At 34.6% G+C, this 54,745-nt stretch overlaps 1 protein-coding gene and 1 pseudogene across 1 annotated transcript; one reads left to right on the top strand and one right to left on the bottom strand.

Moving 5' to 3' along the window:
- Positions 1–15,115: 15,115 nt before the first annotated feature.
- LOC149803164 (ERI1 exoribonuclease 2-like) lies at positions 15,116–54,084 on the bottom strand. Its single transcript, XM_089953894.1, has 9 exons — positions 53,996–54,084; positions 43,578–43,651; positions 39,299–39,379; positions 35,408–35,535; positions 30,054–30,195; positions 29,326–29,426; positions 27,070–27,151; positions 19,569–19,654; positions 15,116–16,624 (listed from the first exon to the last, which is right to left on the bottom strand). Exons 1-9 carry the CDS (start codon positions 54,019–54,021, stop codon positions 15,116–15,118), a joined length of 2,229 nt encoding a protein of 742 aa, XP_089810020.1. The 5' UTR covers positions 54,022–54,084.
- On the top strand, positions 46,759–47,517 carry LOC149803165 (uncharacterized; annotated as a pseudogene).
- Positions 54,085–54,745: the final 661 nt, after the last annotated feature.

The raw sequence follows: 54,745 nt of genomic DNA, 5'->3' as shown, positions 1-54,745 counted from the left end.
TGTCCCACCCAGTTACATCTAGTGAGGCAGCTGTTAGTACCATTTTTACAAGTTTTTGGTATGACATAGCTGGGGTTTGAGCCCATGACCTCCCACATCTGTGGCAGATGCTCTAACCACTAGGTCACCAGAGTGGTGTTAATCAGATGGATAATAATGCCTTTACTGAGGGATTATACAATGGGGAATTATATAAAAAAAATAGAAGAAAATGATATTACTTTTCATTCCATACTTTACTGAGAGGTACAATGTATTTCTTTAAGTTATCATAAAAATGCATAAAACAAACAAATGGGTGTATCATGTGAAAGCATGTTTTAATTGATTTTCAACAGCCAAGAGTTAAGATCATGTAAAATATGTAACAACAATAGAACAAAATGTAGCCAATTTAATTGGATGTATAACCGTACCCTTTCTGAATGACTTGATAATGATGAACAACTGTATTAAAATGACAGAATTATGAAGATAGTGATGTTAAATTTCATTCCTTATGACATTATGCATAAACTTCAGTTACTCACTCACAGTGTAATTTTGTCTTATTAGATTACTGAGTTTATATTTAGACTTTTAAATTATTAGACAAGTGTCATACTTAACTGCAAAATTTTAATTCGTTTTGGCCATGAAAGAATCTTTGATTTGATTAATATTTTTTTTCAATACATATACAGGTGTAGAGCTGGGAATGAAGAATTTCCCCAACATACACCTTCACAATAATACATGGTTGGAAATATCTGGTTTGTGTATTCCTGTTTATAGATATGTAAACCGTGTGTGTGTTCATTCTATTAATAGGTAATCATGAATGGAATTACCAACATGTTGAACAGGAAGGAAAAGCAAACTATAAACACAACAGTTTCTGCAAGTACATGTATATAAATCAGTGGACACCCAAGATATTGATAAGAATTTAGCAATACAATATTCAATACTAGATGTATGCAATAATAAAGTGTATGTATATGCATATACATATAAAATAACCACTAATGTGGTACCTATTTGTATTATTTAAGATTAGTCCATGAAAACTGAGAATCAGAAACATTACAAGAATACAGCCTCATAGACGTCAACTCAGTGTATTGAATGTATTGACCTTCAGTCTCTTAATATATTAAAAATGGGGGTGGTCTTTGTTCTCGTGGTTTGAACACACTGTCATCAATAGTACTCAACTGATACCCCTTACGTGTGTGTAGATAATTAGGGAAAATAAGTAAAATACCAAGATGATAATACCAAGATGATAATAGATATATGCATTAATTAATAAGCGTACACATCCCTCTGAGGTAAATCTCACAAAATTGCCTTTATAAGCATGTTCTGAACCAAGCAGAGTGTAATGAACAATTATATACCTCTTTTCTATAATGAAGCGTTAGTAGTCTCCATTGTAAACATCAATCAACATTACATAGCTCATAGATTTTAATGAATGAATGCTACACGGCCCAGTCAAGGCGATGAGACTGCTGCAAAAAGAAAGTGACTCCAAAGATTTCTAGAGGAACTTTGTGAGCTGCAAGCAGGCATAAAACACTCAGTTCCAGGAGACTTTGATCCTATTCTAAAAATGTCTCTGCAAGTGGTTATGAAAAAGGCAGTACCTGCTATTCGTTTTTTCCGTATTTCCTGTCATCAAAAGCATGCAGTAATAACAAAAGTTAACTAGTTTATACAGTTTGGTAAAGCAACACGGCTACAATCGTAAATTTCTCATTTTACTCTTCAAGCTATCATGCAGCAAATTAATTTTATAAAACTTGTAACTTGATGAAATGTATACGTACATATTTATTTCACTTATTCATTTATTATTGATATCATTTATTACTGATATCTTAAAGCTGCTGGAGAATATCAGAAAATAATCAGTCTGCATTTTATTTGGAATTGAAGGCAGGCATCGTCCTGGGCTTCGCCAATGTCGCAAATTGCAATTTTTTTTTCCTTATTGGCGACAAAAATATCCCATCTGGCGATTTTTTTGGCGACAGACTTTTTGGTTATTTAATTTGTACATACAATCATAGATTTGGACTGGATAAATTAAAAGGGAGAACGAAAGGAAGCCACAAACTTGACTAAGCAATGCATTGGAATCAATCTGTTACACAAACAATCCTTTGTTTGTATTGACAACCCCATCTTTACAGTGCATTGTTACATCATAATCTGCTTATGCTGACATCTGGGTTGAGTACTGTATGCTGTGATACAGTCAATCATGCTACCGAACTATACCTACAACTGACCGACTTCTAAGACGCGAATAGAACAGATACAATTAATTGAATGGCTAAATCTTCTGTTGTTTTTTTTTTTTTACATATACCAGTACAATAGTTTTGCTGAACCTTCATAGAAAACTGATAACCTTTGAAGTACCGACTACTGTGTATAAATACAAAGTAAATGGAAAAAATCTCAATCACAATTATGTCTGTCGCCAGTACAGCATTTTACTCATTGATCTTTTCCTTTGCCATCAATCCGTGTTACGGCTGCTGAGACTTAAACTTCGAAACAAGAAATAGCACCAAAAAAAACCCAACCAGTTTTGCATAATTAATAATAATTATTTATTTCTCAAAATACAAGAGTGAAAGAATCTCTAAATTGGGTGTGAATTTATGCTTATATATACGGTCCAATATTGCCAGGTGTTGACTCGTGTAAGTTTCATTCGTGGGAATGGAGATCCTATTTTGTTTGTCGAGAAAATTTATACAGCATTCAGTGACCATTCTTGGGATTTAGGAAGCAATTCACTACAAGCTTTGTGAAGCTAGCCATAAAGGGGTGGGGGGGCTGCTGATAGACTACTGGTGTCACCTGTCAGTGCTGTGGACTGTGAGCGTGGATTCAGTAAGATGAACCTCATAAAAACTGACATCAGAAATAAACTCTGCATCTCATCTCTCGAGAATTTCATGAGAATCAGCATGTACAGATGTGAAAAATTTGACTTTGAAACTACATTCAACAAGTGGGCAGCCCTAAAATTGCGACGGATCTTCATGTAACACTTTGTAACATTTTGTTAATGCTTGTTGAAATTAAAGAATTAACTAACCCATCTTTTGTAATTTTCATTGCCTGTTACATTAATAGACTAAATGAACACTTGGAAAAATGTACACTACTTGTTCTGGCGACACTTTTTGAAAATTGGCGACAAAATATTGAGGTTGGCGATTTTTTGGGCGACAGCTTTTTAAAAGCCAGGACCATCCCTGGAAGGAGTTCGAGTCTAAAATTCGATGGCGAGCAGTTTGACATATTAAAGGAAGATCCTCCAGATGACATTCTAGTCAATGATCTTATCTACATTGATAGAAACTTACACCTTTATTATAATTAATGTCTCAATAAAACAACTGTATCTCTTGATTAAAGCTGTAATAATAGTAACAGTGACACAGCTGTTACCTAGTATATAAGTGTATTTGAAAAATGTTATTTAACACTGATCACTTGGATTACAAACTATAGAGTATATACCGGTAATAATAGTCCAGTAATAATTCTGCCATGGAATTATGTATTATTCATTTGAAGAATATAAAGATTTGCATGGAACATATCAAGGTCAAGGTTATTAAAAATGTTATGGTATTTTTCATTTCCAGGTACAGTACTTAAGGTTTCGATGAATTTGAAAACTTCAGTCAGATTCCCTGAACTCCTTTCAAGCGTTTAACTATACAGAGTTCCAGAGGAGAGCTGTAAACTGCCTTGACATGAGAAAGATGAAGTTCAGCAGTTGGATCACTTTACCCTACTCTTTCCTACAGATCATGATGCAATACACAAACAGTATATCAACTTCAAGGCAAAACTCAAAACTAATAAAATTCAGAAATCCAAAAGCAGATACGTATGCCACAATCATTTGGAATTCCATACTTGAAAATGGTTAAATTTTCAAGTTATTGGAAACAATGTTAGTTGTGAGCCCTTTTACAGCGGAATGTGAAAAAGGGTTAAATCTCATGAACAACATCAAAAGTGTAAAGAGAAACTGTATAAAGCAAGACATGCTAATGAACATCAACACTGCTTACCCAACAAGTAAGGAGGGCATTGATAGATGAATTGGACAATGGTTGACATCAGGACCTGGAAAACTTTGCTTTATGTGAAATATTTTGTTAACCAATGTTGTGTATGAAAAATAACCCCCTTTTGGACACATGAGACTGGAATCAGGTCTTGTAGGATTGGCATCAGTGTTTATTATTTTTTTGTTTAGAGTAACAAGCCCTATGCATTTTGTTAGGAAGATGCATGTGAATTATCATTTATCACTTTCGAAACCTGAAACTTTCATTGTGGACAAGAGATTATTGTCTCGAACTTCAAGATCCTTTCAAGCTCCATGAATACAAAGCCTCAGAGAGACGAAAGAACAAATGAGGGATAGATTATTTTATTGGAACAACAGAACTACATCTTTCTGACATGATACCAGTGGACCTAAAGAAGGATTCAAAAGCAGACAAATCAGAGGAGGTTTTGGCTCATGACCCCATTACATCCATACGATATGGCCTGCTCAATCATCCAGCTCAGTTCTGCTCTGAATAAGGTTGACATTAAGATGCCACAGAAAACCTAATGAGACAACGCACAACTTTTACTTGCATAGGAGTTCACTCTTAACCTGGTTATTTAAAACATTGAATTCTTGGACTTGTCCGCTCATTCTGACAAGTGATGGATGAATAAGAACAAGCAGTTCAGAAAAATATACATAGCTCAAGATAATGTAATCAGCTGACTAAGAATGCATGAAGAACTTCTGTAATGGATTCGAAGTATGCAAAAGTTTTAATTGGTTGCATTTTGCTCAAGTTATGTCTGCACAAGTACAACTTACATTCATACAAGTTATGTCTGCACAAGTACAGCTTACATTCATACAAGTCTGAGAGCTGGACAAGTTCTGGACATTACATGAACATATGAAATGATTATTTGATGACAGTGAGAACTCGATCAATCCGAGCCTCATATCTGAGTATACCTTCAGTTAGACCTGGTCACCAAGCTGTTTATTATTCTTAGATGCATAATAAAAATCTCAGCGATTAAGACTTGGTCTGGTATCATAAGTTTGTGTTTTGCATTGTTTTATAAAATACCCAATTGAAATGTTTCAAATTTCAATTAATTTCTAGCCTATCCAATGATGGTTTCTTATCTAGCACAAAGATGCAAACAATTTCAGAATATTCAGAGTCCTTCAACAACTGGAAATTAGAAATTTTAAACTGAATGCAAGATGGTTATTGTTGTTGTTGTTGTGGGGTTTAATGCCATTTTTCAGCACACAATAGGCTATGCATGGCGGCCAGTATTAATGGTGGAAGAAGAACCTGGGAAAACCCCGGGAAGAACCACCGACCCACGAGAAGCTACTGGCAAGCCAAGATGGTTATTAAAAAAATTTTTTATGCCATTATATACTACTATACTCTTCTTTATCAAGAAAATGTAAAGTTACTCTTTGACATTTCAATCTGTACAGACTCACAAAATTTCACAACAATAGCTTTGATGAAGGGAATGTTTCAAGTTTTAAATTTTGCTCTAAAATGTTATTTAAGCTTATTTTTTATGCTGAATTTTAAATCAAGTTGGCTTGAAATTTTAATTTTACATATACTTGTAAAACTTTCCTAAGACTGATTTCTATTAATCAGCAAAATACTGGTATATATCAATTTCATATTCTATATAAAACTGATATTAAACCTTATTACATACATATTTCAATTTGCGTTCTTGAAATTTGTCTTTTCAAAATGACACAAGAGAACAAGTACAAAATATGGAGCAATTGGATCAAGCTATTGTAATTAGCACAAGTAGACATATTTCTTAAATGCAGAAATGTCAGAATCCTCCGAGTTGTGCATTTCTGGCTTTTATAGTGACGAGGTTAACCATGTTCCACTATTGCTAACCATGTTACGAGGCTAACCATGTTCCACCATTGCTAACCATGTTCCACCATTGCTAACCATGTGCCGAGGCTAACTGTGTTTCACCATTACTAACCATGTGATGAGACTAATCATGACGAGGCTAACCATCTTCCACCATTGCTATACTGGGTTTCAGATTCTGATTTAGATGAGAATGAAGTGATAAGGAGTGAGAGAGGCCCTGAAATGAGCAACCTAGTTTTCCCAGATGTTCTACTGATGATTAATTTATAAAATGATGGGCAAAAAACTCTTTTGTTATAAGTATTCCTTCAGATATATTACATATTAAAACTGTAATTCACAATACAATTTTCTTCTTGTTATTGTTCTAGGGTTTAATGCCATTTTTCAGCACAAGATAGTCTATACATGGTGGCCAGTATAACTGGTGGAGGAAGAACCCTGGAAAACCCAGGGAAGAACCACCGACCCACGAGAAGAATACAATCTTGTCTTTTCAATATAAGTAAAATGTACTCCTTTTATTGTTTCAGACAGGAGTAGGCAAATGTGTCAAGATCCAAAGGTAAGAAGACAAATGAAATGTACAAAATAAGCCTAAAGATGCAATGCTATAGATGACCTCAACAACAGAAAACAGCAAAAGTGAATGGTCAAAGACTAGCTCAAAGCCAGAAAGTATAAAAATTGTAGCCAAAAAAAATCGCTACTCGTTCCAGTCAGAATGGAGCTAAAAGTATTAATAATGAATTTGTCTGGCTCCAATCAAGGTGAAAGGACTGCACCAAGAAAGAAAAAACAGGTTCATACATATGTCATAAACAAGACCTTGTTCTTTCTCAAGAATTTCTGTGGAAAGGAATACATGGAGAAATAAGATCCTGTTCCAGAATACTTACTGGAAATAATAATGCAACAGTTTATGTAATATAAATGAATCAAAAGTTGAAGAAAAACCAATGACATAGCTCCAAATAACTTTGGGGGGGGAACTTCAACGGTTTATATGTGTGCGTCCAATACCAATTCCTCTAGACTATGTTAATAAGGCCCAGTCATGTTGAAGAGACTAAGAAAACAGGCCATCAACAGGCACAAGCCAGAACATGCTCATGAATTATCAAGGAAACGAATACAAGGACAAACATGGTCAATTGACCCAGTTCCAGAACACTACCAACTTACTGGAAATAATGATGCCAGTATTTTGAACAATATTAATGAATTAATTGGTAAAGAAAAACCAACTGAAAAAACTCCAAAGAATTCTAGAGGAACATCTTGGAGCTGCAAGCAGGCATTCAGTACTGGTTCTTAGAGATCTGATACTATTCCAAAAATGTCTCCACAAGTTGCTAAGACAAAGGGTGTACGTGTTATTGAATTCATTTGTATTTCCTGGCATGGATAGAATGCCAGCGTGACCTATGATAAAAAAGTAACTGACTTTAGATAGTTAAAGATATTTGTTAAGACAATTCATGCAAAATCTCATTTACCACCTCTGAGAGCTCAAGAATTTAATGTGGAGAGAAATTAATCCATCATGAAGTCAAAGATCATTTCAAGCTCTATGAATACAAAGCCTCAAAAAGGCAAAAGAAAAAGGAGTGATGGATTATTTTATTGCAACAACAGAACTACATCTTTCTCACATGACACCAGTGAACCTAAAGAAGGATTCAAAAGCAGACAAACCAGAGGAAGTTTTGGATATATATACAAAATATATGAATATAATTTTGTGATATTAGTCTTATATTTTCTTAGTAAATTGAAAAATATGAAATAATTATTTAATACATTGGTGATCAATTATTATCCATTCCATGACTTAACAGTTAAAAAATATGTGCCAATATTACAAATATCATAAAATACTGAACCCAGTCAACAAAAACTTTTCAGTATTAAATAGACACAATGTCATGCCAAGAAACAAGCTTGAATGAGAAATTGCACTATTTATGCAACAAGTGTATCTATTACAATATAGTTTGTGTAATGGTACCTTAACTTCATGACATTGCATTGTGAAAGCAATATAAATTCCACCTCAAGCTTGTCGATAAAAAAAATATGTTATACAAACTATGGGAGCTAAAATATACTGTTATGGTTTCAATATATTACTGTATCAGAAAAATGCAAAAATGTAAATATTTAAATTTTATGCCATAAGGCCGGTTTTCCCATTAACTGGCTCATACAGTATTTTCACCCAAATAAATTATGTATATTTGATTTAATTTTGTTTGTAAGTTTTACAATCTTTTTATTTTTATTTCATTACATGTCAAAGTAATGTAATTTTGTTTAACAGGATTTTAATATTTTCCAGAAATTAGTTTGACCTGTTTTGTTGAAAACACCTAAAAATAGAACTTTGTATCTTTTTGCTGACCTAGTTCCTGACCTTGATTGAGAATCAAGTCAACAGCTTCTTTCTTAAATTCATTCTTAATGTGTGAATGATAATAGTGAAATCGAGGCTGACTGGGAGTATTTGACTTTAGACATAAATACTTTACAATGTTCTCCAAATTCTGAAGTGTTGACCTTCATCTGGGAATCTGTTTTGCATCTCAAGTTACTCTATAACCTTTGTCCAAAGAGAAATTAGTCAGTCGGGCTTCTAAAACACTGGGAGATAAAGTGTTTTGTTTTTTCTTTTGTGACCAGCTGAGTTATATTTTAAATTTTCTTAAATTATTTAGATTCTTTTTCCTGGAAATATTTGAGAGCTCATATAGAATTCTTGGACAAAGATATTTCTTGAAATTTTATTTGGAAATTCAAACACTGGAATTTTGTTGGTGAAACAACAAAGAAATGTAGACATAACAGCACCATACTGACTATAGTATACATCATCACCTTCCATTTTGGATTTTTCGTCAGGACTTGAACTCAATTTCATTAGAACATTTTATTATTAGGACTTCTAATTTAATAATTCTTGGATTATTCTTGGACTATTTTTGGATTTGAGTCTTAAACCGTACGTTCTTTTTTTTAATTTTTACATTGTTTTTCCAGGGAAATAAATTATTTATTAAATTTTACAAAGCTTGTTGTTTTCACTCTTTTTTTGCTACTTTTTATTAGAGCCTAAATACGTAACACAAGAAAAAAACTATCAATTATTCACTTCATTCAAGCAGACATTCTCAGCTTATTATATATTTTATAATGAGATACTGAAAATGCATCAGTTGGAGAGAATTAATATCACTACAATGGTAATACCCCTAGTATCACCATAGTGGCAATATTATTTTGGAAACTACTTTCTTTCCTGTTTTGAGATATAATGTATGCCCGCACTTGTATCTTCATATTTAGGTACATTTAATTTTTTCTTCTCTTTTCTCTTTCTCAACAGACCATAAAATATATCTCACGACTATGTTCAAGTGAGCAATGATGGTGTGCCTAAAACTGCCTAAAAATGAATTCAAACAACAAAAACTAGACTTAGTATTAGTTAAAAATAGTTTTCCATTTGAATAGTGCAAACTGTCAGTTACAGAACGTTTACAAGACCTGTTTTCATTCGATATTCAGTGTTAAATCATCTAAAAATGGTCAAAACATTGAAATACAATACAGGGACTTTAAACAGTTTGATGAGGAAAAGCTCTTATATTATTTAGTTTCCAAACCCTTCCAATCAGTCTACAATATAGCTGATGTCAACACTGCCAACAAATGGTATCGGATGTTCAATGCAGCCTTAGATAAGCATGCTCCAATTAAAACAAAAAGGGTTAAACACCAAATTACACCCAAGTGGATTATCCCCGAGATCAATGAGGCTAGACACCTAAGAGATAATTTCCACAAGAAAAAAGACATGAAAAGCTTTAGAAAGTGGAGGAATAAAACTAAGCACCTGATAGATAATGCAAAAAAGAACTACTATAAACAGGCTATTGATGAAAGTAAGAGTACCAAGACATTGTGGAAGCATCTAAAAGAGCTGAACCCACCCAGGAACAGATGTCTTCCCCCTAGACTTCAGCAAAATGATGATATAGCAACATCTGTACAAGACATTGTGGAAATGTTTAACAATTTCTTCATAAGCATCTCCAGTAACAGTATTCAAAACTAGACTAACAGCCCAATTTAACTTGATGCTCTTCTATTATTTATAAGAGCTATTATATATAAGAGCCAAAATTCCTGATGATAATTATTTTTCAATAGCTCATGTTCGTGAAGCTGATGTTTTTGATATGCTAATTTAGGTGAATATTAATAAATCCTCCATGAATTCTGAAAATTGCTGTACCAGTAATAAATAACAAAGTCACTAACACATATCATTAACTTAAGTATAATGAGTGGTAATTTTCCAGAAACACTGAAATGTGCAAAGGTTACACATATCTTTAGGGAGAAAAGGAGGATCCAGGGAATTACAGACCAATATCATTTCTACCTGTATTGTCAAAATTATTTGAAAAGCATGTAGCCATTCAGGTCTATAAATTTTTTGAAACATTACTTCTTATTTCAAAAAGCGCAATCAGGATTTAGAAAGTACCACTCATGCCAAACAGAACTTACCAAATTTATTGATCTTTGGCTGAAGGAAATGAATAAAGAACATATGACTGGGATTGTTTTCCTCGACTTCAAAAAAACTTTTGATTTTGTTGATCATGAAATTTTGCTGCAAACGTTGAACTGCTACAGGTTTGACAATCCTTCTTTAAACTGGTTTAGATCATACCAAAACCAAAGGTCTCAACAAGTAAGCATTGGCAATATTAGCTCTCAAACTTTAACAATTCATTCAGGGGTCCCTCAAGGCTTAGTTTTGGGCCCTCCCCACTTCCTTATCTATATCAATGATCTACCATTAAATAATGAATCATAGATACAGATTTGTTTGCAGATGATGCAACCTTGTATACATCTAGTTCTGATTCTGAAGTTATCCAAATGAGATTAAACTCAGACCATATTAGAGTCCAAAACTGGGCACAACAAAATAGGATGGTAATTAATGAAGGTAAAACAAAATGTATGATTTTGGGGATGTCACAAAAGCCACACAAGTCAGGGAACCCAGAACTATCTCTTGCAATAAATAATCATCCATTAGAAAATGTCAAACATGAAAAGCTTGTAGGTGTGACAGTAGATAATTTATTATGGAATGACCATATTGATAAGCTTTGTAAAACACTGTCATCCAAAATTGCCCTACTCAGCAGAAGCAAGAAATATTTACATTCAGAAACTGCCATTTTTCAGCACACGATAGGCTATACATGGCGGCCAGTATTAATGGTGGAGGAAGGACCCGGGAAAACTCCGCAAAGAACCACCGATCCATGAGAAGCTACTGGCAAGCTGTCTCACATACCCCCATTAGCCGAATATGAGACTCAAACCCACGCAGAGGTGAGATGGCAGTGAACCATAATGGAGAGTGCTTTAGGCCGCTCAGGGCCCCAATTATGTTTGAAAATAATGGAAATATCAGGCATTGATTAGCTAAAATATCATAGCCTCAACTGATATTTTGGATAGATCGAGGCTTCTCCAGACGAAGAACATATGAGTACAAGTATTAGTACTAGGGATACAAGTGCTGATTGCAAAAGGAAATCAAGAGACAATTAAATATGGTACATCATTAGTTAGCCAACAATAAATTTGACAAAGCCCCGCAATCCACATTTCAATGCAGAAATAAACTTTACAAATTAAAAAAAAAAAAAAAAATTCAGGTAACTCTTAATCTTTAAAACTTTTTGTTTCAAGATGCTATACTCTAAAGTATGTTGGACAGAACCACTTTGTGATGACTCTACAGTACCCAACCCCAATAAACTCCACTCTATCAATCTGCACAAAAATGTACAAACAAAAATAACAATTTCTATTTCACCTGAAAAGTCATTTGACAAAATACACAAAAGTGTTATATGTAGGAGCTACATTCGTAAAAAGCCACTGTCCTAAATCTGTGTAAACTTTCAGAACTTCCATTTTATCCATACAGTAATAATTCTTCACCCATGATATATTTTCTTATAATTCCAAATTATTAACTTTGTGAGTGAGTCATTAAGTACAAAATTACATATAAGATACATACCCAACATTTACTTATATATCTAATCACAAACCTAGGGATCATCTACACAGCCACCTAAACAAAGATCAGTAACTGTATACTGCATTATTATATGCTCATTTTTGTCTCCGTTAACTTATTTACATTGTCAGAACTGTATACATTTAGCATGTGCACATGAACTCCAATGCAATTCAGCCAAAGGGGGTAATTTGTGTTATGATGTTGATCAATTATTCTCAAAGAACACCTGTAGAACACATGTTCTGATAATAACAACTGCTGTACCTCTACTTGATATTGAATACACCTAGAATTGATAACTTATTACCCTGTGTGCCCACACAGTCATATACTTCATCTCAAGACAGAGAGAAAAGGAGATTTCTATATGGCAGCCATGCTTTATTCCAATAAAGCTAATTTACATCAAAATTTGTGAGCATAGTAATGATGAATTATTTGTGTTAGATACATACAGAAAAGAGTATATATGTGTGTATGTTACATCAAGATATTATCAGATATGGTGTTATCCTTGTATTTTATATTTTACAGAATTTTAATTTTTGCATTTTATAATTTATCTTGCTGTACTTCATGTCTGTATTTATTTGAACAGTGAGGTATATAGTAAACTGCTATTACATCCATACATACTGTTTAACAATGTTCCTCATCTCCAAAGGAATATTTTATTTAACGAAATAAAGGTAATTCTGCATCGTAATGGTCAGTTTTCTAGCTTGCATCAAATTTAGCCAGACATTGTAAAGACAAGCCTGTGAAGAACTGTTAGTATATATATGGAACAAGAACTATGCCTGAAACCAGACCTATAGACAAAGCATAATGGTTCGTGTGGACAATGGTGGTACCATAAACCTTACCATTGTCATGGCAGGACACACACAAAAATTAACTCTGTGGTGTAGCAATTTCAAAGACAAAAAAAAATGTAAATAAAATTTGTTCCGATGTCCATGGTTAGTTTTCCAGAACTTAGAACAGAACACGTAAATGATTTTGGCCACTAAAGCAATGTGTGATAACCTACACAAAGAGCAAATTTTCTTTGTCTATAACTTTATTGACATATCAAGTTGAAAAGTAGTAAATTTCAAAACTAAATGTAAACATTCCCAGAACATGGATACCTCACCACGGTGCCTGAAATGACCCAAATACAAACTTTACCACAGGTGTAATCGACAGATGACAGACATGGGTGATACTATATACACTGATGATCCTACCACCGTCATCATGGGGCACACAAATTGTAAAACTTTAGAACTTTCATATCTGTAAAAATTATTACATAATTGCTATTTAAAAGCAATTTGTTACTATCTTTAAAGGTTTTCACACCAATAAAAAGCGTTTGTAAAGTAAAAACTAATCTGAAAAGCTACCTCAATAAAGTAATTACCTGTCTTATCAGTTATAGCCTTGAGTTCCCAGTGGCCAAATTACAGTAACAAGCTCGCATTAAGCAATCAACTGGCCTAAAAGGTTACTTTTTCTACTTCACAAAGATGGTTGTTTAAAAACTGCACGATTGAATAATTGGAATTTACAATTGTAAAACCACGATATGCAATTTGGAATTGCTACTAAATTTAAGTAATGTCCATACCCCATATTTTCATTACAAATTGGAAACCTTCTTATGATCCATTACTACCTGATCTCTTTGCGAGTAAGAAAAACATTTTTATATATAAAATACCACCCATTTTTACTGCTATTTGGAACACATTTACTGCAGTAAAAAATAGCCCATATGATGTGACTCGTATTATCATTAACCTGTTGTTAAACACATCTCCATTTAGTAATTTATGACAGTATTAAATTAAATGGGAAATATCATAGGCTCTGTTATTAAAACGGTTTGATGCAATCTCAATGACCTTTCTAAACTGCAAATCAAGCTGCAACAAAAATATTTCTCCTACGAATCATCAGGGAACACAAATTCCTATGTCCAAATATCCTGAACAGCTAAAAATAATTATCTGGCTGGCCAATTTTTAAGGAAATAGCCCAACATTTGTATTCAAAATAAAAAGAACAAATTTCTAACTTTGTGACAGCTTTCCATGCAACCCGTCAGTGGATTAATATTGGAATTTTTCACACCTGGTCATGCCCGAGTTTTCACTGTAAATTCCATTCATGAAATTCTGACACAGCTTTCACTAAATTATTCAAACTTAATTGAAACTTTACATTATCTATCTTATCACATATTTGACAAACTGCTGTTTTAGTAGAAACAATAAAAATAATTTCTTTTTTAGTAGAAACGTTGAAAAAAATAACTTCAGTTTGAAATTTTACACCTGGGATTATCTCCGTTTTCCAAGAACTAAGAAATTCCCCAGATTTGAGAGAATCATCAAACATTCCTCAAAGAAAACAAAACTCAGGTAACACAAGATATTATGACAGATTTTCTTTTGTTGCTTCCAGCTAAATGTCTAAAAATCAAACTTGCCATGAAAGAAATAAGACATTTATAACTCTGAATTAAAGGAAGCAGGTTTGAGATGTTAGGTAAAATTGGGGCCAAGTGCCACTTTTATGACACGATTCATCTGATCAGACTTAAGATGTATATCCAAAGATGTCTACATCCAACTGCAAACAGCACAGACCCATATCGGGCCATCACATAGTAAACCAGCAGTTCAAGAATTATTTGGTTCAACTTGCGATTCATGGAAACATTATAAATACTTGATCTGCCATTGCACGTTGCAAAGAAGGTCAGTGTCTATGTGCTTCATTCTACTTTGGTTTTCAAGAGAAAGGTAAAGATCAAAATTTGCCATAATACTGCATCCAGGAGTCAGCAGGGTCATTACTATGATATTCCCAGTAACCATATTAACTGTGACAATAAATATCAGTTAAAATAATTTTGAAGAGCCACCACAGCAAAGTATGGCAGGACCAGATCTTCCAGTGCATTGAGCAATGGCAGATCAGGGTCTTTGCTGTTTACAGAAGGGTGTACATTACAAAGAGATTATACTCTTACTGAACTTCGGACACCAAGACTTTTCCTATTTGTCACACCTGAGTTTTGGTTGATCATACTACCATTAATTGTCAAGTTTCTGGAGTTATTGTGTGAGAATGATTTTTCAGAATGAGTGGAATTTGTGGAGTTCTCCCATTTAAAGAAATTGCAACCTTTCTTTCTTGTATCATTACCATCCTGCCTGCTTGAGCATGTGAAAAAAAAACGACCAATGTTTGGTCCAGGTGACTGAACCATACGACGCTTGGCCCTACGGCCACATTTGCAGAGAGGTGGGGTGCTCTTCATAGATAAAGATGCATTTAGCCTGGAAGTGTTTGGAGTTTCAGATCCTGAAGGTGACACAGTTTTAAAGCTCAAATTACCAGGTATTTTGTACGTGCCAAATGTCCTGCATTGATCTGCATTTGATGGTTGCACCAAAGTTGGTGTTTTGAACTGACTTGTCAACCTACTGGAGATGGATGAAATGTTAGGACTGAATGTGTAAGATAAATTTCTATTATGGTCTATAGATTTTCTTGGAATACATGATGTATTTGGAGTTTTAAAACCAGTTCTGTCACCAGCAGCAGTTGTTCCACAAAAAGGTTGATTATTCCTTGTTTCCTTGGATGTAGGAGGATTAAGTATTGTTTTTGTCAAGTATTTTTTGCTTAGGACAGAATTTTCCTGACATTTGGGATTAGGAGATCTGAACCTGCCTGGAGAAGATTTCACCTTTTGATTGATACCACTGCCTTGGTTGATTGATCTTGATTTATTTTGGCAATTCAAAACTAAATATTCAGTATCAGAGTGAAATTCCTTTGGAGAACTTGAAGTGTCTGAAGTATTCACACCTATATTCACATCAATACAAGCTTTAATGTTGGATTCCATTCTGTCATGGTTTGAGTTAACAATATTCATGTCCAAAACCCTTAATTCAGATAAATTTCTGGTCATTTTAGGACCTTCTGCCAAATGTTTAGGACTTTCTGGATCTCTGTAGATCTCAGAGGATGTGAAGGCCTGGCCAGGTACAATCTTAGGAATTTTGCTTCTCTGTTTACTGCTTCTAGGTGTGAGTTCAACTGAGCGCTTTGATCCACTTTTTATTAATCTTTGTGATACATCCACAGTTTTGTCTTTGGAGGAATCTTCAACAACAGAACTGACACTCATTCTATTTTTGTCAGGTAACAATGGGCTTCTTTTTTCACAGTGATAATTTTCATCTCTTTTAATGTCCTTTGCTTCCATACCATGATGTACAGCATTACATTCAACATTGTAACCTGTTCTTCCCTCATTCACCACTTTTACATTTGTGTGCTTTTGTTCACACTTCTGTTTCTTATTACCAACATGCTGTGTATCAGTCACATTTTCTGGCATGTAGAGAATATCTGGCTGGCCAAACACTTTAGATTCCCTATGATCAAATTGATTCTTCTGGGGTAAATTGGATGTGGGCATTTGGATAGTTACTCCAACAGGAGAATTCTGGGGCTGTAAAAAAAACAAAAACAATTAAGCTCATTAAAAAGTTTATTGCAGTAGTGTTTATGTGCATATGCATTTTATATACAAGAAAAGAATCTTCAGAAGAGATAAATTTTATTTAGAGTATATTTACAAACAAAATGGTCATATTAGGAATGATGGATACTGAGCAATCAAACAGACAAACCAAGAATTGAGGTATGTTATAGCAACTCTTAACATTAACACCTTGATGCAGCATTTCCAACCCAGCTCAAACAGCCCTTATATGACAAATGGTACTTGAGTTTTCAATGCCTACACTAACTATAGTTGATCAATGGCAAATGTTTAAATGAAACTTCCTAGATTGTCGTAACAACCTTTGTCACATCCATCATAGTTCATCATGATGTAGTCCCATGAATTATATAGTTCAAAGTGATAATTAAAAAGATGGTGTCATCTACCTGTCATGACCAACTAGAGTTATACTGAAGCCAATGATTTCATAGTACCAAAAAGAACATCTAGATTGCAAGTTTGGTACATACATACACATGCATGCACACACACACTCATTCATATATACACACACGGAAGGTGCCATAAGAATACATTAAATGGTTTTGAAGTTTTGCACCATAACAAAAAGTATAAATGATTGATAGATGAACGGTATGTCTAATGGACAAACACATAAAAAATATTTAATCATAAGAATTCATTACAATAAAAGACACATTCCGACAACTTTTCTAATATGTATACCATGTCTTTACGAGTTTCGGTTCAAATATAAAGTCAGAGTAATGGCTGGATAAACAAATGAAGATATTAATTATACTGAAAATAAAGAATTGTAAATAGCAAATGACTGTTTACACAACTAGCCTAATATATGTACACTTAAATGGTTCTGGAGTGTTACCGGATAAAAAAAAGATCAGGATAGTGCTTGGATGGATAGAAAAATGGATAAACATTAAAACTACTGAAACTGTAGAAATGTGAATACCAAAGAGGCAGATCTAAACCACTAGCTTAATATGTGTACCAAGCTTCACTTTTGATATCTTGACCAGTTTCAGAGTTATGGTTCAAAACAAAAACATCAACACACATGGACATTGCAGTAGTCATATCTTGATGTAATAAATGCACATGGAGGGATAGAAATTAGGTCCCTGTGACATACTTTTGATATTACAGTGCAGTAATCTTCAGAATGCAAAAATGTATCAAGTTTCATGACTGTACAAGCAAGTGTCCATTAAGAGGGCCAAGTAGACCCAAGACTATTCACCTGTCTGATAGCTACCTAACAGCCAAATTCATGTGCAGTTTGCCAAGAAAAATCACCTCATTTGACAAACTACTCTTATTCAACTCATCATGACAGATATTATCATTTAAATGCAACACAGACTGCTTGCTTCAAATGAAAAACCGCACACTTAAGTCAGTCCTCTGCATAATCAATTTAAAAAATGAAACACACATTACCATCATTTATCAGCTCATAAATGAAATGGACACTTATACTGATAAAATGTATTTCAATGCACTGACTTGGTGGATTGAAATCAAATGCATACAAATGTTCTTGTCCAACTTTGAAACTGCATAGTCCAAGAGTGGAGGGTATGGGATTTGATCAGCTCTGCAATGGTAGCAATATTTTAATGGTGGATCTGCAATTTTAGTAATGTTGATCGGATCTGATGGCAGACAGGATCACTTGCATGCCCTCAACACCAGAATGTTTTCTCAAATCTGATATTATCCTGTTGAACAGTTTTCATATTAATTCATTTAAAGGCATTTCTATTTTAGTTATGGTGGATTTGATAACTGACAGGCATATTTTGTACAGATTTTTGAAAGCTATGCCTGGATGCTTCAGTCAATTTCTGTCAATACATTTCTGATTTCGATGATTTTGCTGGGCAAACATATTTTGTAGTCTGCTTGTTCTATGAACGATCATGTTATTTTATAATGTTTCTACCCTTAAAAAGGTATATAATGAAACAAAAGTCAAATTATCATAACTATAGATTTCAAACCAACATAAAACTTTATTCTTTAAAACACTGTTCACAACAATTCTGGTAACCTACAAATTAGGCCACGATGCAATTTAAAAATTTTTTTTATAAATACCATGTCCTACAAAAAACTACTTAATCAGTATTGGCTAGGTCATTCTAGAGAAGAAGTTGAAAGTAGATGTTCCACCCAGCTACTAAGGAAACCACACCATTGCTAGATGTGAAGTTGGTAGAGAATATTCTAATATCATTATCAAGTCGGATCTGTTCAACAAAGTATGTCAAAATAGATTTTTATATATGGTTACTAGGGGAAGCCACACTACTGCTATGAGAGTTACTGTGATGGGCAAAACAAGTTGGATGAAGCACCAAACCATAAGCTCACCAGGAGGCTTGGCAATTTAATGACATAGCTATCCAAGAATCCCACTTTATGAGGGTAAAATTTGTACCAATACAGTAATATTAAATCACTGTTCAAGTTGAATAAAGCAACTTTTGACAAAGATATATTACTTTCAAATTCTTATCACATAATCTTTATGTCACTGATGACAACACCATTGCCACCACTGCTACCATCAGCAGAAAAGTGGTAGATATGTATCACCATTCATAAGCAAGAAAAAATGAGAGAAAAAAATAAATCAAATTATACATAAAAGTCATCATAAAGACAAATAATTAAAAATCAAAACACAAAACTCTCAATTGTGAGTGTCCATTCTGCCTTCCAATATTTAACATTTTATGCTTTGTTTTCTTAAATACATACTGGACTTTCAGTTTGTGGAAATTCTGGCTTTTAGTTTTCACTATTAAATTCTCCAAAGATTTCTGGTTTGTGGTCCATGATTGCACACTTTCCCCAAGAAAAATGTCCCCACTATTCAGTTTTTATAAATTTATTTGACCTTGATAGTTTTGGTGATCTTCATTACACAGCCATCACACATCATTCTCCAAGCCAGTTTGGCAGTGTTCCTGGCATCATCAAGACCTGCAAAATAAAAGACATTACAAAAGATAATTTTCTCACTTTGTACACAAGGTTTGAATGTAGACACAAAATCAATGATGGCAGAGCTCAGCTAAACTGAAATAGAAATAGAATGCCTCCCACTTACTCTGTAAAATATTTTAGCTAAAACGCTCAATTATAGTGTGGAGAAAAAATGTTCTGGATCAAGTTCAGGATAAGGAAAATCCCCCATGAAGCTAGGTAACTTCTGTGGTATGCCTGTCAAACGCGTTATGATCCCACTTACAGGCAAGACAGGGATTCCATGCATTTCAAGGTATAAACTTGAGGCATTTGATAATTTCTCCTTACACATGCTAGATGAATCCCATGCACTTCTGGGTATAAACCTCTCGAGGCCTATGGTAGTATTCTACCAAATGAACAGAGCCAAACAAATTTACCATACAATCTCGAAAAGTTTTTAAATGCCAATAAATCTGACAGCTTCAAATAAGTGCAAGTAAACTTGGGCAAGAAAAAAACTATCAGGCGAATTTTTTTAAAAATATTTATATTTCAAGACCAATTATTGCAACTTTCTATCAAAATCATGAACTGGCTTTTATTCAATATCTGTGCATCTAGAAAAAGCAAAAATATTTTGGATCAGTTTATTATGTTTCTCCAAGAATACTTACCCAATCACATTAACATTAGGAAACAACATTCCGTTAACTCCCTAAAAGATGAAAATTGCATTTTCCATCTGTATCATATAAACCAAGGTGATGCTTGTTTTTAATTGAATATTAAATCAACTAAGATGAGTGCAATTGCAGGGATCTTGAGAGAGTTTTAAAGTAAATGTGATCATGCAGACATTCTTGCAGAAATTTTCATTCTCCTGCAAATATTCCCCCATCACATCATTATGATAATAGGTAATAGAAGGAGGAAATCCCGAGCTTTCTACCGATTCCCTGGGCATCCTTTTGTGGGAATAAAGGCTCGATCCATTATGCGAAAGATAACCCACTCTCCCAGTCAGCTGATCTGAAACACATGGGGGGGGGGGGGGCGGGCCTATGAAGAGGCTTATTGAACTTTTCTTACCAATAACATTTTTACTGGACAATCCAGCAAAAGCACTAAACTATTGCCAATAAGGAGTTGTGTTGATGTCAACTAGGTCCAGTGTTTATCTGGGCTATAGCCACTGTACCCAGATTCAAATCTTCTCTCTGCAAAACCATGTCTGAGAGATAAAAACTCAGAGATGTTGATTGTGCATGCCAGCCAACAGACTATATTGTGTCTCAGATGAAAACTTCACATTTGAAGGTGAGGATTCCTGAGAATGGGCCAATTCTGTGACTGAAATCTTCATGAGGTGGCTAATCTTTTGAGACTTCAGAGTATGCCGGGCATATAAACCACTTCAGTCCTGTTGATTGGGTTTGAAAGGTAATATCCTCTTTTGCGACATTCACTGGGCAAAAGAGCCGTATCCTTGTTCTACCACTTTTCTCAATAAATACAAACCTCAGCACTTGAAATTCTATCACACAAAGGAATGAACTGTGCAGTTGTTGCAGTTTCAGAAGTGCTGGTACTGGATTGGCAAAGTGCTTCAGGTTTACCACTGAACTGTTTTTATAACTTGTTGATGCTTTATTCACAGCATTTCTGCTTCAAAAATGTCACAAGTCTAGTTAATCGGACATGATCTTCAAGAGCTACTGAAGCAATGATCTGTAATTTGCTTTGCACACGAACTGCACATCATCTGTATGGCTTAATTCCATTTTACAAAAGTGTTGCCAAGTTCTGTAGGTTCCATTTTTACCAATCTGCAACTCAATGCAACCCTCTAGTTATTTGAATGACAATTTATTCTTCATATCCTTATTAATATCCTGCACTTATTTCCTTGTTTTCCCCCATAAAAGAACCATTTTCCTCCAATGATTTTGCTTCAATATTTACAGTTGACATTTCTTTTACGAAAGTGAATGTCCGAAAAGAATTGTTCAAACTTAACTTTCATGCAGGTTGATTGGGTAATCACACAACCGAGATATTTCTGTCTATTTTGTCCAAAAAAAGTTTGCAGAACACGGCTAATATATAATCTCTCAATTATTAGCCCTCCATTTGTCTTCAAATATTTGCTCATCTAAAATATGTCCTTGGAGAACGACTAACTCTATGGATCCAAGATTATTATTTCAGACTGGGTTTGGATCCACTGAAATGATATGTATCTTGCTCACCTTGCACAAGTCATAAATCTGATAGCACTTTATTGTACCTAAGATCCACACTTCCATGTTATCTGTAATTGTCAGATATCATGGAGCAGTAGCCTTTGATGGTAGCAGGGCAAATGTTTCTTCTCGAACAGCCAAAGAAAAGAGTCAGTCATATTTTGGACTGAGGTACTCAAAGGGACAATGTTGCTGACTTTGCATCAGTCTCTGAATAACTACCACTTTCCCTCATAAACCTTCAAACTGGAGGGCCTTCTTGCACATGGGATTTTCTCCACAATCAAAGGTATGAATTCTTTCTGTTGCAAGACTCCTATGAAAATAACAAGCACAAAGAAGAGTCAGTTTAGACAGATATGGAATGTTTGTGACCAAGGCTGATTGAGAAGACTTGACTGGAATTTTCCTGAGCAGATTGATTGCTAAAATAAGTAGATCACTGACACAGGATTTGTCCCATATGACATAGACATACAGAACCAATTTGCAGTTCTCACCCATCAACTTCTGGATTATTGTTTTGGTACTATACTGTGAGTGGGTAGACAAAAGGTCTACAACCTCTCCAAACTGATTAAAAAACTGTCCATGGCCCAGGCTTCTGGGTCAGGCACTGGAGAAACAATAGAGGGCAATGTGCAATTCCAACTTATCACTGGACACCTCCAAAGCATGCAATCTGATGAAAGACTAGTTGATGGAGGGACCATTCAGTATGAAGTTGTCCAATGAGTAGGACTACTTTTGTGCAAAGATGGTTCTTCTGGAAATGATTGGTGATGAATATAGTCTAAATTTTCAGAAGGCATACGTGAAGAGGCATTTCTTCCATTCCCCACTTGCCACTGACAATACTGAAGCCCAGAAACAGGTGTTCTCCCCAATCATACATACTGGCATAAATATGTACTGTAACCTCCCAGCTTTTGCAGAGGAATTCCTGTCCTGAGCCAATCATGGTTGTGTCACTGACACAGAAATTATACTCCCTTGTTCAGGATTCTGAGCTTTTGATCGAGTGAAATTAACACAGGGTGCCATTGAGCTAGCAATGTCATCCATAATGGGCATGTGAAAAGACAGTCAAGCAAAAGCAGATCTACTGCCACACTGCGTAATCCAAGAAGTTGCAAAATCTATCATTTTCCCATTTCCATTTTTTATGCTGATTACGTTAATTCAATTAACAGACTAAATATCAGCACAAAAGATGAAAATGGAACAATTACAGACTTTCATGATACGTCTGTAGTGATTCCTCACAGAATTTTTGTATCACATTTGCTCTCTTTAAACAATCCGCAGCTGTTGTGAATCAAAATGCAACTTTTGTTTGTTTGTAAAAATCTTAATCTTGGATTGTAAAAATTTGGAAAATCAGAATTATTGGTTTTTAAACAAATTTTTGAGATGATCCCATGTAAATCTGGATAAGTGACAGGTCTATATATCATGTAAATGTGTCTGAAGTGTACAAGATTGAGGCTGGTGATAAATTCCATACCCAGATGGACAAAATGTCAGTATGACTTTCCAGGTCCTTAAAAAACCTAGGTGACTCCAATGGGATAGATTGTTCCTGCCCTTGAAAGGAAAAGAACTTACTATATGTTTCTCATTGCTGTCATTAAAACAAACTGATGTGGGAATGGATGAAGTCAACCGGAACAGGATGACAACGCAATTCATAATCTTTTTAAATGTCATTGGGCCGACATTTAGATCTACTGGAAGAGCCTGAAACTGGTAAATATTCCTTGGTATACAAACAAGGAACTTTTATTATGCCAGATGAATAGGGACAAATAAAAGTATGCATCAGTCATATAGAGACTGATGGTTAACTTGTCCCTTCTAAGAGTCAAATCGATCAAGTACTCTAAATCTTTGAGAAAATTATGTATTGGTTGAGGCAATTGGCCTTTTGCACAAGGAAAAGCCTGGAATAGAACCCTGCAGATTGTTGTTTTCAATCAATCTATACCACCTTTTTGTCACTAAACAACCAGATCTCCAGCTGCATAATTTTCATCATTCTCTAAATATGATGGTACATGTCATGAGCAGAGGATGAAAGAGGGGGCTAGATAAATGAAATCAATGCCCTTCCAATACAACTTAGATCACCTACTCCTTCTATTGAAATAAGAGTGATCCAACAATAGGATACCTAGTTAGTGACTCAATGGCAAGAATTAGAAGGTTTGATGAATGAGAAGCCCCCTTTTAAGTTTGCATCCTACACTTGGCCAGTTGTTGCCTCCTGACATTTGAGTGGAATCATAACTGAGTATATGATTGAGCAGTAAACAAAACCTTATCTCTCTCTCCTTTGTATTTGAGACTGACTGTGCCTGTAAGTATGTGGAGGATCAGTGTACAACTTGACCAGTTTCTCATGGTTCTTAACACTCTTCAGTGGACCAAATATCCTGACCAAAGAATGCAGACACTATGTTCCATAACAGGATGTTCCAACATCTTCAACACTATGGGCCACATGAACCAAAACTGTAAAGTTAATGGGCCATACATGATATACAATAAAGTAATTATACTATAATTATAGAACTGACTTTCTGTATTAGCACAGACCACAAAAAATGACCTGAGGGCTACATTTGGCCAAACGAGCCTGTAGTTAGATAAATCTGCTCCATATAAGGGGGCACTCACCAGTTATTATGTACTTTTGAGAGAGTGATGTATGAAAGTTGAAGTTGTTCGCATTTAAAACATGCACAATGGAGAGAATGTTGGCATACCTCTATGCTACATTAATGTAATGTGGATATTTCTTTGGATATTGCACTTTTTGGAAATTGTACACGATTTAAGCACACTGCTAACTAAAATGACTGCTCCCTTACGCTAAAACAATCAGCCTAAAGTACACTATCCATAGCAGCTATTAAAATATGGAAAATGAATTTTGCCAGACTAGACAATACCAGCTTCTGAAAGTGCAATGAATGAATTATCAAATATATAAAATGTAAAAATGTTATTGGTTCTTTTTTTATACAATTTACCTCTGAAGTTCAGGAAGTGAAAATGACCAAGTAGAGCTAGCACTTTTTTGAAAGGTGCACATCTGGAATAAGGCCAAGCTGTATACTCTATAACCCATATTACACCCATCAATCACACATCAAAATAAAGGGAATTAAAGGTTCTTTGAATTATACCTAAGATATACAAGGTCTTTTTTAAACAGCCAGTACAACCAGTGAAGAAAGCAGGGGAAATTCTTTTTCTTTTAAATTCTAACCCTATGCAAAATACGCAACTGCTTTGTGCCACCTAATGTACGTTTAGTGCAGGCCAGGCATACGTATCCTTATTGGTCATGAGCCTTGTGCATTAAGTCCACTTCATCATCATGGTTTAACTAATATGACATGAGTAATGGAAAAAATTAAAATTCAACATGTGATAGGCTATACACGGCAGCCAGTATGTCAGCAGTAGAAAGAGCCTGGGAAAACCTCATGAAGAACCACTGACCTACATGAAACTATTGCTTTCTGAGATATCCAATTTGGCAGGACCCAGAGACTCGAACCCACAAGGAGACAAGATGTCACTGATCTGAAATGATGAGTGCCTTAGATCAAGCAGACACCAGGGCTCCCAAAAAATGAATCAATTAACTTAATGTTAATATGTGGCAAATACGACTCGTTATTAAATGAGTGAAGAAAACATGCAGGGAGCATGAAAACATTAACACACTTCATGTTGGAGAAAATGTCAGAATAAATAACTGACAAAATTCACATAAATATTGATCAAAATAAAAGAAATAATGCACACTATCTACCTTACTATACACTAGAATACCAAAATTCAAGATGGATGGTTTCAAACCACATAGCATAGATTAAAGACAATTTTCAGGTGTGAGTGTGTGAGAAAAACAAGAAGTAGCAGAGCTTAGGTCGTAACATTCAATTCAATGCATGTAAGATATCACAAGACATGACTAATGTAAAATTTTGAAAACCTATATTTACTTAATGTAATTTTGTTTCATGTATCAGTCTTCACAAACAAAATTATATACTAAAACACACTGAAGACCCTTGATAAATATTTATTCTAATTAAATCTACCAATGTGTTCAAGAAGTACAAATTGCCATAGAACATTACTTCAGAAATTGACCTCAAATTAAAATGTAACCATGGTGTGATGGATGGACATAAAAATGAATACTGCCTCATTTAATTATATATCTTTTTCTGATGCAGAAAGCTGATAAACTTGTCATGAGACAGAGACAATGTATCTTCAAAGAAACTAAACTTACTGGATACAGCTATACTTAAAATATTTGTGCATTAGAAATTCAATCCCCTATCTGAATGCAGCCATGTTTTCTCAGCAATTTGTTTGGTTTTGGTGTTTTACAGCACAACACAAGTAGGTTATTTAGAGCTGAAGCTGTTTCAGTAAAGGGATTTTCCAAATGACACCACAACAGCTGACCCAGGCTGGTCAGATGGTAGGATTCAAACCCGCACCTTTTTGGTCATGAGTGGCATGCTAACTACAGAGACACCAAGGCTTCATGCGATGTTGGTTTTTAATCCATGGATCATGGGTTAGATACCATCCCAGGGCAGGCCTAGGTTGGCTGCCAGTATGTCCTTATGAAAGGTTGTTGTTGTTATAGGGTTTAACACCATTTTTCAGCACAAGATAGCCTATACATGGCAGCCAGTATAAATGGTGGAAGAAGAACCCTGGAAAGAATCACCGCCCCACGAGATGGCAGTGATCAGTAATGGTGAGTGCTTTAGACCTAATGAAAGGTACTTAGCTCCAACTTCTTAACATGATATAACCAATAATGTGTTAAGAGTACTATTAAAACCAACCCTGTCTGAAAGCAGTCAATGCTTAATCTGAGGTATCAACAATTATAACCCTGGCGCATATTTTCAAGATTTATATGCAAGTATTGATAACAAAAGGTACATGTCTAAAATTTCAAAAGATTTTATGTCCCATTAAGGCATATATTATTTTTCACTTCTTTCAACATCTTTCAATCCCATCACACTCTTTGAATCAAATTTCCTTTTATATCAATTTTCAGGTACTGTGGTGGGGCATATGTATTTCATTAACATGTTTCTAGTTGTTCTTGGTGGTTTTATTTCAGTGTATACCAACCAGAGTGTTCTCTTCCTTGGAAAGATATTCCTAGATCCTCGAGTGCTCCATTTAACCCATTAGGTTTTCTTCCATAGAATTTCTGTAAATGAAATGTTTTAAACTTTATATCCAATTTTTGCCTTAAACTTCTGCAGATAAAATAATACAATAATACTGCAGTGGAAGGTCATCATCTTTGTTAGGTGCATCTATTATGAACAGGTTATGTACTTTTGTACAATTTGATGTAAGCATGAATCAAATTATGTTGTATTATATATGAAATAAAATACGTATGTTGCACTGAAATTAGAAAGCCACAACATGCATTGGTCACATCTGTACATTACTGTGAACCCACTATATTTCATTAGGTACAGAATTTGTGTGGATTTTATGATTACTACAATTCATCAGGAACTAACAAAGAATAATCCTCTTGTGGAAACAAATGCACACCACCCCACCCCAAAACACAAATCTGAATACTAAAGAAAATATCCATAAAAACAAACAAGAAAATTCACCCATGAAATATCAGTATCTAATGGAATATGAAACAAGCTCTGTAAACTGCTTCCAGTTCATTATTAAATATACCCCACCTCCTCTTTTTTAAAGTATTTACCTGGCACAGTTATAATTTTGCTAAGAATTATTTAATTGCTTCATACCATACAAATTTCAAACCAAACCTTGTAAAATCAGCACAAAGATTTTAAAATTTTGAAAACTGAAGTTGTCAATAGTGAGTACAATTTTACAGAAATAATAATTTTTGTTTTGTTAATTATTTGTCACATATTTCAGAATAACGCAGTCTGACAACTTCACAAACCAAGGTTCCGATATGTAAGCCTATCTACATCTTAGCGGATCTATAAGATATATGAGTGCTTTGCACTAGCAATATCTAGTTTTCTCCCATTGTATGTAATGCCAACTAACCAATAGCATCACTCATGAGGTACTCTGGTACCTGACCATTCAATCACACTGTAAACTGGAATATCTGGGCCTCTGTTGCTCTCCCAATCACGCAGTGCACTGGGATAACTTGGTCTATGCTGTTCTTTCAGTCACACAGTGCAATGGGATATCAGGGTTTAAGCTGTTCTTTCAATCACACAGTGCACTGGGATATCAGGGTCTAAGCTGTTCTCTCAATCACACAGTGCACTGGAATATCTGGGTCTATGCTGTTGTTTCAATCATACAGTGGGAAATCAGGGTTTAAGCTGTTCTCTCAATCATACAGTGCAATGGGATATCAGGGTTTAAGCTGTTCTCTCATCATACAGTGCAATGGAAGAGCAGGGTCTATGCTGTTCTCTCAATCATATACTGCACTGGAAGATCAGGGTCTATGCTGTTCTCTCAATCACACAGTGCACTGGAATATCTGGGTCTATGATGTTCTCTCAATCATATATTGCACTTGGATATCAGGGTTTAAGATGTTCTCTCAATCATACAGTGCAATGGAAGAGCAGGGTCTATGCTGTTCTCTCAATCACACAGTGCACTGTTATATCTGGGACTATGATGTTCTCTCAATCATATATTGCACTGGGAGATCAGGGTCTATGCTGTTCTCTCAATCACACAGTGCACTGGAATATCTGGGTCTATGCTGTTGTTTCAATCATACAGTGGGAAATCAGGGTTTAAACTGTTCTTTCAATCACACAGTGCACTGGGATATCAGGGTCTAAGCTGTTCTCTCAATCATACAGTGCACTAGAAGAGCAGGGTCTATGATGTTCTTTCAATCATATACTGCACTGGGAGATCAAGGTCTAATCTGTTCTCTCAATCACACAGCACACTGGAATATCTGGGTCTATGCTGTTGTTTCAATCATATATTGCACTGGGATATCAGGGTCTAAGCTGTTCTCTCCATCACACAGCGCACTGGAATATCTGGGTCTATGCTGTTGTTTCAATACAGGGAGATCAGGGTCTATGCTGTTGTTTCAATCACTGGGAGATCAGGGTCTACGCTGATCACTTAAAATCATAAGTAATACAAACAAGGTAGAAAAATCAGCAGTGTACCCAGATATATATATATATATATATATATATATATATATATATATATATATATATATATATATATATATATACACACACACACACACACACACACACACACACCAAAAGTAGATTTCATTCACTGTCATCTAAGGATTCCAAAACCAGGTTATATAAATAACATGGCCAATACTTTTGATGCTGACTATATATTTCATGCAAACTAAATTCTTACCCTGTATGTTGCTCTCAGGTCAATCCAACTATTGAGTTGTATAGGTTTCAAAATCTGTTTTCTTTTACACTCATACAGCAAACAAACTCCAAGGTCCCAGTCTGAAACAGAAAGATTACAGGAATAACATTCCTTAAGAAATAAAGAGAAATTCAGAAAGTTTGTTAAACATTTCCCATGGTATAAACAATTTTGGTTTATATTGTAAAGACAAATGTCTATACCAGTATAGTTTTTTAACACTATAAAAATATGTGTGATCCCAATGCACAACCCTGACACAAAGCCCTGACTATATGTATCCAACATTTTGTACAAAAAAATTTACAATCAAACTGTACTGTTTTCATCACAACATTACCACAATTTCTCAGACATAGGGCAACTGTAAACATCTTAACAGAGTTCCAATTGTTAAATAATTGAAAAATCAAATATAATTGTGATGCAAGTAAGTGTAATTTAATAAATTTCATTTAAAATATCTTGTATCATATCAGTCAAATTGAAAGATATTCAAATTTTTATTGACAAATCAGATCAAAAGTAATCAAAACATAATTTAAAACATTTAAAACAAGTAGAGTAATTTAACCAAATATTCTGCACAAAAGTGAGTAATTATAACTGTATCTGTCATTAAAATCTTCAAAATTTTAGTTTTTATTAAAAAATGCTGCTGAAAAAACTGATAGCATGACCAAACTTTTTGTGTGTGGATGGTTTACCTGACCAAGTAACAAAGGTTCCCTTGTTTTTGTGAGGATCAGAGCTGTTGAATCTAAGGTCCTTTTCATTCTGCAACTTGTCAAGCCAATGGGAAAATTTTCGGAGACAGATGGGAAGTGGAATTCCTTCATCAACCTGAGCCTGAAGAAAAAAAAAGGCGTCCAAGATCATATTCACAGATTTGCTACTGTTCTAATAGATATGGTACAGTGTCGGCTCATTTAGGTTCTAATGAGCCATAGTGTATCAGTAGGGAGGGTATTAGTCTTCTAACCAATGGGGTGAGATTTCAAATCCCATTATCTTATAAATGAGGACTGGTTACAATGGTAAGCCCTTGGTCAAGGAATTTTACTCTACCTGCCTCTGCATAAGATAGTCTTCAAAGTGGTACTGTACCATAAACACTAACCTAAACTAAAACAAATCAGGTCTAGAATTCACAGAATACTTTGACCGTGAGACTAAAACAAATAATAGTTCACAAGAATGAGGTGGCTCTTTGTAAACAGTATTATGATGATATAGCTACATCCTTACACAGGAACACACCAGGCATATCAGGAAACACTTATACAGGAACATACCTGGCATATCAGGATACATTTACACAGGAACACACCTGGCATATCAGGAAACACTTACTGAGGTGCACACCTGTCATATCAGGATACACTTATACAGGAACATACCTGGCATATCAGGATACACTTACAGAGGTACATACCTGTCATATCAGGAAACACTTATACAGGAACACACCTGGCATATCAGAATACACTTACAGAGGAACACACCAGGCATATCAGGAAACACTTATACAGGAACATACCTGTCATATCAGGAAACACTTATACAGGAACATACCTGGCATATCAGGATACACTTACAGAGGTACATACCTGTCATATCAGGAAACACTTATACAGGAACACACCTGTCATATCAGAATACACTTACAGAGGAACACATCAGGCATATCAGGAAGCACTTATACAGGAACATACCTGTCATATCAGGAAACACTTATACAGGAACATACCTGTCATATCAGGAAACACTTATACTGGAACATACCTGGCATAAGGATCACTTATGCAGGAACACACCTAGCATATCAGAATACACTTACACAGGAACACACCTCCCATATCAGGATACACATATGCAGGAACATACCTAACATATCAGGATGCACCTTAGACAATCAGTAAAATTATCCCAAAATTTCAGTGGAATAACGGAACTGATCTCAAAGATATGTAATTTTACTGATTCATTTTTACCAATAATGGCATTGCTACCATCAATACCACTACTGACAATGTGTACATGTCTCACTATTCATAGGCAAAACTATAATACATCAGGCTGAAGACATAAAGGTTCTCCACACTGGAAACAACCATAAAAAATCTTTTTCAACTTATCCTCAAAATTGACAGTTGAAAGATTAAGACAATATTATATCTCAGAGGTCAACTTTAAGATGGATTCTTACATTGGTCAGCAGTGCCAGCTCACATGGAAATCAATTAGTCCTATCAAATTTATTAACTTTGGAAAATTTAACTGACCCCATGAACAGGTAGCTGTCAGCATTAACTAGCCTTCCCCAAAACCCACAGGAAACAGGCCAATGACCAAATCACCCCCAACATATGAAAACTTGAAATGTATTATATATGTCACATATGAAATTATAACCATATTAACTTGATGCTTATTTTAAGATATTTTGTTAAAAGAGATACAGGTAAATTACCATAATCTCACTACAATCTTACAAGCACCAATATAAGATCAAAATCTTTTATCTTCTGATTCACCAACCAAATAAGTTTTTATATTTCTTAAAGTGATTTCTTTGTGTTAAGAAATACATGATATACCTTGGAGACTATCTGTCAATGTATTAACACATTAACCCCTAGTGACGACTTTAACGGGGCAGGAGGTAGTAGCCTACTGACGAGCTATGTAGCGTCATGGCCCGATTTTTTTCTACCCAAAATTTTCCCATGGTCGGAATCCAATTTTGCATCCAGATTTGAGACTTTTTGGTCTCAGATCTAAGGCAAACCGACAGATAAGCCTTTGCAAAAAGTAGGATAAGATGGGCATTTGGAATAAAGAGTGGTCTCGATACAAAAATAATGGCTCCGTTTAGCAACAAAAAAAAAAAATTAATCCAACTTTTACCCTTCTGCTCATGAGCGAGTCAAATAGCCAATGAAAAACTATGTTTCTAACACAACTAGGCAGTATGTTATTGAAAGATCACCGGGGATTTGGTGCTTTCGGATCTATTCAGAAATAGCTTTCAAAATGTGTTTCCTACTCGATTTTCAGGCAAAAATGACAAAAGCCTCCAGGGGTTAATGTGTTAAAGGGAATAAAACAACAATCCAATGACCATAACCAGGGGCATGACCCAAAGGCAGGAATGTCACAGGAAAGAAGGAAAGTATATGATGCTGATATGGATTTCAAACAGTTGAGTGAAGGCAAAAATTATTACCAAAACAAATTATCAGGTTTTTTTTTAACCATAGGAATCTATTCTATGACATAATTCAATAAAAAGAGTTACAAGCTAACACAAGGTAATGGGTAGCAATGTGATGATGTCATATTCAAAATATGCACTAAATTGTGCAAGACTTCATTGAAATAATCATAATAATAAAGTCCCCTACTTTTTTTTTACCATAGCTCCAACAAGGGACATAACCCTTGTATAATGTGTGTGTGATTTGGATTTTTAACGAAGCTTTAAAAATAATACAGCCATATCGCTACAATGTCTGCAGTGTGAAAGTTTATAGTGATGTCTAGCACTGGGGCATCATGCCGCAGACATGTAGCATGATGTCCCACCCAGTCACATTATCCTGACACCAGGCCAACCAGTCCTAACACTAACCTCTTAATGCTGAGCACCAAGCGAGGCAGCTGTTAGTACCATTTTTGTAAGTCTTTAAACCATGGTATAAGGTGACAGGGAATGCCATAAATAGTGATCACATGTTCATGACAGGCAGTTTTCTACACACAATAACTAGATGTCTTTACACCTCCTACTTAGTTCTTAAGATTTTATTGTTTAGATCTCATACAACTGATATTATATAGAATATACCTTTACAATAATGTAATTTTCACGGGCTTAAAATTTTCATGTTAAAAAAAGAACCATCTGAAATGTTCTTTTTAAAAAGACAACACAATTGTAAAGAATCAGTTGTAACATCCATGGTTCCCACGCTTTTCTAAAGATAAATTTCCAGGCTTTTTCCAGGATGAAATTAATTTATTCAAGGTTCACATATGACTATTACTGAATGGAATTAAAGAACATTTTAGACTATAAAACATGCATTTTCTAAATCTAAAGATGGTCCTCTTTCAAGACTCTCCAAAATATCTAAGCCAGAAAAGATGATCATGTACAAAACCACAAAATGTATCACACGAAACAAGCTTAATTATATTCCTTTAAATTGGCATGTAAGCCATTTAAATGTACAAAATAAAAATTCTAACTTTATTTTGCTGACCTGCTAAGTGGGAACAACATATGAACATACATTATTTTTGTTTCCTTTCAAACCTTTAATTCTAAAGAATTCTATAGTAATATATATATATATATATATATATATATATATATATATATATATATATATATATATATATATATATATGTATCATCTTATAGAAAGTAAACATTTCCTATTACAGTATAAAAACCTAACTCAAAATTAGAATCTTGCCTTGCACCAAAGAGAGTTTAACCCTGAATTTATCTGTGCCCATAAAATCCCAAGAAAGATTTATCAAACACCCTAATCTCCTTAAGAAGATCTCGTTAAAAATCATCATTTAAAAAACATTTTCAAAAGGATTGATTTAAATTTGGACAAAAAACCTTCAAATTATATACTGTTGTATAAACAAGTACTGAATTTTCCATAAAATCAACTTGTCTTCTTGTAATTCGTTAAACCAGTCCCCAAACCTGTATTGATACAGGGGCTCGAATACTTTTTTAATATATAATTTGGATTAAAACGAATAGCAGTCTGTATTTTAATCTGGGTTTCCTCCAAATATTCCCACCCCATTTTTCATATTTGGGACATTTAGGTTGGGGTGTGGTGTTGCAATTGCATATAGAAAATTTGGAATTTGCTGCTGCAGTGCGGTAGCAACATATGGTAGTCGCTTACCAGCGAGCCTAGAAAATTTAAACTTATGTTATATCGATAGAAAAATGATTTATTTTCTCGTTATGTCTTTATTCCGCTGACAGACTAGACCAAACTACGGCATCGATGTAACCTGACCCGGTACTCGCCATTTGCATTACTAGTCACTTCACAAATCTCAAGCAACAACATCGGAAATCTATTAGTCACATCATATAAACAACAAACTCCATTTTAATGTTGTTGTAGAGAAATTCAATTATATAAAATGAAAGTCAGATACTTTTTGTAAAAACCAGCAATCTTGCCAGTCTGATTTATCAAGCAACAAAATTCCAGAAGCTGTTCTCAAAATAAATAAATATGAAAAACTTTGTGTTCTTTTATTTTTGTATTTTGATTACAACCAGTATACAATTTTAATTAAATATTTTTTTCTTCTCTACAACATTTGAAAATGTGGGTTGCTAGATTGTGTTTACTCATGTGACTAGCAATGCAAATCGCAAGTACCAGGTCACATTTATTCAACTCCGATTTTAATACTCACAATTTTTAAGACAATAAGTAATTTTCATATCCATTTCATGCATGTATCACTTGATCTAACAGTGTTTAAAGTTTGCTAGACCATCCGGTAAGCAGCTACGCTTTGCCAACACGATGTTTGCCTCTTGTGATGCTAGAGTGGTTTTTATAGCTTCCACGTAAAAAAGATACTGATATCAAGCTGACTGAATATTAAAGTCTACTAGATGAGTCTAATCCACTGAGCATTTGGATTGACTCAGCATATATGTTTATAGCAAGCATCCAAATGATACATACTGCACCCTCTGAATTTTCTGGTTAGAACTCAGTTTAGTTACAACTCAGTTACGTGATGTTGCGTGCGTCAAGTGGTGGTGGAAAATTCCCTGGTTTTTCCAGACTTTCATCAATATTTGAAAAATTCCAGGTCTTTTCACGGTCGGGAATTTTTTAAAATAATGTCTCCCGACTTATTCACAGAATCATGGGAACCCTGAACATCATTTTCAAATATGCATAATGTTAATGCGAAAATATTCCATTTTGAAAATGTAATTTTTTTTTTTATGATGATGATAAAAAGCTATGACTTACAGTTGCTCCACACTAACCTGATTAATTCCTGTTAGTTCTGTGCAGAACTCACTGAGGATAGGATCTTCTTGAGGCTGAACATAGTGACGGAATTCCCCTTCTATCAGACCTGTTTCAGTGTTCAACAAAACTGCTGGGAACTCAACTGCAGGTAGAAAAAACATTGAATGTTATAATACTCATGATTTTGAACTGTCTAAGAGTGTTTAATGTTTTCATGAAAGAAGGAGAAAGAAACCTTATTATAGCTCAAAATGTTAAGGGACATTTAGATGCTGAAGGTTCTGGTTCCATAATGGTCAGACTTTACTGTTTTGAACTTAAAGGAGACCAGAAATCAAAATTTTCCTTCATCGTATGTAATTCTCCACAGATTTTAATTTGACTGACATGTTTATAAATTAAATATCGTAAGCGGGTAGTGATTTTATTGCATGGAAGATACCATGATTCCGTAAATTGCCGAGTTTTTCCGAGTTTTAATGAGACGACAGATCCCGTGGTACCGTGACGCAACACTAGCCAGTCCTCGAATACAAACATAAACATTGGCGAGCGAGGCAGACGGTAGGAGACCACATTTGGGTTGCACATTCAAAACTTGAATCTGCAGCCTGATATAATAGTTTATGTACTGTACTGGTCAGTGTTAAAAGAATTCTTTTAGGCACAGGCCCCAGGCTGGTGACTTAAATAAACTCAAGCCCTGACTGAAATTCCACAAGCCCGGACAGTTCATACCTGTCAACTCTCAAGCTGGGAGAAAAACCTCCTGATTTTGGGGGTATTTCCTCATCTACATCCTGATCTCGTAATATCTCTAAATTTTTCGCAGCGAAGTCCCGATAATTACATTATGTCTGTCAATTTTCATTTGTCAGAAGAAGAAAAAACCAACCCCAAACCGTTTATAAATAGATATAACCTAAGAAAAAACCAACCCCAAACCGTTTATAAATAGATATAACCTGTGCAATCCACAGTCTAAGCTGCCACACTGCAGACATTGTAGTGATATGACTGAAAAATTGTTAAAGCTACGTTAAAAATTCAAATCACACGCACACACGTCTAAATCAGGCACTGGAGGAAATAATTAATATCACAAAACATTTATTTTTCTTTTTTTTTTCTTCTTCAGTAAATAGAACGTGAAAATTAATCATTATTCAAGTAAATTTCAGATGTTTTTAAACAACTACAACAGTATTTTAGTATAACAAAATTAAAAGAATACAATTGTCACCAATTAGCTTAAATGAATGATCACTGTGAAATTTTCTCTGCAAACAAAATCGCATCTCCATTTCTGCCAAAGAAACTTGGCCAGTTAACACCTAACATTCCTCGACCGGATATGTAAAGTTTAATTACCATAATTAAATTAAAAGGAATAAAACAAAATATACCATGCAGTATATGTGACCCTAAAGAACTAATTCTGAATAAATATTTTGTTCAGCAAACAGTGTTACATGCATTAAGACTTAAACCTGAAGTCCATGGCATCGTAAGTAACAACAAAATAGGCATCGTTTATTTTGGCAATCAATTGCTGGTGCTTACACACACACACAGACTGTCAAACAGGGTTTCTTTGAAGTATGTCTGAAGGGCAGTCCTTTTCACAAGATCAATGCAAGGATGGAGTATTTTCATTAGTCACAGCGGCTTTATTGTTTGCGTACATAAATCAAAACTTTAGCTATTTTGCAATTTAGCCAGAGCTGACCAGAATATGCAAAATGGGCTTGTCCTGGGGGAATAATAAGGCGTATCACATGGAGAAAAGGTACGTCCCATGGGCGCTCGCACATTGGGGCAAGGGGTTGGGTCAATAGTCCCCCCCCCCCCCCGCCAGTTTCTATTGTCAGCCATTTAATGTGAAACTTTGACCTCTTTTCTTTTAATCGCTGTTATTTAAACTGCCCAAGGAATAGTTTTATATCAGTTCCAATCATTACAAATTACCGTTTATACATACTACATGTATACAATTATTTTTTTTAAATTTGTAATTTTTATAAGATTACTGAAAATTGTGTTTTCTCGAAACACGACAGGTTTTGAATATTATTTTTGGCAAAGCCTCCATTTGATTAAAATCAAATCTAAATTTCACCTTGAACAATAGTGATTTGATTTAGATTGTGCCGTGTTAAGGCATGTATGTCAACATATTGAAAATACATTTGCTAATTTCACCAGCCCGATCAAAGTTTCCTCAGGCAAACAATTTTTGTTTCGACAAGCCTGACGGGCACCTCATTTTGAATACAGGATGGGCCGGAGCTAAAACCAGAGGGGCCCAGGGTGTCGGGCTATCCAATTTAATTTTAGCACTGCTGGTGTAGATAAAAGATCTGTGAATTGATTGTTGCATTTCATGGTCACTTACTTGGCCTTCTGCCTATTTTCGTAACTCGCACGTTCAACACTTTTCCCAGGATTTAAAATATTCAACATTATGTCTGGAACAGCACCAACTTTTTGTCTAGGCCTAGCATTTGGGTATCCTTGAGCTGCCATTTTTTCAGAATCCCTCTCGTAACAGTTCTTTGAGAAATGTAACGAGCACATAGGGCTGTATGGTGTTGCTTTGAAATCGACACGTTTGTAATAATGTATCCATTCTTTCATTATGCCTTTATCTTTCGGAAAAGAAAAAAAAAATGTTGTCCACTGGCTTTTCTTAATGTTTTATTACACCCGTAAGCAACGCAAAACGGTATTGTCTTTTACTCTGGCAACTCTCACTTGGGCTGCTGGAGTCGCTACTATGACGTCACATCCCGAAAGTAACCGAATAGGCGTGGAAATTTTGCATACGAGGTCACGGAAATTCAGCTCCTAGAAGATAGGCCATTATTTTAATATTGGCATTTTGGTCGCAGATGATACTTCAGAATAAGGTTTACTGCTATAGTACCTTTATTATTATTCAATATTTCCATTGGTTTCTGGTCTCCTTTAAAGAAGCAATAGCCTGTTTGAAAGCCCATGATCAAAACAGAAATAGATTAACCAAACCCTTAAGAAAAGTACTAATAATGACAACTACACTGGTAAAGTGACCACTATGTCTTGCTTTACCATTAATGTGGGCTCATGAAAACTAAACAAATCACATGCCAGCTCAATCACAAATATCTCTTGCCTGAACATGAATGTATACAGTGTGTAACTGGCCTGCCCATGACAGTGGCATATCAAAGACCTATTATGATATTTAGTATTTCATTGCATACAGTAAAGATATTTCTCTAAAAATTTTATTTTCCAAATATTTTTTATTCTTGCATTTGTATCTCATTTAAAAGTAAAGACTGATACTATTCCAGTACATTTTATGAGTCTTTAATCAATTGTATTTATTAGATACATGGTAGTAATAACTTGTTCAGGCATGCAAACTTTATTATCAATACAGAGTAACTTCCATACAATACAATGAAAAAATGTAATCATACAAAATTATTAGCCGTTTCCTAATATCAGCCAGGTTAAATCTGAGAAACATCAATGACTCACCATTTCCAATCCATACAATTCATATACTGTCTAATCTGAAACAGTATCACTTAAACCACCTTGCTCCCACTCATTCCCCTCACTAACCATAATCCACAGTGATAATGAAAAATATCTTGAGCGTGGCTTCCCAGTACAATTGCACACACACATTTTCTTATTTTTAAATCTTAAAACAGCACCATATATTGAATCTTTCATAAATTTAACCTTGTAATCACTTTCTTGAGATCCTAGAGGATGGAACCCATAATATGCCCCTTCCAACACAATGTCTTCACAAGGACAAGTACACAAGTCTATCAAGTTCAGAGAATTGATATCTACTAGTTTAGAATGAAACAGACAAGATATATGGAAGCCAATCTTAGACTTACTGATTTCCTGAGTTCTGAACTTTCCGTCTTGCCAGCAAGTTGACTCAAAATCTATTACAACAAGGTAGGAAAAATGCTGAACTGAAAAATACAAAAATAATTGAAAACATAAATATATTGATATATGCTGAGTTCCACCACTGACTCACAGGAACCTATTGACAAGTTTCTCACATACCCATCACCAAGCTGAGACTCAAAATCCACACAAACAGAGTTAAGATGTCAGTGTTATGTAAAGGCAAGTTCTTTAGACCACTTGATAATCCAGGGCCCCTCACCATACTTGCAAGCTATGCCACTAAAGGTAAACAGGAACCAACATTACAAGTGTATTTGTCTCTTCATGTCCAGTAAGTGCATATATCAATATATGGTGGAGATCTTAATAGTTTTCAAATTATGGTCCAAAGGTTAGTTCTCTACCCCAGGGACTGTGTTGGATCAATACATCAATTCATGTCATTATGCCCATAAATGACATGCATAGTCATGATGTGGGTTTCTCAACAGTTTAAAAGTCCCGACAAAGGGGCAGCATTACCTCATCCCTGAGAATATAATCCAAATACCCATTATGTATTATATATCTGTGTGTGATTTTTTAGTCATATTGCTACAGTGTCTGCAGTGTGGCAGTGTATAGTGATTTCTAGCACTGGGACATCATGCCACAGACATGAGAATGATGTCACACTCAGTCACATTATCCTGACATATCTCAAATCTTGATGGCACAAACCAACTTTCAGTTCTCCAACTACAATACTAAAGAAATGGTTTTGAGATCTTTGTAAATACCTTCCCAACCTACTAACCTCATCCCCAGAATTCAACATTCCAAAACCACTTGCACATCTACAGAACACCCTCTCACATGTCCCAAATTTTCAAGTTGGTATCTTCAAGGATAAAGGATGAAATACTGTACTTTACTAAAAGACATATACAACAGTACAAAAACCCTGAAATACAGTATCCATACTTATATTTTTTTAATAAAAAGAGCATAGCAATAACAATGATTCCAAATAGACTAAACTCAAAGCATAATCTGAACTCACAAATTTAAACAACCCGGTATTAAATGGGGAAAAAGCAACCACTAAAATACATGGCAAAAACAGGGACAAGTTAAAATGGATAGTGTGCCAACTCAACAATAGTTCCAATTTTGCTATTGCTTGATTGCTTTGCCCCCAATTCCCTATTAGCTAAAGTGGATCATAGATACCAAGGCCATGAATGTATACAGTGTGTAACTGGCCTGCCCATGACAATGGCATATCAAAGACCTATTATGATACTTAGTATTTCATGGCATACAGTAAATGGCCTGCCCATGACAACAGCATATCAAGGACCTATTCTGATGTTTAGCATTGCATTGCATACAGTAAATAGCCTGCCCATGAAAATGGCAAATCAAAGACCTATTCCAATGCTTAGAATTGCATTGCATACAGTAAATAGCCTGCCCATGACAAGGACACATACAAGACCTATTCCGATGCTTAGTATTGCATTGTACACAGTGTACAGTTTGCCTGCCCATGGCAATGTCCTACCCAAGATCTAATGCAGTCACTAATTTTCATGGAGTACCAACTTTCATGGATATCATTGTTGCCCTGAACTATGAATTTAGAAAATTGCAAAATTTGTTGAATTAAACAACTCCAACATTCTCAAAGCAAACCACAGATAACTGGGTCCAATCTTTCAAAATTTTTCAAGCAAACCAAAATTATCCATTCAGCATGAATCTGCTTGATTGATGAGGTTGTAAGTCAAGTCCAGTGGCTGAAGTTGGTTCTTACATGAGGCAGGCTCATGTGGTCAATTGACATGTTCACAAAGAGTGGTAATAATAAAGGCTAAAATTCTCATATAGATCAACTAAGATCAACATCAATCAATTTTAGTTTTGCGTTTTGGCTGAACAAACATCATAACTTTCCACACAATGGAAAGCTTGATGTTTCGGCGTCTCCTATGTTGATTATCATGAATTTGTCTGTCATTTTGCAACAGCAGTACAGGCCAGTTAATCATTAAAACCCTGAGACTGGCTTGTGATAAGAGGAAATTTGACCAGCAACTATACTAGTACATTGATGTGTAATTGCCTTTTATTCCATATTAGCACAATTACCGCAGTTTTGTAAAAACGGGGTGTAAGGCATACCTATGAACTTTTCAAAAGCCAAGTAAAGAGACTGAATAAAAACAGAGATTGGGACCTAAAATCTGGAGGTTTTCATGGCATTTTTAAAGCCTTGTTTTCACCAAATATTCATTGATCTTCCTGGTCCAATATGCATGAAATTTGCAAAAAGACTTGCTACTTCTCCCTGTGATGCGCCCTATTTTCATATTCTGGTCAGCTGTGGTCAAACTGCACAATAGCTAAAGATAAGTCTTAAATAAACAAGCAAGAAAGCCAGCAAGACTAATTAAAAGTTAATCCTAATCGATGCAACTATTTTGTGAAAATGACTGGCCCTCCGTCGTAATTCAAAGTAACCACATTCTACACTTGTGTGTTATGCAACCACCAGCAATTGATAGGCAAATAAAGGATTCAAAATTTTGTTGAACTAAAGGTACCTAAATAGGCAGCTTCATGGTACCGTACTCATGGCAATTATTTCCCCCTCATTGTATATCTGACCTTATTTCTTACTGTCAACTCATAAAGCACTTAGTATTGTTTACTATAAAACATACATTCTGAATTAGTTTTTGACGACACATTGTATGTGTGGTATGTATTTTCATTCCTTCTTTTAATTTAACCATGGTAATTAACATTGGTAAATATGGTATAAAAATGCCAGGTGTTCACTTGTGTAGATTTCCTTTGTGGGAATGGCGCTATAGCATATGGAGATAACAGCATTCGAACATGATCACTCTTGGGATTGATATTAATTGTGGACGATTTTACTGTTGTGGTTAAAGTTTTTGGGTTCTGGTTGATGTTTTAATTTTGTATTGTTGTAGAGCTGAAAATAAATCATTAATTTACGTGAATATTGTTCAAACGTAACATTCTATTTAGTGAAAAAGCGAATTCTTTCTAGTAAAATAATTATTTTGTCACAACAATAATTCACAGTTGATACAACAGAACATTTAGGACTTTTCATGTTTAGAAGAAATGAAAATCAAAGACATAATGTAATAATCAGGAGTTCTCTGCAACAGTAAGAAGATGGTGCGACCCCAAAAATCGGGAGGTTTTTCCCCCCTCCCGGTGTGAAAGGTGACAGGTACAGTGTAAGGTTGCTTACATCAAATCAAACTACAACTCAGCTTTTATGGTATCAGCATAATTTTCAAAGCATTATTTCTGAAACTTCATTGTTGTATTTTGGAGATACCATTAAAGTTTAGCGCAATGCTGTCCATGATTAGACTCCAAGGGATTTGCTTAATTAACACATAAACAAATGTACAATGTAAGTGTGGTGGCACCATTATGTAAATAAGTTCAGTAGCCTAATTGCGAGTATTGAATTGAACTGTATTGTTGTTCATTGTGTTGTCATACTGGGATTACATTTTAATGAGTTAGGTATTTACAATTTCAAAGCAAAGTAAAAATGTAATTACCGGTGCAATGATATAAAATGCAATAATGCATAAACAAACAATAATCAAGTCAAATGGGAAAGGTAGTATTACAGCAACTCGTAAATGCTAAATTCTTGTCATCATTCGATCAGATTATACACAAATCTAAATTAGGCAGAAAGAATAAGAAAACAGAAAATTAAATAAATTACTTAATATAAGTATACATGTAATTTTTTTAAAATATAAGTTTTCCAAAATAAACACATTTAGAACTTACCTCGTACATCTTGATATCTCGGAGTTAAGGGTCAGCTTATATGCGGGTCATGTACTTTTTAGTGTTTATATCTGTTCAGTTTGGGGGTCGGCTTATATGCAAATGGGCTTATATGCGAGTATATATAGTAATACAATTAAACTGTTCACTGCGTTATTTTTACCTGCCCAAGATAATAACATTTCAAAGACCTATTATGGTGCCTAGTATTTACTTGCACTTAGTATAACTGTCCGCATCATTTCAAAGACTTATTATGGTGCCAAGTATTTAATTGCACATAGTATAAATGTCCACCCATTACAACACTATTTCCAAGACCTATTATGCTTTAGTGTTTAAATGCACATAGCATGTAAGTGCCCATCCATGACAATGCCATTTCAAAGACCTTTTATGATGTTTTGTATTTAATTTTACCATTGACTTTTGAAGTTCTTCCAAGTTGAACACTTGGGCTGGAAATGGTTCTTTTCCTCAGTAATCCAAGCTCCCTGAAAGAATATAAAACAAACATATATTTTTCATCATTTTTTTTTTACACATATACTGTAAATTGCTCAATTAAGAATTTAAAATATGCAAGATCAGTTCAAAGAATCATAATGCTTACAATAATGTGAAATATACATGATTGTTTATTCCACGTTTGTGCAAATGAGGCTGTTGAAAATTAAACTGGGAAATGGACAGTCTGAAATGCTACCACTTATTTGTCAACAAAAAGGAACAAGATATTGAAGATATCAAACCCTTTACAACATGACTTCTTAGAATCTAACATCATCAGAATATTCTGAAGGCAGTAATATATTAAAACAGATCACTTGAGAGATAAAATATAAACAGTCATAGATCTTCTGAATCTATACATACCATGATAAAAAAATACCTGACTACTAAATGTGAGAATAAGCGGTGTATGCACTATTACATAACACAGTGACTGAAAATAGTGTATATATTATTCTCACAATACTCACATGGATATCGAAAACTAGGTCAAATTCTCAACAATAAATAAAATCAACATCAGGGCTTTCATTTCAAGTACATGACTAAAGGTTTGCTGTTGAACATATTACCATGACCCAAAGGTCAAACAATTGAGTGAGCTTGTTGCAGAGTGAATTGAATTAGATTAAAAAAGAGTATACACAGTAGGAAGACAATCCATCGAGGAGGTTAGGAAATATAAGCAAATAAAAACACTTCAGTGTAAATCTGCTACGTAATAATAACCTTCAATCCATGGTCTTCAAGGCAACCAAACACATCACAGAATGAACCATCATAGCTTCAAAATGATTCATGTAATAAATGCAAAAGTAAAGTTTTAACCAAAACGTTACAGGGCTTAAAATTTATTCTTGTCAGCATATTGATAGTTTTAATATTTTCAAAATGTCCACTGGCACAATGAATAAAACTGAAATCTAAATACAAATTATCCCTAGTAAGAAACTTCTAGTTTTTTTTCTGGGGCTAACAAGTTACTAATTGTATAAGCCAAATGTTAGCTTGCTAGTCTCAATTTGGAGCCCTGTATTAACAAACATGTGATATCACTACTTGAGCCACTGACAGAAAAGCTGTCTCAATTCCCACTGTGGGCTAAATATATATATATAAAAAAATGATTTAATGTTGGTTTCTGTATGCAAATATACTTCTGTATTTGAAATTCAATTTATCTTGCCACGTTGCACCAGTGAGGTACTTATCACATGCAAAACAGAAATACTCTACCACTATAATTTCTCACACACTCCGTATATTCTTGCAAAGTTAACGACAGTTGTTATTTTGCAGATTTAACGTTAATCAAAACAAGGTGTTTTATCTTGTTTCAAGCAATTATACTCTATTTTCTTTTACTCGGCTATACTTAGTGTAGCAGTTGTGTCATGACAATGTTGCCAACTGTTTACTACTTATAAATCCTCAGCTGTCCAGTCATTTACAGTTGACTTCTATTAGCTAAAATGCATATCATTGACCGGTCTTCTGTACATGTATTGGACATTAAAATATTCTTTGTGGTACCATTCTCACACATAACCTACTTTGCAGTATGTAATCTTTCACACTCTTTTTTTTATATAATATATCATTACTCCATTAAAAAAGAAAACAATTTTTAATCCTCTACTTTTCTCTGAATAAGATTTTTACATATTTTATGTACCATGGTAATTCATAATTATTTTTTAAACCAATAATTATTTATACACCTGAAAAATCGTTAATAGAAAGTTAACATTCAAACAAGTATTTTAAAACTGGATAGCTGAGTTCAATAACCCAATACCTACCAAAAAGAATTTTTATTAACTAGTTTGAGTATATGGGCTCATATTGTTGCTTACAATTTACCTATATGGTAGGTTCCCATGATATTGTGGGTTCTATGGTATTGTGGTATTCTGATATTTCTGCATAACACCACCTATCATGTCTTTACCATATATACACTAGCTGACCTAAATTTGTACTTTTACTTTGCCATTTGATTTCTGGAAAATGTCCAGTTTATTGGTGAGTACACTGTATTAAAAATGAATCCATGAATATCACTCATTTCCAAACATGTTTGTACCCCTTATTCTGAAATATAGTTGATATCTTCTCCAAGTCAAAAAGTGTATATTATCTGTTAACCAGTTTTTCGTCTGATTATGTCCAATGAAGTCTTCCAAGAGTCAGATCATATAATTACCACAGTTATCAAAAATTGAGGAATCTAATCGATGGTAGCGGATAAGAGTCAAAATCTTAAGTTTGGTAATGTCGTGGGTTTCCAAGGTTTTAAAGAGATTTTAAAGTGCTGTTAAATCAAATTGTGAAATTACCTATTATAGCATTAGATATGCACATAAAATATATATGTAACTCTAAAATTGTTATTTTCAAAGAAAACCATTTCTATGGATTAAAATAACTATTATATTGTGCGTATTTAAATAGAATCTATCTATATATACGTCTGTCCATTATGCTTACTATCTAATTTCAGACCATGAATACAGAGCAAAAACAGCTACAATATGAGAGCAAACATTTGATGGGCTTTTGAAGCGACACAGGAATGACAGTGGACTGGGATGCAATATTATACAAAATTCCAGACTAAACTCTAAGAGACAGAACTCTTGGAAATGTCAAAGTTGATGCTTTTATTGGATATGCACCATTATTCTTCAAGGATGAAGAGGTGCCCTGAGGGGCCGAGTGGTCTAAAGCGCTCTCCGTTACGGATTACTGCCATCTCACCTCTGTCTGCTTGGGTTCAAGTCTCGGATTCAGCCAATGTGGGTATGTGAGAAAGCTTGCCAGTAGCTTCTCATGGGTCAGTGGTTCTTTCCAGGGTTTTCCCGGGTTCTTCCTCCACCATTAATACTAGCTTTTGTGTATAGCCTATTGTGTGCTGAAAAATGGCGTTAAACCCTACAACAACAACAATAACAAGGATGAAGAGCAGAAATCACTTTACCACATAACATACATGGCTCATATAGGATATGGTTATAGCATCTCAAGTACATGTATCCAGTAGGGCCATTTTAAATCTAATGAATGCCAAGGTTGGTTTTACAGCTTTATGAATAGATTGACAGAACTGAAGGCAGTCAAATGAAGGAAATATCAACAGCAAGAGCTAAGGGAGCTTTAAGAGAAAATTTGACAATATATTACGCAGAACTTGGGAGTATTTAAGTAACAATAACTTGAAAGATAAACCTGAGAGAATTTACAATATAGATGAGACAGGAATCAACACTGAACATACACCAATGCCAATAATCTGTAACAAATCCAGTAAAGCACAATGCATTACGTCGCCAAGATCTTCAGCTGCCACAACAATTATCTCTGGAAAGGCACATGGGAATAGTATTCCTCCACATTCTGTGTTTCCTGGACAGAGATGGAATGATGATATTGTGAATGGAGCCAGTCCTGCATCTACAGGTGAAATGTCCAAATCTTGAGGGTCAAATTCACCTATATTTCAGAATTATCTAACAAAGCATTTTATCAAGTATGCAAATGTTTGTTTTGGGAAGACAAAATCTCCCACTCTAATCTTGTATGATGCCTGTCACACAGGTCTGAAATTTTGCTGATTTTAGCAGATCAGGCTGAAAAAAACAATGTTTTACTGTTTGTCTTATGAATACACACCAGCTATTTGACACAACCTTTTGAAGTTGGAATCTCTGGACCATTTAAAGTAACCAACTGCACAAAATGTCAAACATGCATGAAAAATAATCCTGGTTTGACTGTAACAAATCATATCAAGCTGCTAAACCAACTGCAAGCTTTACCTGAAAGACACTGGCTACAGAGAATTTGATATCCACATTTAAAAAGAAGTCTACATTCCTTTTGACCACATGTCCATCTCAGATGATCAAGTTGCGCTATCACCAATATACAGTATAGTAAGAAAGCGCAAGATGACCCATCAACAGAAGATTGCATCCAACAAACTAACAAAATGGCATCAGAATATTGTCAAGTAACGATGATAAATGAGTTGACACCAGATCTGAAAGAAACCTGTACACAAGGAAAGAAGGAGCAAATGTCAGCTGGCAGTAAAATTCCAGTCATGTCTCCATTTTTTCAAGGACATTACAAATGCCATTATTCAAAAACCAAAACAAATATTTTTCCACCATTCTTTTTTGGAAATCTTCTGAAGAACTTCAATATTAATATTATGAAATCTACAGCAGTGAAGATAAAACTTACTGAAAATAAGAGTCTGGCTGTAATAAATAAAACTGCAGACTAGAAACGAACAGGAAGAAAATTTGTAAACTTTCCAAAGGAAACGAAGAAGCAATTCCCAGTACATCAGGGACCATCAAGGATGTAGCACCAATTCATTTAAAAGTAGTGGCAACTGAATTGTCAGATGATGTTGATGATGAAGAATGCTATCTTGACTGGCAGCCAGATAAAATATAGGGATGTGAGTTGACTGTTTTATAAATATGAGGAATATTTAACTTCTGCCCACACTGGACTCGTTTTAAGTTTTGTTCAAATGTTACAGTTTGGATGACATATTATTTTTAGGTGTTCTCACTGTTTAAACAAAGGTGTTAGTTGTTCTCAATTAAATACTATACTTTAACTATCTTGAATTATTTCAACATATGTTAAGCACGTTTCCTTGACTTCCAGCTACATTTAATTTTATTTTTATATTGTGCACAAGATAAGTTTACAAAATTGATTACAAGTTTATGCCACCATATAGAATTTTTTTGTGATTACCATGATATCAGAGTAACTCCCCTTGGATACTCTGGACTCATTCTGGCGTGTCTATTGATTGCTTCATGCAAGTCCATAATGCTGGCTGATTTGACCCAAATGACAGGCTTATTTGGTCCAAATTATGAGTTGATTCAGACCTGGTGAATCATTACAAGAAAAGCCATGGAACTTCCACACACATTTGATTTAGTTAGTAATCTTTACTGTTTTCGCAAACATAGTCTGAGAATGTAAAACCTTGATGCTGAGCTTTTAAATTTACATAAGATAGTTGTAAGTACATTTCTAGCTGAAATCAGAATAGAACAGATATGAAGCATAGCCTTAGATTTTTTGAGAACCAAACTAAAGAAAATATATACTTATGGTCTGAAGTAAAAGCATTTTGAAACTTTTCATAAATTAGGCCAGTATGGCCACTTCCAACAATATCAAACAGTAATACATTGAATTTCATACATGGTTTTCATTGATTCCTCATGCAAGTTGTGTTTTCTAAAAATCTATTTATCCCTAAAAGAATTTGTTATTGATGAGTAAACAACAGTAAAAGGTACTTTATTGGTATCATTGAATTTGTATCCTCTGAGTAAAATCTCTTTATCTGTGGACACCCAGCAGCCCCATCCCAGGGCATATAACTGGTTGGAGCTTTCACTTCACTGATATTATGTCCTACATATCCTTAGTAAATTTACAAATATAAAATCTATGAATTATTTCATACATTTCTTATCATTTATACTTTCTATGACCATTGGAAAAAATAACCAGCAAAAAGGTATAGTTCTACCAAAAAAAAGTGTAAAGCGGGTAAGACTTATGAAGGACAAAATAAGATTATATATATATGTTACTATATAGACCACATTTTCAACATTTGTTCTTCAGTAATTTACACACACTTAAATAATTCAATACGAATTCACAGAAAACATAAAATTATGTACTTTAAACTAAGATTTTTAACATTTATTTCATCTTTCAACAGAGATAACGCTGCCATTTTTGTTATAAAAATTTTACTGTATGAACCCTATAGTCATATTTGTTTTTGATCTTGTCAGTGTTTGTAATGTTATTAATTTTTAAGAAAATAAACTATTTAAAGTTTGCATACAGCTGAATGAGCTGCTTTAACAAATATTTCACTACTAAACCGCCCATGCAAAATAAACATCAGGGATCGTCCTGGGCTTAGCCATTGTCACAAATTGCAATTTATTTCCTTATTGGCAAAAAAATATACCATCAGGCAATTTTTGGGGTGACAACCTTTTTGGCTGTTTAATATGTACATACAATCATGGATTTGGAGTGGAGACATTCAAAAGGACCATGAAAGGAAGCCACAAAATTGGATGCACAATGCACTGGAATCTGTTACATAACCAATTAGTTACATAACCAAATCCTTTGTTCATATTGACAAACCTTCTTATGAATGCATTGTTATATCATAATCTGCTTATGCTGACTTCTGGCCAGAGTACTGTATGCGTTGATACACTCAGTGATGCTACCGGACTATACCTACAATCGACCGACCTCTGAAGACACAAACAGAAACAGCTACAATTAATTAAATGATGGCTAAACCTTATGGTTTTTTTAAAAATGTACCAATAAAATAGTTTTGCTGAACCTTCAGAGAAAACTGATTACCTCTGAAGTACTGATTGCTGTGTATAAATACAAAGCAAATGGAAAAAATAGCAATCAGAATTATATACTGTCAACAATGCAAATTTATCATGGGTAAACGAAGGTTTACCGTTGCATGTTCATCATCTCATCCTAAGAGCAAGTTAACAAAATCAACAGCATTTGGATTTAGTGCAATTCATTAGACGACAGTCACTGAACCTGATGTTATACCTGACAGTCCAACATCATCTGCATGTAGTGATGGCAGTAATGCTTCAAGTGCAACACCACATCATGAAGTTCCTGAAAATTTCTGGACAGCTGGAAACTTGGACATCCGTGGCTGAGATATGACACAAAGTTAAAGCAGATGTACTGTGATATATGTATCAAGGCACAAGTCGTCAATTCATTTACAGTTGGTTGTGATATAAGAAGGAGTGTGTCACCAAACATGAATCTAGGCAGGACAAGTTAATTTTGCTCATTGATCTTTTACTTTTGCCATCAATCCCATTTTAAACTCCAGGGACCTAAACTACACAACAAGATAAAAACAAAACAAACAGGTCTTGTATAATTGAAAACAATTTATTTGTCAGAAAAACAGGAGTGAAAGAATTAAATTAACTTACAGCATGGTAAATGAATTCCTTTTTCTTAAAAGTCCTTTCAATTCCAATAGTTTCAAGAAATCCAAATACATTCCAAAGAAAACTGCCCCTTCTGTGGTAAAGTTTCAAATGTACAGAAAGGTTTCCAAAGAATTCAAATAGTCATTAAATAAATTTAGTCAATACCATAGTTATTCAAGCATGTCATGCAAAAAATAAATCTTTTCAAAAACCAAGTTGGGAGATTGAATCCGAATACACGCAGATTGGGACATACCATCTGCGTGTATTCTTGTGGCATATTTAAGCATTGCTTTGACAAAATATTCACAGATTTTTCGGGTCGAATACATGTGAAATTCTCAAAGGACTTGCTGTTTCTCTCTGTTGAGTGTGTTATTCCCCCCCACCACATGCCCTCATTTCATATTATGGTCAGCTGCACTCAGAGTGCACAATAGCTAAAAGTTAGACTCAAGCCTCTTTGTGGGTCCCCGAGTGGTCTAAAGTGCTCTCTGTTACAGATCACTGCCATCTCACCTTTGTCTGCATTTTTCTAGGCTATAAGTCGGCCAATGTGGGTACGTGAGAAAGCTTGCCAGTAGCTTCTCGTGGGTTGGTGGTTCTTCCTGGTTTCTTCCTCCACCATTAATATTGGCCGCCATGCATAGCCTATCATGTGCTGAAAAGAGGCATTAAACCCCATAATAACAATAAAATAAATAATCAATCCTCTTCGACATACTTGAAAGAAACCGCCTGTTATACAGTGAGTGAAAGCACTAGCAACTGATTGATAAATAAGCAATGCCCTTTTTTGTCATAATTAACAATGCCTAAAATGAGGGTGAATTTATGTCAATGGTTCAAATGTGGTCTCAAGCTACCATACATGTGATAACTATTTCCCACATTTTATAGCCCACCACATTTCCTTATTGTTAATTGATATATACATATTTAACACTGCTTACCAAATAACATATTTATTCCAAATTAGTTTTTTAGGGCAGATATGCTCTGTATGTTTTTTTCATTCCTTCCTTTAATTTAATTATGGTAATTAATGCTTATATATATGGTACATTAATGCCAGGTGTTGACTCGTGTAAGTTTCATTTGTAGGAATGGATATCCTAGTTTGCTTGTCGAGAAAAAATCTACAGCATTCAGTGATCATTCTTGGGATTTAGGAAGCAATTCACTAAAAGCATAGCATGTAAAGTATGGCAAAAATAAATTTCCGAACTCCTGGTTGATGGTGATGTACTTTGTGAAGCTAGCCATGGGGGTGGGGGGTGGCATTTAATTCCCGAATGCCATGAAAGCGACGGTCACATTACACATCAGTTATCTTACATTGCAAAGTATGATCATAACGTTTTAGTATTAAAATGTCATTAATTTAAACTTCCTTACAAAACTGTTATTTGGAAAATAATATACATAATATAGATTTGCTTAATACCTGATGTTTCTATTTAAAAAATGAGAGAGAGAGAAAGAGAGAGAGACTGTAGATGTCAGGAAAGTAAATATTCTACATTTGATAATGCATTTATTTCTGGTGACAACAGTCATACCTATGCACTAACGGTAATGCGTGATGCAAGACAACGGAAGTAGAGCAAAACAGTCATGTAATGATTTATTTTGTAATATTATGGCTGTATTGCTTGTTGTCAATAAAGTAATAACTATCCATTCTTTTTCACTTTTCATTGCCTATTTCATTAATAGACATGAGAAAATATGCACTACTTGCTCTGGCGACATTTTTTGAAAATTGGCTACAAAATATTGAGGTTGGCGATTTTATTGGTGACAAATTTTTAAAAGCCAGGACCATGCCTGAACATTCTTGAAGTTATTTGGTTTCATTCTATATAATAACCCCATTAGCACGCATATTATCGAGGTTTTTTTGCCTTAAATGCATATTTGAACTGCTCAACATACTTAGAAAATAGTAAGAAATATCATCTTTAAAAACAAATTTAAATGTCACATTTAAATCTCAGATGAAACATTGGAATCTGGGCCAAATTAGCCCATTACCTAAACTTGGCATATAATGTATTTTCTTAAAGATCAAAGATCAACAAAAAAGTCTTCTATAATATACTGAAGGTAAGTATTTTCATTTACTAATCTGATGATCGCAAACTTGAAGACCCAAGATACCACTGCTATCGCGTATAAATCGAAAATGTACCATACTGTGTAGAACAGTGGTTCCAAACCCCCTGGATGCAACCCAAATCAGGGTCACAAGGCAATTCTAAAGGGTCGTGGAGGTTCAACATTCTTTCTGTGGGTGGAAGAATAGTCACGTCAACAGTTTCTCCACAACATTCATTAGTATCTGCCACAATGCTGTTTATCTACCTGACCATACTTTAAAACTAATGGTACTTATCACACAAGATAAACAAGATAGATATATTGCTTTCAATGTCTATTAAGACCAAAACATTATCAAATAATAAAATCAATAATGATATAATTGTTTCAGAAATACTAATCTTTGAAAGTTTGATAAATTACAAATGAATGTTATCAGAAAAACGAAATTGTATTTGCATGTACTAATTTTATTTAAAACATATTTACATTTGTATTTATTATTAATCAAACAGTCACAAGAATGCGGATTTGTAAAGAAAAAAATCAGGGGAGGGAGCAATACAATTTTGAGATGAGACGGTAGACACAATGCAATTTTGGCGTGGATCTGAATGGATTTGGGGGTGGGTTTGAGGATTTTGATGTTTCGTAACACCCGTGGCAAGCACCTTTTCTTCTAGTCCTGCATGTAAGACGTATCACATGTTATTTACATTTTAGCGTTACACTTTACGCCCAACACATAAATATCAGCGTGGAGGTCTTACATGCAGAACTACTTTTCTTCGTGAACAAACTTTCAAATTTGTTTACAAAATTTAAACATTTGTATTTTAAAAAAATATTTCAGACTTTTAATTCTCAAGACGTGAACTTTCCAAACATGTACGATTTATCAGAAATTTATAACATTTTTCAAATTTGTTGAATTAGCTACTCAGAAAATGATATTTTTAGAATCGCGGCCTAGTCCTACAATGTAAGACATAGCAACATAAATATCAGCGTCGATGTCTTACAAGACTGTTACATGTAGGTCTAAGTCGCGGCCCAGAATTGCACGAGTACAAACCCCTGTGGATTGAGCACCATTTTAAGTTTCATTATATTTGCATTACTTTATCCCAAGATTAAACAGTTAATCTTTGTATCTACCTAGCGAGTTCTTTTGTAGTTTTCATCTTAAAAATTTCGCCCGAACACGGCTAAAGTTAAACCTGCCGCCGAGATTGCACGGCGATGTTTCATTCGGATGTCTTTTGTCTCTTTTCAATTAGTCTGGTTCGGATCAGGGTCAAAACGGACCGGTACCAAAAAGGCCCACGCCCAAAACGGACTAGTGGTTAAAAAGGCCCGGTCCGAAAAGGCCTGATCCAAAAAGGCCCATTTTTGTACCAATTACCAATTACTAGTATCGTGTCTAATAAAAGTAACTAATACGTAAATATCAAATCCTTGTTTTACTATGAAATGTCTATAAATAATGTGCAGTAGAGAACCATTGTGCAGTATTTTACAATCGTATGTCAAGTGATCATGAAAATAATTGCGACACGCTACTACATGTTCTATGTGAAATGAATAAAGAAGGCAAATAATAATTGTGTAAGAAAACATTGGAAGTAAAGCGAATCAATGATATCTTTGCTATAACACTTCAAGACTGAATACGAATTCGTATTCTGACAATGCAAAGTTAACGGAGAGAAAAATGAGCATATAATAATTGTAGAATTGTTTACTATATTTTGCTGTTAAATTTGTTTGACAGCCATTATGAGCAATATTATTGTAGTATTTGATATTAGATTTTAATATTCATGTATTAGCAATAATGCTTGTTATTATTAACAAATTTATAAATCTGAAATGGCATTAGCGTTTGTCTTTTGTTGCTTATACTAG

This window comes from Sinohyriopsis cumingii, chromosome 3 (genome assembly GCF_028554795.1).
Source record: "Sinohyriopsis cumingii isolate HCF-2022 chromosome 3, ASM2855479v2, whole genome shotgun sequence".
In the NCBI taxonomy this organism is placed as follows: Eukaryota; Metazoa; Mollusca; class Bivalvia; order Unionida; family Unionidae; genus Sinohyriopsis; species Sinohyriopsis cumingii.
This window is presented reverse-complemented; position numbering and strand designations above follow the sequence as displayed.

What these genes read in the sequence shown, in the direction of transcription:
- LOC149803164 (XM_089953894.1), bottom strand. Translation starts at nt 54,021, where the DNA reads ATGAAAACTACAAAAGAACTCGCTAG. An exon ending in GTTCAGAACTCAGGAAATCA is followed by an intron (nt 35,536 to 39,298) that starts GTAAGTCTAAGA and finishes TTCTACCTGCAG; the next exon opens with TTGAGTTCCCAGCAGTTTTG. An exon ending in CCAAGGAAGAGAACACTCTG is followed by an intron (nt 19,655 to 27,069) that starts GTTGGTATACAC and finishes TTTATTTTGCAG; the next exon opens with GTCTTGATGATGCCAGGAAC.